Below are 58,708 nucleotides of genomic sequence, written 5' to 3' on the forward strand. Positions count from 1 at the left end.
TCTCCACTGAGCAGGGAGCCTGATGCAAGACTTGACCCCAGGACCCGGGGATCACAACCTGAGCCAAAGGCAGACACTTAACTGACTAAGCCACCCCTCTCAGAACTGTTAAAACAAAAAATAGTCCTAACACAAACGATGGTAAGGATGCAGAGAAACTAGATGACTTATACATTATTGGTGAGAATACAAAACGATGCATTCATAGCAGCTTATTTGCAATAGCCAAAAATTGCAAAAACCCCAGATCTATCAATGAATGGTTAAACAAACTATTTATTTATATATATATATATATATATATATATATATATATATATAACACAGAACACTATTCAGCAACAAAAAGGAATGAACCATTGATACAATAACTTGGATGAATACTCAAGGTGTTATGTCTAGGGATAGAAACTAATCCCAAAGGTGACATACATACATATCTCTGTAACATGTCTGAACTGATAGTGGCAGAGCACATAGGGGTAAAGAGGGTATGGTTATAAAAGGGCAACACGAGAGGTCCTTATGATGATGGAACTATACAGTATTTTGACTATAGTGACAGATACACACAAGCTACACAAGTGATGAAGTTGTACTGTACTAAATATATACATGCAAACAAATGAAAAGAAGAAAAACGAGAAATGTTCCTAAGGCCTGTGATCAATGTCAATATCCTGGATGTGATATTTATACAACAGTTTTGCAAAATGTTACCATTAGTGAAAATTGAGTAAAGTGTTCCCTGGACTTTTATGTATTGTTTCTTAAAACTGCATGTGAATCTACATTTCTCTCATAAAAATTTCAATTTAAGAAAATAGCAAGATGGTAGATGTTCACCTCAGAACTTACTCCAAATAAAAGCATTAAGATAGAAGGCAGCGATTATCAGGCAGGATAAGAAAGCAAGAGTCAACTCTACCTTACAGAAAAAAATCACTTTAAATTAAATAACAAATATAGACTAAAGAAAGATGGAATTAGATATATACCATGCAAACACTAATCATAAGAAGCTGAAATGATTATAATAATATCAAAAAAACCACATTTCAGGACAAGGAATTTTGCCAGGAATAAACAGGAAAATTACACAATGAGAAAGAAGACGTAACAATCTTAATGTAACTGTACCTAAAATAAGAGAGCTTCAAGTTGTATAACAAACCGACAATAGAAAAACACAGGGTCACAATTACACCTGGAAACTTCGTATCTGTCTCAGGAATTGATAAAACAACTGAAAGGGAAATTAAGCATAGATATGTATAATTTGCAAAAACATTATCAACCAAATGACATTTGGGAATATCTCACCCAGTGACAGCAGAATACATAATCTTTTCAAGTTCACATGGAACATTCACCAAGAAAAACTTACAGAAAATCATAAAAATTATATTCTCTGAACACAAACAAGTTAGAAATGAATAGAAAAGTATCTGAAAAAAAATCCCAAACATTTAGAAATCACACAACAGTTTTCTAAATAACCCATGGCAGGGGTGGGTGGAGAAACCTTAATGTAAATTAGAAAATATTTTTAACTAAATGAAAATGAACACATAACTTTCCAGAATTTCTAGATGCTGTAGTGAAATTCAGAACTTTAAAAGTTTATAATTAAAATGGAAATAGTATCAAAACCAGTGAAAACCCAGCTTTCATTTTAAGAAGTTATAAAAAGAACTAACCCCATAGTGAATGGAAACATAAAAATAGTAGCAAAGTGAACATGAGTCAATGAAATAAAAAAAGGACAAATAGAGAAAATCAATGAAACCAAAAACTCATTCTTTTGAAAAGCATAATCAATGAAACTGATAAATTTCCCCCAAACCGATGAAGAAAGAGAAAACAAATTTTATCAATGTAAAAACAAAAGAGGGGTGGTCAGTACAGATCATACAGACATCATTCTTTTGTGAATATTGACACAACCGTCTTTAACACTTAATCTGCAAATCAAACTCAGCAACATATAAATGATGGACCACAACCAGGTGGATTTTATTCCAGAAAATACAAGGTTGTTTAAACATTTGAAAATATGTCAATGTAATTAATCATATCAGAAAAATTTAAAAAGGAATCATATGATTAGATTTTGTGCTTAAAAGGCCAAATGACAAAAATCAACATTTATTCATAAAACTCTCAGCAAACTTGAATAAAAAACAACATTCTATACCTGAGAAACCCAGAGCTGACAGGAAACATGGGAAATGACTCAATGCTGTCCCCTAAGACTGAGAGTAAGGCAAGGATGGTCTTTTGTCACCAGTTCTCTTCAGCATTGTAGTGAGAATGCAGTAAAGGCAAAAAAAAAAAAAAAAGACATAAACAGCATAAAGATTGAAAAGAAAGAAGCAAGTGCAGGAGACATGATCATATACAATTAGAAAATTTTATGGAATCAAAAAGCTACCAAAACGATGTTTATCAAGGTTACAGGAAACAAGGTCAATACACAAGGATCAACTGTATTGCTATAGATTAACAAAGAACTACTGAAAGTGAAATTACATAAATAATACTACTTATAATAGCATCCAAATCAAGACAGACTTCGGGATGAATCTAACAAAACAATGTCTGTACTCAGGCAATACAAAACGCTGCTCAGAGAAATTAAAGACCTAATTAAATGGTAAGATAGAGCACATTCATGGATCAGAAAGTCAGTATTATTAAGATGTCAACTTTCCCCAGACATATAGAATAAATAAAATCCTAAAAGCAATTATGAAGGCAGCCTTTGGTTTTTTTTTTTTTTAGAAACCGACAAGTTCATTCTAAAATGTATGTGGAAATGCAAAAGACATGCAAGGGCCAAAACAGTTCTGGACAAGAGAACAAAGTTGGAGAATTGATACAATTTCATTTAAAGACTTATTAACAAAGATATGGGAATAAAGACAATGTAGAGAAGCTAAACAGATCAATGGAACAGGAAAAAGGACCCATAGGTAGAAACCACCCCCGACACACACAAAGACAAATAATCAACTGGATGTCTTAAAAGGTGCCAAGGTAATTCAATGGAGAAAAGATAGTCTTTTCAACAAATGGTGCTGAAAAAATGGAATGTTCAAATGGAATAATATAAATTTTGACCCTTAAAACACTATACACAAAAATGTATTCCAAATAGATCATATACCTAACATAGAGCTAAAGCATTTAGAAAACAAGAGGAAAAATCTCTGATACTCTTGGGTCTGCAAAGATTTCTTAAAAAAGATTAAAACTGGTAAGCTGGGCTTTATCAAAATGAAAAACTTCTAAAAAGCCACAAACGGGGGGAGAGGGTACAGACTGGGGGAAAATATCCAATCAATAAAAAATCTTTATAACTCAAAAATAAGACAACCTACGAAGTGGGCAAACGATTTAAACAGATGCTTCACAAAATAAGATACACAAATGGCAAGTAAGTGAAAGATGCGTAACATCACTATTTATCAAGGCAATGCAAATGAAAAGCACAGGGAAATGCCACTATGCACATTAAAATGGCTGTATTAAAAAGTAACAATACCAAGTATTGACAAAAATGTGAAATAACTCCAACTCTCACACACTGGTGACAGAAATGTAAAATGGAACAACCACTTCAGAGAAGTCTGACATTATATATACTAATCCTACAAACCGAAAAACTTTGCTCCTAAGTATTTACCCGAGAGAAATAAAAACATGCCTACATTAAAATGCACATGAAGTTCACTGCAGCTATGTTCATAACAACCAAAAACTGGAAAGAGAACGGATAAACTGTAATTAAGCATCCAATAAAATATGACTTAATAAAAAACAAAAGAGTTACTGACAGATGCTAAAACATGGATACATCTCAAAATCATGCTGAATAAAAGACAAGGAAGAGACATCTTAGATATCTCCATTTATGTGAAATGATATTTTAAAAAATCAGTCTAACCTCGTTACTGAAAGCAGATTATTGGTTGCCAGGGGCCATGGTGGGGGGCAAGTCCCAGGAGTGACTGGGAAAGGGGAATGAGAAACCCTTCTGGGTGATGGGTTGTCTCTAAACTGTAGGAGTCATATGTATGAGTATACTCTTATTAAAATTTGAGTCGGTAGAATTAACCATATTTAAATTATTGCCCAGAGTTGATTTTTAAAAATTTGGAAATGTTATTTTAATAACAAAGCTCTTAAAATTTTGAAAATCATAAACAGGAAAATAGACAATATTGTTATAGTCATATATCATGCTTTATTAAAACACATCAACTATAGCTAAGTATGTCAATATGTATAAATATCAAAACCATGCACCCGAAGACAAAAGCAAGTTGCAAAACACGTGTTCCCACTGATATACAAGGAAAACAATGTTAGACACACACACACACAGAAATATATGTAAAATATTACTGTAAAAGTAATGAGATGTGAGATCAATATTAACCAAATTTAGAAAAGTGCTGAATGTGGCAGAAGTTACAGGATATGGAATGGATTTGAGGATGGTATGCAGATACTTCAACTATTCTTGTACATTACTTCCAACCTGCAGCAGACACAGCAATGGTTATGATATTCCTCATAACTGGACACACCCCCTGGAAAGGTGGGCTATCACTGGGTCAACAGGCCTGAATTCAAGAAAGCTGAGCTATGATGAGCTTCCTGGAAATTTCAATTGGGACACAAAGGTCATATGCCCTACAGTACTCTACTTTCATTAACACACTCAATGTTTCTTCTGGTTCCTGAACCTACAAAGAGGAAGTAGATACGTCCTCCAGACTGTCCCTGGCTGGTGGCAGTGTACATTCTGGTATGAATCTAGTCCATGGGGAAAACTAGACCCCAGGATGAACCAGACCATCAAGCATTATTCGCAGAGGTAACAGCATAGTCTGGAGACAGACTAATCAAAAACCTATGATGGCTCATGCTAGGGAGGGCCATGGGGTGTCATGTGTTTCTCCCGAAGTGAAATCAGAGTCTGAAAAGATTATTCAGTTTATTTGTTCTTTTCAAAAAGCTTTGCATTCCAGTTAATGTTTTTAAAAATGTCTATTTTCAGCTTTGTTTCTATTAAAAAATTTGAGATCAGAGAAAAACAACTTTAAGAATGATATATCTAAAGGAAAATTTCTGTCCATATTACCTAGAGACATTCTTCCTTCAATACAATCTTCAGATATAATAAAGTCTGAATTTTGTTACAGTCTGCACATTCAAAACATCTTTATGACTTCCTCCAATATCAATTGTCTTGCTCAACAAAATGGCATTTCTTGATAAAGGCTCAACCACATTTGCTGCATTCTTTGGGTATCTTCCCTATTATTTCCCTGACATACATTGAATACAACTTGTGTTATGAAGGTCTCAAAAAAATACAAGATGTTGACACTTTTTCCCAAGGGTGGTCTGATTGTTATTTCTGGCCAAATTCTGGAAGAACATTTTCACTCATCTGTTTGATTGACAGGATTATCTCCTATGTAAGTTCTTTCTTTAATAAGCTCTACTTCATAATAAAAATAATTCCCCATATTTCCTACATGCATTGATAGGGTTTCTTCTACAAACAGTCACTTTTAGTTGTCTTATTTACAACAGATTTTTAAACATTCACCAAATTCAGAGTATTTGCCACTATAAGTATTCTCTTCTTTACTTTGGAAGATGACTTACGGTAAAAGATTGGCCATTCTTTACATTCATAGGGGTCAGGTCTTTTGTGAATTTTCTGTGGTATTTTGAGGTATGAATCACAAGAGAAAGATTTCTCTCATTGCTGTGTTTAGAAATTTTCTTCCCCTGTGTGTAACCTTGGATGTACTGTGATAACTGTTTTCTTGGAGGTTTTCTCACTCTCAATACATTCATAGGGCTTCTCTGTGTCTTCTCTGATGTACTTTGAGGCCTGAGTTACAACTGAAGGTTTTCCCACAACGATTACATTTATAGGGTTTCTCTCCTGTGTGTGTTCTCTGATGCTTAGTGAGATCTGACTTATGATAGAAGGACTTCCCACATTCGTTACACTCATAAGGTTTCTCCCCTGTGTGTATTCTCTGATGTATGGTGAGAATGGATTTCTCAGAAAATGACTTCCCACACTCATTACATTCATAGGGCTTCTCACCTGTGTGAGTTCTCTGATGTGATCTGAGGACTGAACTGCAAGTAAAGGTCTTCCCACACTGATTACAGTGATACGATTTTTCCCCTCTGTGTGTTCGTTTATGTATTGTATAATCTGACTTATGGCAAAAAGTCTTCCCACATTTTTTACACACATAGGGCTTCTCTCCTGTATGAGTTCGCTGGTGTACTGTAAGGTATGAATTCCTAGAGAAGAATTTCCCACATTCCTTACATTCATAAGGTTTCTCACCTGTGTGAGTTCTGTGGTGTTTAGTGAGGTCTGATTTATTGTAGAAGGTTTTTCCACATTCATTACACTTATAAGGTTTTTCCCCTGTGTGTATCCTCTGATGTACTGTGAGGACTGATTTCTCAGAAAAGGATTTCCCACACTCACTACATTCATATGGCTTCTCCTTTGTGTGAGTTCTCTGATGTACTTTTAGACCTGAGTTGCGACTAAAGGTTTTTCCGCACTGATTACATCCATAGGGTTTTCCCCCTATGTGAGTTTTCTCATGTTTAGTGACATCTGACTTGTGACAAAAGGTTTTTCCACATATCTCACATTCATAGGGTTTCTCCCCTGTGTGAGTTCTCAGATGTACTGTAAGGTAGGAGTTTCTAGAGAAGAATTTTCCACATTGATTACACTCATAGGGTTTCTCACCTGTGTGTGTTTTCTGATGTATTGTGAGGACTGAGTTGCTTATGAAGGTTTTTCCACACTGATTACATTCATAGGGCTTCTCCCCTGTGTGAATTCTCTGGTGTACTGTGAGATATGACTTATGGTAGAAGCTTTTTCTACATTCCTTACATTCATAGGGTTTCTCTCCTGTGTGAGTTCTCTGATGAATTATGAGGTGTGAACTTCTAGAGAAGCATTTCCCACACTCCTTACATTTGTATGGTTTCTCTCCTGTGTGGATTCGCTGATGTAAAGTGAGGAGAGATTTCCGAGAGAAGCATTTCCCACATTCCTTACATTCATAGGGTTTCTCTCTTGTATGTATTTTCTGATGTTTGGTGAGTTTTGACTTTTTGCAGAATGTTTTTGCACATTCATTACATTCACAGACCTTGTCTCCTATGTGTGTTCTCTGAGTTACATTCAGAACTGCCTTCTCCCAGAAAGGTTCTCCCAAGTTGTTATATTCAAATATTCTCTCTCCTGTGTCAGGGAAGTCTGATCTCCCATTGAAATTATCCACTCTTTCAATATACTCATAACCTTTCACCTCTACATGAACTCTGTGTTCCAAGAGAGATGACTTCTCAAAAGTTTTAGCATATTCATGAAACTCACAAGGATTTTCTGTTCTTTGTGCCATCTTACGGACCATGAGGGCTGAATCATTACAGAAAGTTTTATCAGATTCATTATGTTCACAAGGACTCTGGTCTATGTGAGCTTGGTTATATGGAATGACAACTACCTTCTCATGGAAAGCTTGCCAACATTCCTTGTATTCCTTATCGCTTTGAATAAAGGATTGCTCTATATTTTTAATTCTCTGATATGGGATGAAATCTTCATTATGACTGAGGTATTTTCCATTTTGAATGAATTCACAAGGTTTCTCTCCCATTTGAGTTTGTTCATGGTTAATATGAAGGAACAATTTCCCATATGTATTGAGGTTAACAGGCTTCTTACTTAAAGAGTTTTTCTTATTAATAATTAATTCTGAAATACATTTCAAATTCATATCACACGAGTCACACCTACAGGGTATTTTTATGGAAGGAACTGTGTCTGTGCTGAAATTAAAAATGCTTCCTAATACATTACCTCTGTGCATAGTCAGTGTTTTGTTGTTGATAAACGAGGCTTGACAAAAATGTCTGTCCTGGGTTTCTTGATTCTTTTCTAGTTGGTTATCAACTTTGCAGACTTCTAGAAGTGAGAAAAACAAACCATAAGCCATGAATCGTATCATAATTATGATGAAATTACACTTAAAACAAATGCCATTTACATCACTGACTTCGTTTTGTGAAATAAGAGTGAGCCAAATAGTCATATTGCCCCAACCTTCGGATTAAAAAAAATAAAACCTGACAGGGTGGAAAAGGGGGATAGAAACTTAGAACACACACATCTACATTTGGCAATTTTCAAATACATATTTCAAGACTTAATATATACATTAGAAATAAATAAAAAGCATGGTGAAGAAAACAGACTTGGAAAAAAAATGGCTCATCTAGGAAGGGGAAATGTAGAGAACTAGAGAGGCCATGAAACTTAGTAGATAAGAGTGCCCGAAAGAAATAGAGGAACAATTTGATATTTTGAAGGATCAGACTTTACATAATATTCCTCATACTTACATTAGTGCAGCTAAATTCTCTCTACACTTTCCATGTTTACAGTTTCATTCTCCTCCTTTTAAAAGTACTTGTTTTGTTATACATTTAGTACATTGTTAATATCAAATTAAATTTCTGAAAGCACGGATTTCTTTGTGCTTGTGAATAGAGTCCTGTAATGTGGTTTCTAATTTTCCCTCTACTTGTGTTACTTATAAAAAATATAAATGTCCACCAGGAAAATCAAAAAGATGAGAACAAGACTGAAAGATGATCAAACCCATCAGTTGTTTTAGTTGTGGTATATTCAAACTTATTTTGTCAGATATGCTACCACCAGATGCTAATTTTTCCCCACTGTAAACTTGCTCTGACATAATATTAATACTTTTTTCTTTTACACCCGGATTTCTACATTTCGTGGTTTCATTTATAACCATGGAAGACCTGACCTAAAACATTCAATGATATATTTATTTACCCTAAGAATTCTCAGCTATACTTCACGTTACCTTCTTGCTCAGTACATACAACATAACAATGATGACCCTATTTAAAAACCTATTCAGGGCGCCTGGGTGACTCAGTCGTTAAGCATCTGCCTTCACGTCAGGTCATAATCCCAAGGTCCTGGGATCGAGCCCCGCATCAGGCTCCCTGCTTGGCGGGAAGCCTGCTTCTCCCTCTCCCACTCCCCCTGCTTGTGTTCCTGCTCTCGCTATCTCTCTCCGTGTCAAGTAAATAAAATCTTAAAAAAAAAAAAACCAAAAACCTATTCAAAGCCCATTGTCTCCAAGCACCATTAGAAGCAAACACACCGCAGTTATAATTTCGGGGGGGCGGGATTTGTCCCCAACCACATACATATTAGGTACTCAAGTGATCACTTCACTAGTCCATAATAAATGTCTTCTTTCTAGAAATGCCAGACTATTAATTTGCCAAAAATCATTCAAGTTCAACCAAGACTTTTCACTCAGCTGGTTTACATTCCCATTTTGGATTTGCTCAGAACTTTACTCTTTAGGAAAATGACACTGTCTCATTATAAGTCTTCACAAACATCTCTACCATTTCGAGTCCTACTTACATTGAAATTTAAAATTAATCACATTCTATACATCTCATTCTATCAGAATGTTGGATAATACCCCCTTTAAACATAAACATACCCTGTTAACTGCTGAAATTTGAAATACTCAGTAGTCTTTTTTCTTTTCCCAACTACAACCTATGGTGTCACAAGTATTTATATCTGATTTCCTATGAATACATCTGAGTGGACATGAAAGTAATGGTATTTAACAAGTGGTGTGCTTTTTCAAAACAAAGTCCAAGTTTTCTACAAATCTGTAATATTGAACAAGAATCTACAGGTTTGGGGCACCTGGGTGGCTGAGTTGTTAAGCGTCTGCCTTCGCCTCACGTCGTGATCCCAGGGTCCTGGGATCGAGCCCCACGTTGGGCTCCCTGCTGGGCAGGGGGCCTGCTTCTCCCTCTCCCTCTCCCCACTGCTCCCCCTGCTTGTGCTGTCAAATAAGTAAATAAAATCTTAAAAATAAGAATCTACACGTTTATAACCCAACATGTGCATTTAGAAATTCCTTGTAGTATTTTCTGAATATAAAGGTTCTCTCACTCATCAAGAGGCACAGTTAATGAATTAAGTAATGATCCAATACCCATTATATATTATACGACAAAATAAAGATATGCTGTCTTTGAAGAAATTATAATCCAGTAATAGCTTCTTCATTCAACATTCATACACTATCAGGAATCAGATTCCATACTAGATAATGTAAATCAAAGCAAGGAAGGAACATTTTACGAAAGCTGAGCTTAAATTTAAAAAATGTGCTTAAAAACAAAGACAATGCTATTAACAATAGGAAAAGTTAACAGGAAAAGTAACCATTACCATACGCCAAGCACTGCTCCATGTACTTTTCATGTATTAATTCACAAGAATCCCCAAGTATGTTAGGAATGAAATGTGGACTTGTATGGCAGGAAAGCGTATCTGTGGGCAATCCTAGGAATAAGGAGTAAATGGGAGTTTAGCACCAGTTCTGTGCCACAGAGATGAGATGTAGTCATATTTAAGGGTCACTGGAGCACCTGGGTGGCTGTTGGTTAAGTGTCCGACTCTTGGGATTCAGCTCAGGTTGTGATCTCACGGCTATGAGATTGAGTCCCGCTTAGGGCTCCATGCTCAGCAGAGTCTGCTTGAGATTCTCTCTCTCCCTCTTCTGCTGCACCCCCCCACTCATGTGTGTTTGCTCTTAATAAATAAATAAATCTTAAAAAAAAGGTAAAAAAATATTAAGGATCATTAAATGAGAAAAACATAAATTTGCTAATTACATATTGGGGAAAATACAACTCAAGATATTAACATGATAAATTAGACGGTTTGTGCGGCAAAGTGTAATTGCATTTAGGAATTAGAACAAAGAGTAAAACAGAATGCCCAAGTGTTTTGGGTGGTATCAGTGCAAAGTGAGAATATGAAAAGAATTTTTTTTTAATTTATTTACTTGCCAGAGAGAGAGAGAGAGAGAAAGAGAGAGAGAGAGAGAGAGAAAGCATAGCAGGGGAAGCAGCAGGCAGAGTGAGAAGCAGGCTCCCTGCTGAGCAAGGAGCCTAATGTGGGACTCGATCCCAGGACCCTGGGATCACCTGAGCCGAAGGCAGATGCTTAACCAACTGAGACGCCCAGGAGACCCTATAAAAAGAATTTTTTAAAGTTTACAAAAATAAAACAATAGTGATCTAACACTAGTAAGAAAAGAAGACAGAAAAATAAAATGATACTAAGACAGTTACAAGAGAAGACTCATAAAAGGTAACAAATGAAGCGGGTAAAATTTATGATTTGTGAATGCTAATTGTGATATTACTTCTTGCCACATTGAAGGGGGGATATCCTGTATATTCTGTATATGGGCAGGTATATAACACTGAATGTCAAGTGGGTAAAAGATGCTAAAAATATAACATGTAGTTAGCAGAATAAACGAAAACCTATTATTTTAGCTATAGCAAGGTATTATTATATTTTGAAGATCCAATTTGACACTTTGCACTTTAACAGGTAAATGTAGTCTGTTTCCATTTATGATTACTGAAAAAAATTCAAGTCGTCTCTCACATTTTAGTTGGCACTTTGTATTTGTCACAATTTTACTACCGATTCTATTGTACTTTTCTTCCTTCTTTTTGAAATAATTTCGTATCTTTTCCATTTTTTCTTCTTTACAACTTTAGAAGTTATACACACCTGTTTCTCAGCTTTAGGTGGCTATCCATCACATCATACCATGAATATTTAACTTAAAATCTGGAGGAATTCAGTATCTTACACCTCTTTTTCTGAAGAACAGAAGCATCAAACTCAATTTGATCACCTCTCACCTCATTTATATGCAGTTATTGCTTTGTGTACATGGTTTTTTAGCCCTACACATTAGCATCATATCACTTTATATACCTATTGTTCAGATTTACCTCTATCTCTTGTCATCTCTTACCACTTACCACTCCTTCTCTCATCTCAAGCATTCTTTTGGGTTTCATTTTCTCTTTTCCTGTAGTATTTCCATTAGAATTTTACAATGAAATTACATAATTAAAGGTATGGCTTCTATAATTTATTTCATTACCAACCCAAATTTTATGATCCACTCTGACACGAACTCTCCTGTTGACTAAACCCCAGTTAGTGTCCTCTGAGCCCTATTCTCAACTAGGCCTTGACTAGGTCTTCCAGGTCTATCCGGGCTGAGCTCAGTTTTAGCAAGAATCTTTTAAGTCGGTCTAGTGACAATCCCCTCACCCTTGATATCTGATCAAGTTCCTTATACCCCGCCCCTGATGTGTTAGTGCCTGGTCTGCATGCAGCAGGAATCCCCCTACAGTTGATGTTTCTCTTAGTAATCTTCTATCCAGTGATTCCCCCGACTCTGCAAGTCCCTAGCTGTCGTAGCAGTATTTGGAGTTGAGTTCAGCTTTACTGAAACTTCTCACCTATTCCAACAGCTACTGAATAAAATCTCTATCACTGTTAGCTGGTGGCTGGCTTTATTTCTCATTGAAACAGCATGAGCTCAGTCGACTGCTGGAAGAGAAATACGAGTAAAGAGATAAACCCTCTATGACACAGGCTTGGATGGGCAGGCCAAAGCTGAAAATGGAGCACAAGACACTGAGGAAATTCTCCTCACATGACAGACCCAAGAACTAGGGAACAGTATCAAATACAGCCACACATTAAGTAACTGGAGTCCCAAGAAAAAGGATGAAATACATCAAACCACACATTTAGGTAACCGAGAAAACAACAAGAAAAATACCCGGGAAACCCCCCAAAAACAAATCAAAGGTAAACCTGGAAACATCAGAATTGAACAGCTGAAAACCAAAGATGAAAAGAAAATCTTGAAGGCAATAAGAGAAAACAGAATATAAATACAGAAGAACAAAGATTTAAAAATCAGAGGAGGAAGTAAGTATGTAACCCAGAAGACAGTGAAGTGAATCAAGTATGGACAGAAAAGAGCGTCGATCCAGATTTCCATAACTAGAAAAAACATCCTGCACAAATGAAGACCTGTAGGCAGAAAGAACTGCTGCCTTGTGGGGTTTGAAGTAAAATACCACATAGAAAGGGAGGGAGGAACTGAAGTTATTGTCATAACACTGCACAGCCTCATATAAAACAGTATGACGTCGTTTGAAATCAGACTGTGATAAATTGAAGATACCGTATTCCATAGGGCAACCACTTAGGTGGTTAAAATATTCCCGTTAAAAAATAAGAGGTTTCCACATTAGTTAAAAAAGATGCAACCATGTTATCTGTAGGAAATCCACTCTAAATATAAACAGATTAAAAGTAAAAAGATGGCAAAAGATATACCATGTAGACATTACAAAAAAGCTGAAGGGACTATTTATGCTTTTTCTTTTTTTGCCTCCAGGACTTCTGACTATAAACTGTAGATTCCCATGACTACCCAGCCCACCTCAGATTTGATAATTCACTAGAACAGCTCACAAAACCCAGAAAAACAATTTACTTATATATTACCAGTTCATTATAAAGGGTTCCACTCTAGAACAGCCACATAGTAGAGATATATAGGCAAAGTCTGGGGATGTGTGTGGTGTGTGGAACGCCCGTGCCCTCTCTTGGGCACACCACTCAAAGCTCCCCTCAGTCTATTGTTTAGAGGCTCTTCTGGAGGTTTCACTACCTAGGCTCGATTGATTAAATCCCTGGCCACTGCTGGTGGCCACCCCGAGGACTGAAGTGATCTAGCAGCCCCCAGCCACCAAGTTACCTCAGTATACAAAAGACACTCTTTTCACGCCAGGGAATCCAAGGGTTTTCGGAACTGTGTGCCAGGAATCATGGGCAAAGATTAAAAAAAAATTTTTTTTTTTTGCTATATTATAGTCTCTCTCACTACTAAAAACTGCAACAGACCATTTTTTTTAAACGAAATTCAAATTTTGCAGCATGGCCTAGGACTTCAAGATCAAGCTTATGCTGATGTCTCCAAGTGTATTTCATGCCGTTGCTCACTGTGCTTGCCATGCTGGAAACACACTAGCCATCTTGCTGTTGACTGAATGAGTCTAGTGTGTTCCCACCCAGGGCCTTCCCGCCTCTCTCAGGAATGCTCTTCTCTCAGGTCTTTGCTGTCAAGATTTTTCATATAATTTAGGTTCTTTTCAAATATAATCTTGAAGAGGCTCCCTTGGTCACTTGGCTGAAACAGTCCACTTATCCCCCATCACATCATCTCATTTTCCTGTCTTTAAAACCCTTCACAGCATTCAGCATGACCCGAAATTGTAAGATTAATTTATTCGCATCCTTTCTTCCTCTGTGGTCCTTACCTCTACACCTCCCTCCTGAATCTAAGCTCCACAAAAGCAGAGTGCTTGACTTTCTTATTCACTGACGTATCCCGAGGTTTTAGGAGGGCATCAGTTAAATGTTGGTTAAAAGTATACATGTCCCGAATGCCTATTTTTAGCAAGGCACTGTGTATTTATATCCTGCCTCATCTGATGCTCACAAATATTGTGACAAAGGTCTTATTATCTAAATTTACAATGAGGAAACAGGCTCAAAGAGGTTAAGTGACTTGTCTAAGCCAATAAACGGTTTAGCTAGGATTTGTGGACTAGCTGTATTAATATCAAAGTAGGCTTCAGAACAAAAAAGTTCTACTAGAAATAAAGACATCATCATAAAGGAGTCAATTCATCAAGAGGACATAAAGATCCTAATATTTATTCACTTAATAATTCTTTAAATTGATAAAGCAAAAACCAATAGAACCGAAAGGAGAAATAACCACAAAATTATAGCTGCAGACTTCAACACTGCCTCTCATTGTTTCACTGACAAAGCTTTTGGGGATATTTTCCCATTAGCCCTATGATTTTCAGTACACTATTTTATATGGAGCAGTGATTTTTTTTTTTTTTTTTTTAGGAATACACACATCATGTTATAACAATTCACTCTATTTGTATTCCTTCTTTCTTCTCCATTTATTTTTGGCTTCCTCTTATCTATATAGATACACAGCCTTTCTGTGTTGCCCAGATTTGCAACTGGTACACTCTCTTCTATCATGTAGCTCCCACATGTGCTTTAAAATTAGTTCTTTGGGGGCACCAGGGTGGCACAGTCGGTTGACTGACGCTTGGTTTTGGCTCTCGTCGTGATCTCAGGGTTGTGAGATCAGGCCCTTCATCAGCCTCCACGCTCAGCGTGGGGTCTGCTTATTTCTCTCTCCCTCTCCCCACCATGCTCACTCTCTCTTTCTCAGATAAATCTTTAAAAAAATTAAAAAACAAAATTAGTTCTTCAGTTAAATTCAGAGCCCACTACCAGCCTTTTCACCATCCTTTTTTTATGTCATTCCTTGGTTACCTGATATTCATTCTCTAGTAGAGGCTTCTAGGAACAAAGATCCTAGAGTTCTTGTCTATTCAGAAAAGATGTGCTATCTTTGTTAAAGAATATCTTAACTGGGCATAATATTCTCAATGTGACACCTTGAGGATTTTGTAGAAACTGCTCTTCTGACTCTTAGCTACAGATTTTACTGTGGAAAAGTCTGAGGCTATTTGGACTTTCTCTTTTATTGGCCAGTTGTCAAAATGACTGTTTTTTGAAATCTAGTGCCTTTATTAGAATATATCCTAATGTTGACGAGGACTGGCTCTTTTATGTAGATTCAATCATACATCTCTTCCCCCACAAAAAGTGTTCTTGAAATATTTTAAATATTCTATTTCTTTTCCTTTCTATTTTGGGGAATGAATTCTCTGTATGGTATGTTTGTGAACTCTCTTTTTAATGTCATCTTCAAAATTTATTTCATTTTCTTCTTGCTTACATTTCTTTCTGAACAGAATTTTGACAGTACCTATTCTTCCTTGGGATTCCTCCAATTTGCCTTCTTTACTGTGATTATATTTTCTGTTCTCTTTTCTGAATTTGACACCCACCATGTGTTTGCTACTATTCCCTCATTAATATCTTTCTTAAATTCTTGTATCACAGAGATAATTAATTCAATTAGTTCACCCTTTGGAAATTCATGGTTTAATATTTGGTCACATTATTTATCTACTTTATGACTACTCTGATCAGATAACAATTCTATCACCAACTAGCTTTCTTCCGATCTTTTTCACCCCCTTTTTCTTTCAATAGTTTTTTATGCATTTTGTGCTGGTTCCTTTTCCATTACTTGGGCTCAAAGGACGTGAGCTTTTTAATGAACAGCACACTGCAAAAGGATTACTTGGGAGAGGGAACAGAGTCATGTCTTAGGCTAGTGAGATAATTCATTATGAACAAGTGTTTTGCACATGTGCTGGTCTCAGTTTATAGATCAACCAGGATATGCCTTCCTTCCTCGCCAGAGTAGCTTCGGCAAGGGCTTGCTCTCCTGGTAATGACTGAGTCAGGTCACTGGGGCTGGTGTTGCTACAGCTCCAAATTGAGGAAAACCGAGTGTTGAGCTGACTTCACAGAAACTACAAGCCCAAGAGGCTGAACTGGGCCCATGGAGGCTCCGACTTCCCCAGCATCTGCCTAGACAAACTGCTGCAATCCAGAAAAGAAAGGGAGTTAAAACTCTACAGAACAGTTTCATCTCACGAGAGAGGAACAAGACAAAAGATACTATGCTTTTCCCTTCCACCCTCTGACATGCTGCTCCGGCACACACCGGTTCACATTAAGACTCAGAAAAGGTCCTGGTACTCTGAGCAATCAGAGGTGCTAATGACAGAGCTATAGTTAATGAGGTAATCACCCCCTGGAGCCATCCCTTCCTTCTAATCAGCCTTAACCCTCCACCCCCGCTTCCCTCATTTTTGTAGAAGGTCTGCACATCCTGATCAACGGTTATCAAGTACGTTTTTGCTTCAAATTCTCTGTCCTAGGAGTACCCACTAAGATAGCATATAAGATTATTTCTGCACATTTAGGTGTCTGTTAAGTGGTTTTCCCTCATGTACAGTCTCTCTTACACCGTCACAGAAACAGAGAAAATAGTTCAGAAACTGAAAAATACAGTTTGTGCTTCTACACTTTACTACGTCTGCTTTGCAGAACCAAACTGTCACGAAGGGAACTCAGGCATCTAATTCACGGCACTGTTGTTCATCAAAGTTTTAGGTTTCATGCCTCAGAGGATGTACTCTGTTCATGAAAAGTGCGCTGCCAGTCCCGGTGAGCATCAGAAATGCTTTTGTTTTCTACCCACCTGCTGATATATACACTCTTTGATCCTTTCATCAGCTTTGCTGCATTTACACTTGTACTTATTTGGGATTTCAGATATCCACTGGTGTCATATAATGAAGCTTGTCTTGCTCACTTTCCTTAATGCTTCTGGATGATTTGTGGGCAGAGAAAGAAAATGCTGACTTTATATATTCTTCTCAAGAAGTTCATTTTGTCTTTGCAAACTGTCTTAACTTGGCTACAGGACACCACATTTTCTGTTTCCACCTTAACCCCAAACTGCTTCTTCTCTCTTTGCTGAGTCTTCTCATTTTCATGACTTCTGAACCTTCAGACCTCTCAAATCTGTTCACTCTTAACTTTAAGGAGAGGTGGTTACCCGATCCCTTAGCCTCAAATACTAAATTTAAAAACGTTAAATACTACCATAAGTTGATAATTTCCAAATAAGTATCTCCAACCTGGGGTCTTCCCTAAATTACCTCTGCTCATACAGCCAAATACTTACTTATTCCCCTGTAAACCTGTGTATTTTATAATCACCTGAAATTTGGTATGTGCAATCTAAACTCCTAATGACCGCTCTAAAACCGTTTCTTTCCAGTATCCCGCATCTTCGGAACTGGTCCCCGTTCACCTGACTGCTCTGGATGAAATCCTTGGAGTTGTTCTTGACTGCTTTCTTTCTCTCACATTCCTTATCCAACTCACAGCAGATCTTAGAGGTCCTATCTTCAAAACAGATCCAGAAGCCAATCACTTTTAATCTTCTTCACCACTTCCAACCAAGGGTAAGCAATCATCACCTTTTCATAGACTGAAATACCATCCTGATGGTCTAACTTTCATTCCTCTGCCCCTAATAGTATTTTCTTTGCCCAGCAGCCAGAGAGAAAATTTAAAAGATAAATAAGCATGTCACTTATATTAGATAAAATTATACAAATGGCTTCTCACTTCACTCAGAATAAAATCAAAGTCTTTATCATACCCCAAATGGCCCTACGTAATTTGAGCTCCATTACCTCTACAACGCCAACTCTTACCACTTTCTGCTCACTCCTCTCCCCCAATCCACACTGATACTTATGTATCCTCAAAAACACAAAGTACATTCCTGACTTGGTGGGCTGACATTTAGTGTCACCTCTGCCATCAAGACTCCCCATGATGTTCACCCTCATTTCATTCAAGTTGATATCCTCAAAATGCCCTCCTGAACTTCCTTTTCTCAAGTATTACATTTCATTACTTTCAATCTATAACTTCCTTGCTATTTTATTGACATATTATGTGTACAGTATGTGTACGTATGTGCTCTTGTTTATTTCTTATCTTTCCCTATCGGAACGTAAGCTCCACGAGGTCAGGAACAAATTTAGTTCGCTGATGTGTTTCAGCACCTAAAACCTGAGTGAGGCACAGCAGGTCCTCAGTATTTGTTTAATGTGAAAATGAACATATAAACAAACACTTGAGAATAAAAACAACTCATACCATGTCACCTGGTGTCCATCTGCTTAATACGTACTAACTCACCTGGGTAGCTCTGGCTTGGGGACTCTTCCTCCAGTATCCATGGCTGCTCTCCTTGCTCCAACTTCAAGATCACTTCTGGTTTAGGGATGCAACACCCTGTAATTGGGAAAAGACATGGGAATTGGGCTAGGCTCATAGGCTTCAGGGCCCTTGAAGAAGACAGAAAATGAATCTTCAGGGGCCAATTACAACGTTTCAGTGAAGAAGAAAACATTCTTTATTGGTGTTTCAATAATCCTTCTGCTTAATATTTGAATCTCAAGCCTAAGTATCATTAAACTCAACAAAGCTTCTACAGGTGTCAAACCAAGAAAGGACGTGCATACTAGGAGTCTACATGGAAAACAATCCCTACCCACTGAGACAAGGTGGCTGTAGTTCTCCAGCATCACATCCCTGTACAGGATCCTCTGAGCAGGGCCCAGATGCTGCCACTCCTCCTGGGTAAAGCCCACAGTCACATCCTCAAATGAGAAGGATCCCTGAAACAGCACATTTGTGTTCAAATGTAAGTAATCACAATTGGAAGACATGGAAAAGCTGTCAGAGAATTGTTATGGAGTTTACTGTTCACAATTAGAAAATGTGTTCTGGCACATCTACTTTTGTACTTGGTTGGAGGAGAAAGCATGATAGACATTCCTCACCACTGTGATAAGTTACTGATGTCCCATCATGTGCCTACATGCCATAAAGAACTCTCCAACCTTGAGAATCTGAAACCAATAAAACCAGGTCACTGTTCTCAAGGAGCATATAATCTGACAAACAGAAATATTAAGCATCCAACTACCATGTAGCATACCATTCTACTACAGTAAAAACATGTGCAAAGTAGAGTGAGGTTACAGAGGGGAGAAAAGTTCTATTCCTGCTATTAGGGTGGGTTTCACTGATAACATAGTATCAATCATGAACCTGGGGCAACAGCATAACCATGTACACATCTAAAATATGTAGTTAAGGGGCTCCTGGGTGGCTCAGTCGTTAAGCGTCTGCCTTCGACTCAGGTCATGATCCCAGGGTCCTGGGATCAAGCCCCGCATCGGGCTCCCTGCTCCACAGGAAGCCAGCTTCTCCCTCTCCCACTGCCCCTGCTTGTGTTCCCTCTCTCACTGTCTCTCTCTCTCTCTGTCAAATAAATAAATAAAATCTTTAAAAAAATAAAATAAAATAAAATATGTAGTTAAGGGGTGCCCGGGTGGCTCAGGCAGTTAAGTGTCTGCCTTCGGCTCAGGTCATGGTCTCAGAGTCCTGGGATCGAGCCCCACATCAGGCTCCCTGCTCAGCAGGGAGTCTGCTTCTCCCGCTCCTGCTGTCTGTGTGTGCTCTCTGTGTCAAATACATAAAATCTTTTAAAAAAAATATGTAGTTAAAGGAGTAAGTGAACACAGAGGAAAGTACTGTTGGGACTATGTTCACATAAAGAACTATAGTAGTCTTCAGGGAATATGTTATTGAGTAATTCTGGACATAACTCCTGTAGGATAGGGGTATCCAAAATGGTTGGTTACTGTTCCATCTAGGAAACCTTTTTTTATAAATAGTAAACTTATAATGTCAATCTATATATTAAATTGCTTTGTTACTATTATTTTTCCTAAGTCACTTTTATTTTTTTCAACTGAATAAACTTGGCATGTAACATTGTGTAACTCTGATATGCTTATATAATGATGGCCAATGTAGCTATGTTTATCACATTATATATTATACTACAATATTACTACCTATACCCATTTCACTGTATGTTAGCTTTCTTCACTCTTCTTTTTATGGATTAAAATAAACCTAGGGAGACACCTGAATATTTTCTTCCCATAACTGAACAGACTGTCTTGTACAGTTCCTAGGTTTTATACTACCCACTTATGAGATGACCACTGTGGAAAATATTGCAAGCAGACACAGAGACATACCATTCTCAGGTTATCAAACCAAACAGCTAATCAATACTCATGCCATATAGTAAAAATTTGTTAATAGGAAAAAGAATAGACTATTATCCAGAAATGTATAAAGTATTATTGAGAAAAAAAACAAAGAATACCTAAATAAATAAAGAAATGTACTATATTCATGGTTTGGACAATATTACAAAAAATTTCATTTCTCCACAAATCGGCCTATAAATTCAAGACAATCAGAATTAAAATCTTAGCAGATATTTTTGTGGAAAATGGTAAGTTGATTCTCAAACTTACATAGAAACTTAAATGGCCAAGAATAACCAAAGCCATCTTGGAGAACAGAATGAATAAACTCACACTAATTATGGTAGGCAGAATCTCAGATTAACTCCAGTGGATCCAACCTTGATATAAACTCCTCTGAAGTAGAAGAGACTTAAGTCCCTGTGATTATGTTACATTTTATGGCAAAATAGATTTTGCAAGTATAATTAATATCCCTTAATCAGCTGACTTCGGTCTAAAAGGGAGACTAACTTGGGTGGGCCTGACCTAATCATGTGAGTCTTTTAAAGAACGTAAAATATCAGAGAATCTTCTACTGACCTCAAAGAAGCAGCAAGCTACTGTGAGTTCTACAGCTGTGCAGAAATAATTTCTGCCACATATGTATAAATGGGAACCCAACCAAGCCCTAGATAAGGAGAGCCAGGCAACACCTTGACTGCAGCTTTAATGCCTAAGAGAACCTAGCTAACCTAGTCCTAGACAGCTGATCCACAAAAACTGTGAGATAATAAATTTGTGTGATTCTTACCTGTAAAATTTGAGGGAACTTATTATGAAGTAGAAAATTGATGTACTAGTGTATATAAAGATTTATTCTGAAGTTAGAGTAATTTAACAGAGCGTGCTATCAGTAAAAGAATAAACTGAAAGATCAATGGAACTAAATTTATAGTCTAGGAACTGGACATGCATGGACACCTGGTTTATAAAAAAAAGTGTTATAGTAGGGCAGTGAGAAAAGGACATTAAAAAAACCAATTTTGATTTCAATCTCACATAATATGTGAAAATCAAGTCCAGATGGATTATAGGTTAAAATGTGATCAGTAAAACTTCCAGAAAATAACACAAAAAACTATCTTCATAATCTGTAGACAAGCAAAAAAATTTTAAGCAAGACACCAAAAGCACTAACCATAAAGGAAAAGAATGAAATAAATTGCATTACATTAAAATTAAGAACTTCTACTAATCAAAAGGAAACCATTAATTAAAAAAAAGCAAATCAGGGGCGCCTGGGTGGCTCAGTTAGTTAAGCGTCTGCCTTCGGCTCAGGTCATGATCCCAGGGTCCTGGGATCAAGCCCCGCATCAGGCTCCCTGCTCCTTGGGGAGCCTGCTTCTCCCTCTCCCTTTGTCTGCTACTCCCCCTGCTTGTGCTCTCTCGCTCTCTGTCAAATAAGTAAATAAAATCTTAAAAATAAAATAAAATAAAATAAATAAAGTAAATCAGCAGGAAATTTTGGCAACATACTGAAATGATAAGGAGATTATATCCAGAATATATAAAATACTTCTAAAATCAATATGAACAACACAATCTAATGGAAAAATGCGAAAAGGACCTAACAATGACTTCAAAGAGAAAAGATCCATTGCCAATAAACATGGTAAAAGGTGCTCAACCTAAACAGTCAACCACTGGATGAAAGGTCAGTGGGAATAAGAACGTTCACAGTCTCCAAGTTTCACCTGACAGATTATTAGTTTACGAAAAGAGAAAAGAAAATCTACTCTTCAAGTGGAGGTATCTGGTGGTATTACCGATAATGCTACAGTCAGACCATATAAAAAGCATACAACAGGGGCACCTGGGTGGCTCAGTCAGTTAAGCGTCTGCCTTCTGCTCGGGTCATGATCCCGGAGTCTCGGGATCAAGCCCCGCATCAGGTGCTCTGCTCAACAGGGAGTCTGCTTCTACCTCTCCCTCTCACCCTGATCGCACTCTCTCTCAAATAAATAAATTAAAAATAAACAAATAAATAAGTATACAATAAATGAGCCTAATAAAAATGTATATTCTGAATCTAATCATGAGGAAAAACAGATCAGTCAACACAGACATGGGGGCATTCTACAATCATGATTCTCAACATGGCTGCACACTGCCAGGTGTTACCCCCAGAGTTTCTGACCTAACTGGTATGGAGTGTAGTCTCAGTACAGGAATATTCAAAGAGTTTCAGATGATTCTAAAGCACAGTTAAGTACAAGAAAACTATTTAACAAGACATGTGACCAGGACTTAAAAAAAAAAAGTCCATAATATGAAAGAATACAAGGGCATGATCTTTAATTGGATCCTAAACCCAACAAAGTTTAAAGGACACTTTGGGCGCAGATAGGGGTAGATCACAAATAAAGAAAATATGTGAGGAAATTGCATGTATTTCTTTAACATTGTAAAATACAAAAGTTGAAGTAAAAATATTTAGGCATGAAGTTATAACAAAAAATGAACAAAACCTACATAAAGAAAACTATGAAAGGGCTCAGGTCATGATACCAGGGTCCTGGGATCGAGTCCCACATCGGGCTCCCTGCTCCGCGGGAAGCCTGCTTCTCCCTCTCCTACTCCCCCTGCTTGTGTTCCTGCTCTTGCTATGTCTCTCTCTGTCAAATAAGTAAGTAAAATCTTTAAAAACAACAACAACAACAAAAACTACATTTAAAGAAACTGAAAGCTAGCTCATGTTCTCACATAGGAAATGTTAGCATCAAGATTTTGATTCATAAGTTAATAGAGCAATTTAATGCAGTCTCAAAAAAATACCACCAAGTTTCTAACCTGAAATAAGGCAAGTTGACTATATATTTGAACTGGAAGGAAAGCAAGGTCAGCCAAGAAAAACCTGAAAAAAAGAGCAATGAGGAGAGCTAATCTACCAGACAGTACCAGACATAAACATAAAACTGCTATAAATAAAATAAATTGGTAGAGACACTTTATAAATAGAAAGACGTATCAATGGAAACAGACTAAAACACATCTGAAACTTAGTAAATGATAATGACAGTTTCATAAAGTAGGAAAAAGAATCTTTCACTAAGAGTGGTAGGATAATTTAATAGGTTAAGAAAGACAAAACAGGATCCATTCTCATCTATACATCAGGACAACTGCAGATGGATCAGTTAAGCTTAAATGTAAAAAAAAAAAAGGGGGGGCTATGTAAGTACTAGAAGAAAACATGGGTGAGTTCCCCCATAACTTAGGAAAGAATAAAACTTTCCTAACCATAACTAAAAATCCAGATGCAGAGCCCACAAAGCTCAGTCAGTAGAGCATCAGAATTTTTTAAAAATCCAGATGCAATAAAATAAAGTACTGACAAGATTTGACCACATAAAATTATAAAACAAAAAACCAAACAAATCCTCTGCAGAATTAAATAAAACCCAAAGAAAGGTGACAAGAAAAATGACAACCCAGAAGTATTTGCAACTTACATGACAAAGAAAGGGTTGGTACCCCTATATAAAGAGTTCCTAAAAAGGAAAAAACCAATAATCCTCTAAATATGGACAAGAACTGTGAAGCAATAACTCACAGGAAGAGAAATACAAATGGCACTAAACTTATAAAATCAAGCTTACCCTTTAAAAAGCAAAATGTAAATAAAAATTATACTGAACCACTTCACTCCTATTGGACTGGCAGAAATCCAAGTTTAACAGCATACATACTTAATTTGTTATAGGCATAAAAGCATCCTCATATCCTGTTCAGAATGCAAAGTGATTAACTAACATGAAGTGAAATATGGCAATGGTTAGCTAAATTACATGATTTTACCATTTAACCCAGAAATCCCAATTCTGGGAACCAACCACAAGGGCACACTGGCCAAAGAAAGAGGTGTAGGAACAAGGCTATATCACTATTTATATTTGCAAAAAAAACTAAAAACAACCCAAATATTGATTACTAAGGAACTAGTTGAATGTGTTATGGTATACTCACACCATGGAGTGCTAAGCTACTGGAAAAAGAACTGAGGAATATCTCCATGTAGCACTACAGCGTGAACTCCATAATATATTAAGTGACAAAACAAAGTTTAAGTTAGGGGCACCTGGGTGCCTCAGATGGTTAAGTGTCTGCCTTCGGCTCAGGTCATGATCTCTAGGTCCTGGGATCAAGCCCCACATCTGGCTCCCAGCTCAGCGGGGAGTCTGCTTCTCCCTCTCCCTCTCCCCCTGCTCATGTTCTCTCTCTCTGTCTCAAATGAATAAAATCTTTAAAAAAAACAAAGTTTAAGTGAGAAAATCAAGTACAATATGGGACACACAAAGATCTACATATAGGCCTGCTTATATTAACAGTAACAAAATGACAGGGCACTTGGGTGGCTCAGTCGTTAGGTGTCTGCCTTCGGCTCAGGTCATGATCCCAGGGTCCTGGGATCGAGCCCCGCATCGGGCTCCCTGTTCAGCGGGGAGCCTGCTTCTCCCTCTCCCACTCCCCCTGCTTGTGTTCCCTCTCTCGCTGTGTCTCTCTCTGTCAAATAAAATCTTAAAAAAAAAACCAAAATGAGAATCACTATATTGCACATCTAAAGTTAATATAAAATTGTATGTTAACTAACTGGAATTAAAATAAAAACTTAAAAAAAATGGTCACCCACATTGGGTAAGAGAAGGAGTAAGATGGGGGACAGAGATGGAACCAGACTGATCTGTGCATATGCTTTGCTTTATATTCACAGTCCATCCTCAGAAACATTTAAATATTTTTTATCCTTATCGGAAAATAATTATCAAAATGAAAACAAAACTCTAAAAACAAAGAGCAAATGAAACAAATGAATCGTATTGTGTCTCAATTTGATGCTATACCTCAGAGAGGAAATACCTCCTGAGTTAAGACACAGGAATATGACTATGTATCACAACGGGAATATACCCAAGGATAAAAGAACTAAAACAAAAACTAAAAAAAACCAAAAAACAAAACAAAAAGAAAAAGCCCAAATAAAAACAAAAACCATGGAAAAAAGATTCACAAATCTGACTACATCAAAATGTAAAACTTTCATATGACCAATGATACCACGAAGTGAAAAAAATAAGACAAACCCTGGAGAAGACATTTACAATGAATAGAAGAAAGATTACTATACAAAACTCATAAGGGATATTTATAAATTAATAAGAAATACAGAACAAAATTAACAGAAAAATAAGTAAAAATATACAAAATACATAAATCAACATTTCACAGAAAAAAAGTGAAAGGCCCAATCTTATCCATAATCAGAGAAATATAAATCAAAAGCATGAGGTTTCCATCATCCATCAGACTGGCCATAATTTTGAAATAACAGTATCAACTGTCAACAAGGAGACAAAGAAAAGCTGTCCTATCATAGAACAGCTGGTGAGAGTCATATGGTCACTTAGACCAATTTGGCAGTACCAAGTGACACTGGAAGTCCTTCGTCTTTATGACCCAACATATTAATCATGTGTGTACACTACGGAATACTTGGAATGCTTGCTCCTATACAGGGAGAGAAAATGTAAAAGATGGTCACTGAAGATATATACGTAATAATGATAAACGGAAATGACATAAGAAGAAATGGACAACTAAAATGTATGCTGTCATAACAGAATATTAAAAGGAATCAAGTATTAACCAATTTGGATAGATCTTAAATGCAATATTAAATTTTAAACAAAGGGGCACCTGAGTGGCTCAGTCAGTTAAGCATCCAGCCCTTAATTTTGGCTCAGGTTATGATTTCAGGGTCGTGAGATCGAGCCCCACGTTGGCCTCTGTGCTCAGCAAGAAATCTGCTTGAGATTCTCTCTTCTTCTCCCTGCCACTCCCACTTGTGTGCACTCTCGCTCAAATAAATAAATCTTAAAAAAAAAAAAAAAAAAAAACAGCCAAGGGGCACCTGTGTGGCTCAGTCATTAAGTGTCTGCCTTCGGCTCAGGTCATGACCCCAGGGTCCTGGGATCGAACCCCGCATCGGGCTCCCTGCTCGGCGGGAAGCCTTCTCCCTCTCCCACTCCCCCTGCTTGTGTTCCCTCTCGCTGTGTCTCTGTCAAATAAATAAATAAAATCATTAAAAAAAAAATAGCCAAAACAATCTTGACAAATTTGTCAAAAAGAATTTGTTCAGGAGAACAAACTGGAGAACTCACATGTCCTGACTTCAAACTTTCTACAAAGCTACAGTATCAAAACGGAAGTGGCATGATATTATACATACAGAGCAAATGAACAGAACTGAGAGTCCAGAAATAAACCCATATATCTATGGTCAAATGATGTTCAATAAGGGTGCCAAGATGATTCAATGGGAGAAAAAAATGGTCTCTTCAACAGAAGGTATTGGAATTGGATATCCATACGCCAATGAATGAAAATGGACCCCTTCCTCATATCATATACAAAAATTAACTCAAAATAAATCAAAGACCTAAATGTAAGAGCTAGAAACTCGAACACTCTTAGAAAAAAACAGGAGTGAATCTTCATGATCTTAGACTGACAGCGGATTCTTAGATATGACATCAAAAGCAAACACAACAAAGGAAAAGAGATTAAACAGACTTTACCAAATTAAAACCTTTTGTGAATCAAAGGCTATACTTTCAAGAGAAGGAAAAGAGACAACTCACAGAATGGGAAGAAATATTTGAAAATCATGTATCTGATAAAAATCTAGTACCCAAAATACTCTTACAATAAATCCAATTTAAAAATGGGCCAAGGATTTGAATGAACATGTCTGCAAAGCAGATATACAAATATCCAACAAGCACATGAAAAGGTACTCATTAGTCATTAGGGAAAAGCAAATCAAGACCACAATGAGATACTACTTCACACCCAATAGGATGGCAATAATAAAAAGATAATCATTGTCAATAATGAGGAGAAACAAACTCTCATACATTGTTGGTGGAAATATAAAATTGTGCAGGCACTGTGAAAAACGGTTCGGCTGTTCCTCAGTAAGTTAAAACTACAACTAATGCATGATCCAGCATTTTCACTTCTCAGTAAATACCCAGAAGAACCAAAGACACGTATTCCAGCAAAACTTGCACATGAATGTTCAGAGCAGCACTATTCACAGTAGTGGTAAAGCAGAAACAAGCCAAATGTCTGTTAACCAGTAAGTGGAAAAACAGAATGTGGTCCACCCGTACAGCGGAATAGTCTTCAGCAATAAAAAAGGAATGAAACCTTGGTAAAAAGGTACAAACATTCAACTGTAAAATGAAGGTCTGAGGATCTAATGTATAACATGGTGACTATAGTTGATATCACTGTATTGTACAAATAAAATTTGCTGAGAGCAGAACTTAAATGTTCTCACCAAAAAAAACCAAAACAAAACCGAAGAAATAAAGAAATATGTGAGGGGATGGATGTGTTAGATTAGATGGGAGGAGTCCTCTCACAATGTATACAAATACCAAAATCATCACGATGTTCACTACGTATCTTAGTTTTGTCAAATATACCTTAATAAAGCTGGAAAGGAAAAAGAACGAAGTCTGTAACATGTTCCAATATGGATGAAGTTTAAAAACATTATACTAAGTGAAGGAAGACACACACAAAAAAATACATACTGTATGATTATACGCATATAAAAGATCGAGAAGAAGCAAGTCCATACTGACAAAGTAGATTAGTAGTTGTCAGGGTCTGGGAATTTTGGAATTATTTTAAGGGCACGCAGTCAATTTATTCTATAGAAGTTCCAGGTTTTATCAAGGGAAAACAAAAACAAACCAAGACCATGGGAAAGTGGTCTACATGGGCTTCAGTAATAGTCTCCTAAAAAGCCTCATTAACTGGGTTCTGCTTGGTACTCTGTTTTTTGCTTCCACTGAAGGATAATTATAGGCTTTTAGTTCATGGTTTGCCATAAGAAGGTTGTTTATCATTTATATAAACAGAAACAAAAGTTTTATTCAGCTCTTGATGCCAGAAAGTCTTTAGGTTCCAAAAGAAATCGGGATGCTCCACGCACGTGTTTTTTTTTTCTCCCAGGGGCACGGGGGGAGTCGTGGCTAAAAGGTCAGAAATAGGGGCGCCTGGGTGGCTCAGTCGTTAAGCATCTGCCTTCGGCTCAGGTCATGATCCCGGGGTCCTGGGATCGAGCCCCGCATCGGGCTCCCTGCTCAGCGGGAAGCCTGCTTCTCCCTCTCCCACTCCCCCTGCTTGTGTTCCCTCTCTTGCTGTGTCTCTCTCTGTGAAATAAAATCTTTAAAAAATAAAAATAAAAAAAAAATTTAAAAAAATTTAAAAAAGGTCAGAAATATTTGCAAGTTAAGTCTGATAACCATCTAACTTCATAGGATCTGTGTGTGTGTGTGTGTGTGTGTGTGTGTGTGTGTCTATCTCCTTGCCAACTCTGCCCTATTGATCCGCTAATCCAACGCTACTAGTCTATAGACCTCAGTATCACCTGCAACCTTGTTCAAAATGAAAATTCTCAGGCCCCATCCTATGGTTTAAAACACTTCCCAGTTTTGATCTGATACACACTAAAATTTGAGAAGCACTGTGTCATGCTGTTCCCATCAGGTTCATTTTATCTATTTCTACTTTTCTACTTCAAATATGAATCATTATCCTCATAAGATCCATTGTAAAACAAAGCAGAAAATGACTTCAACAACTCACATAGGATTTGTTCATATTTTGCTGGTCTCTCTTGGAAAACTGTAGAAATCTCTGAAGGCAGAGCTGGGATAGAAAAAGAGGAATGAAGTCATTAGAGGTACAGACTGTCTTGCAGTTCCTGGACTTGCCTTCTTAAAAAGCTGCAAACATCACCTGGGTGAAATGCCTCTCTGCCTCCTGCCCCTTTTCGCCTTGCAGAAGGGGCAGGAAACAACACATGATAAAGCACCCACATGACCACGTATGACTATGATTTGGCCATGCAGAGCTAGGGTGTGCAATTTTTCACTGGGTGTATGGAACTGTTGTCTAGGACATTTTTAAACAAAGTCTGTACCCCTCTGTTCTGTTTCGAAGTAATTTTAAAAATGAGAAAATTGGTTAAGCAAATTACAATACGTTAAATGAAGGAACACTAAACCTTCAGCAGAGGTTGTACAACAAAAGTTGTTACATGTACATTTCCTTGTTTACTTCTCAAGTTAGAGAACACAACCAAAGCTACCAAAAAAAGGATGGAGGCACTTTCAGGTAACGGTACTTTTTAATTGTTTTTTCTCATTTTATTTTAAAGATTATTTATTTATTTATTTGACAGAGAGAGAGAGAGAGACGGTGAGAGGAAACACATGCAGGGGGAGTGGGAGAGGGAGAAGCAGGCTCCCCGCCGAACAGGGAGCCCAATGTGGAGCTTGATCCCAGGACCCTGGGATCATGACCTGAGCCGAAGGCAGATGCTTAATGACTGAGCCACCCAGGCACCCCTTTTTAATTGTTTTTTTTTAAAGCATGTGCAGATTCTCAAATGGCTGTCTTTTAAGGAATGTGTTTTACCAGTGATGATGTGGTCAGCATGGACTGGGGTGGGGAGACTCAACACTTCCTCTGGGTTCTGCCCCAACACAAAGCCAGAGAAATTCACTTACACTCTCAGCACCAATTTCTCCTCAACTTTCAAGAAGAAAAATAAACAACTCTTCTTGTATTGCTGTCCTATAAAGAACTCATCAGCACATCTTTTAAAATGCCAGATTCACTGTGTGAGAAGAGCTCAGAATCTGGGAAAAGCGAAAAATAAAGAGTGGGGGCTGAACTGGGATTGTTGAGACAAAACTGCCTCACATCTACTTTTAAGGCCCTTTCCCACAATCCCTGGAATGCCTCCAGTGAAGTTCTATTTTCCACGTCACCTACCCGTCCTTCACTCCCTCCCGCCCAGCTGCCCTGGTCCCAGCTTCCCTCCATTAGGCAGCCTCGGAGCTTCTGAATGTGGCAACATTTTCAAATCTCATTCGTTCTGAACAGGCTGTGAAAACCTAGGATCTGCTCCTCTCTGGGAAATACACTGCCTCTGCTCAAAATTCACTCAAGAGGTGCCTGGGGGGTTCGGTCAGTTAAGCGACCAACTCAATCTCAACTCAGGTCTTGATCTCAGGGTCATGAGCTGAAGCCCCGCACTGAGCCTACTTTAAAAAGAAAGAAAAAAAAAAAACAAACCCTCAAATAGTGGGATGGTTCTCTCCACCTAACATTATGTATTTAGAGACTCCTCCTTCTTACTTTGCTTTTCTAACGTAGATGAAAAATGTGCCTGAGGGGCAAATTCATTTTTACTGGAATTGTCACCCAGGCCCACAGTTCAATATTCCATAGACTCTCAGGTCAGACCTTCCATAAATTCAAACCAAGGCTGCTGAGAATTGTTACAAACCTAACTCAGATACAATTATACTGTCTCTATCAAAGGCTCTAAAGACATCTAGAAATCCCAGAAAAAAAAATACTACATGGTTAAGATTCAATCGTTCAAATGCCGATCATTCACATGATAATTCACATGCCGAATTATTTCCGCTAAGTACTGTGCCCAAGACACCAAGCTGCAAAGAACATGACATTTGGAGAAACAACTAAAATTGCCTTGGGGCGCCTGGGTGGTTCAGATGGTTAAGCATCTGCCTTAGGCTCAGGTCATGATCTCAGGGGCCTGGAATCCAAAGCTGCATCAGGCTCCCTGCTCGGTGCAGAGCCTGCTTCTCCCTCTCCCTCTGCCATTCCCTCCGCTTGTGCTCTCTGGCTCTATCTCTGTCCAATAAATAAATAAAATTTAAAAAATTAAAATTAAAAAAATAAACAAAACTGTCTTCTGATGGGGCGCCTGGCTGGCTCAGTCGGTTACGGGCTGCCTTCAGTTCAGGTCATGATCTTGCGGTCCTGGAATCGAGTCCTTAGGTAGGGCTCCCTACTCAGCGGGGAGTCTGATTCTCCCTCTCCCTCTGCCCCTCACCCCGTTCATGCGCCCTCCCTCATCTCTCAAATAAATAAAATCTTTAAAAAATAAAATTGAAAAATATAATAAAAAATAATAAAATTGCCTTCTAGTTTATCTGCTAGTGTTGTGACACAGGGTATAACATTCCTCTCCATCTCGGTTTTCTAATTTGTTACAGCAGAGAGAGCTATACCCACCTAAGTGAGAGGTTGTGAGCATAAAGTAACCAGTGATAAGAAATAGTCTAACAACAGCGGCTAATATTTACTGCTAGGCACTGAGCTACAGAATTTAATCCTCTAAACAACCCCATGAGGCAGGTGTTATTAATATCGTCAGTTTTACAGACGTAAAGCCTCACGTAGGTTAATGTTCCCAGAGGATACTTTTATACACTGTTCAACCCTACATAAATCAAAGCACCCGCTCAACTCCGGCCGCTCTACGACCGAGCGCACCCACCGCGCATGCGCAACGCGCGCTCCTCCCGCGGCCGCACAAACCCCGGCGCGGGATCCACGCGGAGTCCGCATCCTCCCCCGGGGGCCGATTCCTCCCAATAGAGATTCTCCGGTCCCGTGGTCCCTCCACCCGGCCGACGCCTCCTCGTACCCAGTCTCTCGGGTAGACTAGCCGAGGGTCCCGCCGGGGTCCGCGAGCCTCTTCCCTACTGCCAGGCATCGCCGCCCCCGCCCGCTTCCTGGACCCCCGCAGGGACCCTCTCGTATCTTCCCAACCCTCTGGTCTCGCCCACCCTCCCACTCGGGCCGCGCCAACTCCCAAAGCGGCACGCAGACCTCCAGAGTCCTGAACGTTCCGGACCGTCTCCCACAGTAGACCGGAAGACCTAGGAGCGCCTGCGAGGTACTGCGCATGCGCAGGAGGAGCCGCAGAAGACCAGCTCCCTTGACCACGTGCGGCGGGCTCACAAACTTCCGGACTTCAGATCCCATAAGCCTGCTCGCCCAGGACTTCGGAGAATTTCGGAAACGTTGTTTCTTTACCAATTCAGGTGTGGCATGGGGTTGTCGCTTCTGTAGGCAGCCCTGAATTTTTTCAGTACCTCAAAGAAATAGTCTTACAACCAGTGTGCCTTTTTTTGAACGCCAAGCGACCAAAGGAGGCAAAAATGTAAATCAATGTGCGTTATGAATATAAGTAGGGTACCTTACGTATATACTAGAAAGCAAAACGAATTAGATACTAGGAAACGCTAGCAATAAAATAAAAATAATACAGTTTCAAAGTAAACAATAGATAAAATAATAGCATCTCAGCAGCGAAGAAGGTAAGCAACTAGGACTTTCAAATGTCAAATAAAAATAAATCCAGACTTAGGTAAGGAGAAACTTTTTTCAGAAAGACTTGCAATCGGAACAAGGCTCTGATTTCAGGATCTGAAAGCATCTCAAAATCAAATAGAAAAAGGCTTCTCTGGGGCGCCTGGCTTGCTCATTTGGGGGAGTTTGTGACTCTTGATCTCAGGGTTGTGAGTTTGAGCCCAATGTTGGGTATAGAGATTACTTAAATAACTAAATAAACTTTAAAAAGACTTTTCTTTTAGAGGGAGGAGTAAGATGGGTCAGCAGGTACTTTTGAGAGGAAACTAGGCAAGTGAGCGGGGGAGGTGAACAAAATGCATGATGGGGTAGTCTGATGTGAAATGTTCCCACTGTGGTCAGTGGAGCTGTTCAGGGTGCTTGCTCAGACCTGGGGACAAAACAAAATTCAGGAGCTTGTGAAAGGAAGCAAAGCCTGACCAAAGTTTAGTCAAGGTAAGTCAGTGTGAACCTGACCTATAAAAAAATTCTAAAAGGCATCCTTTAGCATGAAAAGGAAGGCATTAGACATTAGATAGTAATTTGAAGCCATATTAAGAAATAAAGAATACCAGTAAAGATAACTACATAGGTAAATGTAAAAAAACAGTATCATATATTTTTTTAGTAACTCCTCTGTTTCTCGTGTAAGGTAAAAGACAAATGCACCAATGATTAAGTATAAAACAATGTTCATACCAAGAAACACATAAATTACCAAAACTGAAGAAGAAATAGAAAACCTCAACAGATTCATAACAAATAGAAATTGAATGAGAAATGAATAACCCCAACAAAGAAGAGCCTACTATCAGATGGCTTTACTAGTGAATGCAACCAAATATTTAAAAGAATACTTAACATCAATCCTTTCCCAACTCTCCCACAAAATAATGAAGGAGAGAACACTTCACTCATTCTATGATGCCAGCATTCTCCGTACTCAAAACAAAGACATCAAAAAGAAAAACTACAGGTGAAAATTATCAGTATAGTTATAAAATCCTCAACAAAATACTAGCAAACACACACACACACACACACTCTCTCTCTCTACTAGCCCTGATATATGAATTAGGTTAAGGTTTAAGATACAAGATCAATACTGAAAAATCACTTGTGTTTCTATACAGCAGCAATGAATAATCTGAAAAGGAAATTAGGAAATTCTATTTCCAAAGACATACAAAAGAATAAAATACCTAGGAATAATCTTAAGAAGGAGATAAAGAAATTATACACTGAAATCTGTAAAACATTGCTGAAAGAATTGAAGTAGACTGAAATAAATGGAAAGACATTCCATGTTCATGCCATGGAAGACATAATGTTGTTAAGATGGCAATATTACTCAATCTACAGATTCAATGCACTATCCATCAAAATTCCAACAGCCATTTTGAAGAAATGAAAAAACCAATCCTCAAATTCGTAAGGAAATATGAAGCATCTCAAATAGCCAAAGCAATGTTGAAAACAAAGTTGAATGACTCACACCACATGGTTTCTAAACCTACTACACAGCTACATAAAAGAGAACAGTGTGGTGCTGCTTTAAGGATAGACCTACAGAATAATGAATAGAGGGCGCGCGGGTGGCTCAGTTGGTTGGGCGGCTGCCTTCGGCTCAGGTCATGATGCTGGAGTCCCAGGATTGAGTCCCACATCAGGCTCCCTGCTCGGCAGGGAGTCTGCTTCTCCCTCTGACCTTCCCACCTCTCATGTGCTCTCTCTTTCAAATAAATAAAATAATAAAAAAAAAGAATAATGAATAGAATTGAAGGTCCAGAAATAACCACATACCTCCATGGCCAATTCATTTTTGACAGTATGTATTGGCAAATAAAGACAAAAATGAATAGAACAGAATAGAAACCAACACAAATACAGTCAACTGATGATTTTGGCAAAAGAGCAAAGGCAATTAATTTAATGGAGAAAAGATAGTTTTTCAACAAATAATGCTGGAACAATAGGACACACATATGCAAAAGAAATGAATCTAGACATAAAACTTACACTTTTCACAAAAATTAACTCAAAGTGGACCATAGACCTAAATGTAAAACCTCCAACTAAAAACCTTCTATAAGAAAAAGGTGAAAATCTAAGAGATTTTGGTGATATATTTTTATACACAACACAAAAGTATCATCCATGAAACAAAAAAAAATGGGCAAGTGGGACTTTATTAACATCAAAAACATCTACTCTGTGGAAGAGAGTGCTAAGCAAATGAAAAGACAACAGAATAGAAGAAAATATTTGCTAAACACATATCTGATAAAGAATTTGCCAAAAAAAGAGAATTTGCATCTAAACCATACAAAGTGTTACTAAAACACAATAAAAAAGAGCAATCCAATTATTGTATATTAAAGTATATTCTGAGAAATAACAAAATGTAAATATTTAAAATATCACATAATATATTGTTATGACATGATGAGATTGGCAAACATTTAAAAAATTATATGAAAAGTGTAAATACTAGGAGATATCCAGATTTGATGTGAATTTGGGCAACTGGTTATTTCTACCAAATTTTTGTGTAAGTACTAAAAAACTTTCTAGAAGCTTCTTTGTATCACACTTCAAAATGAACATGTTCTTTATTGCTAGATAAATCATCGATGCAATTAAAGAAACTATCACTACATGATATTACAGGAATACAGTGAACTTTATATTCATAAATTCAACAACTTAGAAGAAATGAATTTCTTGAAAATCACAAACTTCCGAAACTCAACCAAAATGAAATAGACAATCTGAATAGTCCTACAACCATTTTAAAAACTGGATTTGTACTTAAAAATCTAAAAGAGAAAATGCAAGGCCCAGATGATTTCACTGGAGAATTCTACCAAACATTTAAAGAATTCATTCAATTTTACACAATCTTGTTCAGAAAATAGAAGAGGAGGAAACGCTCCCCATCTAATTTCATGAGACATATATTACGCTGATACCAGTATCAACCAAGAAGTACAAAAATAAAACTACAGGCCAATATTCCTCATGAACTTAGATGCAACAATCCTCAACAAAATACTAGCAAACTGAATCCAACTATATATAGATATGGATAAGATATCTATCTATCCATAAAATACACCATGACCAAGTAGAATTTATTCCTGGTGACAAAGCTGGTTCAACATCAAAAAAAAAAAAAAATCAATCAATGTAATCCACTATATCCACAGGCTAAAAGTCACCGGCAATTCTACATAAAGTCAGTGTTTAATTTCAGGATTTCTCCATTGCATGTATAGGCACCAACTGGCCTTCACTGTGTTGCCCCATGGGTACTGTAGGTCAGAGAATCAGTGCTATGAAGCCACTCTGGCTGGTGCTTTTGCTGACAGTAATAAACTGTCTTTATCTCTGACCCAAAGACCTTGTGTTTTCTGTATTTGTGTGCAAGTGTGTATTTGTGATTTTACCTTTCTTAAAGCTAATAATTTAGCCAGTCACAGTTTTATCTAAATGGCAGGCTAACTTGTTAGCTTGCAAGTAAGATGAGAATCTCATACCCTTCACAGTTTGTAACTTAATAGCTAATGTCCACCAAAGGGCATCTATTATAGAAGGCACTTTTGATCAGGTGGACAAAATAGTATGCTCTGTGAATGTTAGCAAGACTCTTTCCCCATCTACCAGAGTGATCATGGCCCGAATTAGCCCCTGAGTAAAGTGGTCATGGTAGCAGAGATGGACATTATACATGGGCTCAGCAACATGGACTTCCCCTAACCAAGGCTGACTTAGATAATGCTACTACTAAGTGTCAAATCAGTTATCAAGAACAGAGATCAACCCCAAGTCCTGATATGCCAACATTATCTGGGAGAACCAATAAGCCACCTCCTGGCAGGATGATTATATTTGACCTCTTCCATCATGGAAGGGGCAGAGATTCATTCTTATTGGAACAGATACATATTCTGGATATGGATTTGTCTTTCCCATCTGCAATGCTCCTGCCAGCACCACTAGTTGTGGTCTCAAAGAATGCCTTATTCACTATAGTAGTATTCCCCATAGCACTGCCTCTGGTCAAGAAATTCATTTCACAACAAAGGAAGTGTAGCATTAAGCTCATGCCCATTGAATTAACTGGTCATACCAAGTACTTTATCACTCTGAAACAGCTGGTCTAACTGAAAAGTGGAATGGTTTACTGAAGATTCAATTATGTTGCCAACTGGAAGACAACATCCTCAGAAGGTATATACGGTCTTTAGGAATGCGGTATATGCTCAAATGAGCATAAGTCACTGCTGCTTCCCCCATGGCTGCTAGGTCCCTGGCACTCACAGAGCATTATTGGCCCTACCAAATCAATGGGGGGATTTTTTAATATACTCTCACACCCCCAGTCCACAAGATTTTAGGCCCTCAGGGGTTTTAGAAACTCAGAGACTCCTCAACCCCAAGAAGACCCTATAGGCCTCAGGGCCCACACAAGTTTTCCCACTTAAAGCAAATGGAAGAGCACTAGGGCCAAGGTGATGCTGTTCTTGATTCACATGAATGTATTTACAAATACTCTTCTCAACAATAATGTTTTTATTTCAACAATAATGTTTTTATTTAGGTCTTGACTCATGTTGAAAACAGTTGTGATGGTTGCTCATGCAATGTTATGAATGTACATTGACACCATATACAATAGTCGTCAAAAAGATTACTATGAATAAATGCTCACACGGAGATGTTCACAGAAAAGCAAATAATATCCAAACACTTTCAGCAGCTTTCAGAAGCATTCTCACGAGAAACTAAGCAGAAAAAAATAAAATGCCACCTATAAAGTGCTTAAAGAAATATTTAAGGTTATTCTCTTAAGAAACCCACACTACATCTGAATACAAACATAGGTTTAGAGAAAAGAATGGAGATATACCATGCAATCGCTAACCAAAACAAAACTGAAAAAAACTATATGAATACTAGATAAACTGATGTCACCACAAGGAATATAATCCAGGATAAAGTGCAACGTTACACAATGTAAATGAGACCAATTATCCAAGAAAGCATAACAATTCTAAATGTGTATGCATCTAACAACAGAGCTTCAAAACACAGGAGGCAAATCCAATCCCTAATTGGAGACATCGACATTTTTTTCAGCGGAAAGAAAATCAGTAAGGATTTCAACATAAACAACACTACCATCCAAATAAACAGAGGGAGAGGGGGAGAGAGAAACTTAAGCAGGCTCCACACTGAGTGCAGAGCCTGATGCGGGGCTTGATCTCATGACACAGAAAATACAAGGAGCCTGGAGCACCTTGTATGTCAAAAAGTAAGGAAGTAATTTAGAAACAATGATAAGGATTTGTTAAAAGGACCCAAAAGCTAACCTGTGATAGCTCTCAATGCCCAAGCTGGAACAATCTGAGCAACATAATAACATAATAGCTTTGGATGAAATGAAAAAAGTGGGGAGAAAGGAGCTGATTTGAGAAAAGGAGCAACAACACCAATGAGGCTTAAATGAATTTTGCTAAGTGAAAAAAGCCAAACTCAGGAGATACATATTTCTGAAAAGGATAAAGATGTAAAACATAAAACAGATGGAAGCGTTGGGTGAGAAAGATGGGTTGAGTAACAATGGAGGAGAAAAAAATAGATTATCTATGAGCCCGTACTCACATAAATACGTGATGGAATAAATAAATGGGGAAAATGAAAATCTTTCCTTAAGAATTCCAATAAATATAGAAGTAAAACAGAAGAATCACCATTTAGAACACCACAGTAAAAGTGGTTGCAGGCAAGATCCAGCAATGAAAGTTAAAATTAGTGGCCAAAACTCTAAATAGAAACAGTATACTTGGGTAGCCTCAGAGGGTCTCCTCTCAAATTAATACACGTGGTGATTTTAAAATATGACCACAAATTCCAAATGGAGCTAATTTCGTCTGTCCCCTGAGTGTGCATTGGACTTAGCAACCCACTCTTAAGTGCACACTGGAAATGGAAAAATCCTATCTATATAGTGGAGAAACCTGTCAGATACCATCTTAACCAAGTAATAAAGGTTAGTATGATAGTTGATATCATGTGTCACCTGATACATAGGTAGGGCACACCCTCCCAAGGGATTCTTCCTAAAAATTTATAACCTCAGTCCAATAAGGAGAAAACATTAGACAAACGTAAAGTCAGGGACATTCTTCACAATACCTGACTATTCTTCAACCATGTGAAGGTCATGAAAGACAAGGAAAGACGAAAAACCTCTTACAGATTGGAGCAGACAGGATGAATAAATGTACTGTGGTATCTGTATAGGATCCTGGATCAGTAAAAGGACGTTAGTGGAAATCTGAATAAACTCTGTAATTAGTTAATAGAATTGCACCCGAGTTACTTTCCTAGTTTTGATAAAAGTACCATGGCTCTGTAAAATGTTAATATTGGGGGAAGTTGGGGTAGTGTAAATGGGAGGTTGCGGGAGAGCGTGCTTTCTTCAAGTTTGGTACACGAACAGTTTTTTACACATGAACGGTTTTTAGTATTAATACCGAATTGCTAGCTCGCTGCTTCTCTCATTCGAGAATAACCACGCTGGTCACAGATACCACGTACATAAATGAAATTCAAGCACAGCTTTCCTTCTCTCGGCTTGTGTCTAAAAGACGCACTGCTTTGATGCACAGGTCGAGGAGCAAGGACAGAAAGAAGCCTGGCTCTACGCAGCAGGCTTGAGTATCTCAGCTAGTAATCTCTCAACTCGGCAAAGTCGGCAGAAACTCTCCAGCTGATTTCTCAAGAAATGGGTACGGTGTATACCGGGGAAAGACAATCTCGAGAGAGGTACTGAACAATTTACGTGCTAGATCTACGTCCTAAAGGCCTCTTCACTAAAACCCTGCTAGCTCGGTACTATTAGCTTACTTTTTACGACTAAGGGGTGAGGCATCCCTTCTAAGGGTAGAGGCACTTTCCCAGCCCAAGCGGCCAGGAGCGGAGCTCCAGCTACCCGCCGCCGCCGCGCCGCGCCGCTCCCTCCCTCTGCGCATGTGCATCCCCGCCTTCTCCTCCCGGCTCGTCCTTCCCCGGCCTCCAGCCCCTCGTGGGAAACCTTCCCTGGCTTCCGGGTCCACGCGGCGAGGAAGCTGCGGGTGAGCCCCGGGGGGTGGGGGCGTGGACCGAGGGGGCCCTGCGCGGCTCGGGGGTCCGACTGGGGCGGCGGGGCCGGGGGGTGGGTAGGAGCTCCGCGGACACCGGAGCGACCCCAGGAGTCAGCGGCGCTTGCAGAGTTGAAGGGACGGCGGGCGGGGGCATCTCTAAGGGACCAGGGTCCCGCGTGGGAACGTGGGCTCGCGGGCTCGAAAGGCCCGCAGGTGGCCAGCCCCAGCGCTAAGCTGACTGCGCCGTCGTGCGGCCGCGGGTGGGGAGTGCGCGTGCGTGACGTGTGCGCTGGGCCCACAGGGAGGGGGTGGGGCTCCGGGAAGGAGTGAGTGCGCGTGCGCGACGTGCGTGCGCGCCTGACGTTTTGACGTGTGTGCGTGCGTCGTATGTGCGCCGGGCTTACTAGGAGGGGCGCGGTTGTAGGAGAAGCTGGCAGGGCGTCAGATGTGAATGAATTGCTCTGATCGAATAGTCGACATGAGGCTCGGTCTCCTTATCTGTAAAGTGTGGATGTCAGTAATACTTGCCGCATGGCATTGTTCTGAGCACTCACATTTTGCTACCTATTTGTTTGTTATTTATGTAATACATGCGGCTGGAGCTTGGACAAGTCTCTAGGGCCTTCATTGCTCAGTTAACTCATTTGTGCAATGGAAGAGGATAGAGGCTGGACTAGCTAGCCACCAAGGCCCTTTCCTGGCTCTAACATTCCCCAGGTCCCCAGTTATTATTTATTATGTATTCATTTGTTATTTGTTATGTATAAGCATGACAGTATCCTGAAGCCATCGAAGGCTGTGTGACGGTGGAAGGTCTGGGACAAATTTAAGAAGAGCGAGGTGAGCTGGAGCTGAGAGGGGTGGGCACGCAGGTTACACAGGAAATGTCACCTCTTTGGAGAGTTTGTGAGGGCATGGTTGGGAATGAAAGGCTCACCAGCCATAGCGAAGGAAATTCTGTTCTCACCCTCCCCAAACACCCCCTACTTCCCTCATTTTCCGTTCAGTATTTCCCATTGTTGATGGCATCTAGAAAGATGCTGAGAATGGCATCTAGAAAGATGCTGAGGTTCCCGCTCTCCTGGCTCTATAGACGCACAGGATGGTAGTGCAGGCAACAGGTTATCTGTTTTGACCTTATTTGAAAAATGAAAAAAAGATTTTGAGTCTGAGAAGGTGACTGACCAAGATCATGCAGTTTGTTAGTTGCAGAACCATGGTTAAAAGTCAGGTCTGCAAATTCCCGAGCCACTGCCCATTTTGCACTGTTAAGTCAAAGACTTTTGAAAGTTGTAAGAAGGTTAGAACAAACTAAACTTTTTTTTTTTATCTTGCCTTAAACACCCCCATCTCTTTTTTTCAGAGGTTTCTTGGATTATCTGACCTCAAGGGATTCAGTGTTAAGAGGAAAACAGATTAACAATGTGGCTTGAGATTTTTAATTTTTCCCTACCACATCAGTTCTGACAAATCCATAGTGTTTCCTCCTTTAGGTTACTGTTAAATGTTAAACTCATCTTCTCATGTTTTTAATTTTTCTGTGTCACAGAACCTAAATTGGTAATAAATCAATAAGAAACAAATGTTTACATTCACTCAGTGAAAAGTATCATGTCTAAGCTCAACATATATCGGAGCCACACATGGACACGTAAGTATCTTGTATGTGGAGCTGTGTAGGCAGGTAAATCCAGGAACTGCAAGGCAGGCCAAGTCTCTCCTAACTTCCTTCTTCCTTCCTTCTTCCTCAGCTCTCCCTCCTTCACTAAGAGCGGAAAATGAACAGATCCCAGGTGAGCTTTTTGTTTGTTTATTCCCACTTTGTTTTAAAATGAGTTTTCTAAAGTTTGTAAGGATTCATATTTTTACAATGAGAAAAGAAAACTATGCAAGAATTACTTGAAGGGAAATATGTCGAGAGTAGCAAATTCAAAGAGTTGGTAGAATTAGATGTAGGACTCTTAATTTTACAGAGTTGTGCAAGTTGTGAAATTTTCTCTGATCTTTCTAATCAAAACACTGAAATTGCCTGTAATCATCTGATAGACACAGCACCATGCCAAAGATGTGTGGATGCTTTTCAGAGGACCAAAAATGAGGTTTGAGTAGACAGCTCTCTCATGGTCCTGCTTAATCCAGGAATACGACTTTGAAGATCTGGCAGAATGGAGGGACCAGACATCCTCCAGATAACTCTCCATAAGTGTTTGCGTCAGCTTGTTTGTATTTCTAGCTTGAGTAGCAGACTCTTCTGGTTTTGGTCTCTGCATTTCTCATTTGCATTTCAACCTCATGAATGCATTCTTGCTCCTTCACCACCACCACTCACCTGAAGCATTTCTGGAAAAGGCCACCAAATTGTAGTCAAATCCAGTTTTTGTCTTTGTCTTACTTGACATTCCTATGGCATAGTCCTCAGTCTCTGTTGTCTCTGACACCTCCCTCCTAGCTCTCCTTTCTTAACTCTGATACATTCCCTTCCTGTTCCTCATGAAGTTGTCTTTCCCTTTTGCCCCGGACGTTGCCTCTCCTTGGGTTTATTGCTTACCCATCGTTGGCTCACTGCTTTTTTCAGTCTGTCTTTTTTCCTGACTGGTTTTGTCTTTCTTTTTTTTAAATAAAATATTTTGAATTAGTAATATATTAACATGGTTAAAAGGTTAAGTGATGTTCCCTCTAGGAATGGTGACATTTATTTCTCATCTAAATGGAGACACTTCCACTGAGAATGAAAGAGGTTCTATAATGTTATGATGGGACAACTGGCATATATTGGGACAGTCCCAGACAAACTGGAACATATGGTCATCCTACTGTAGATACCTGTCTTTCTTGTTTGTCCTCCCAGTGTTTCTTTTTTCAGTTAAAAGATATTCTTGTATGCCCCGTACTTTTATTTAGAAGGGAATCCATCATCCTTAGGGCTTTTCAAACTTAGATGCACCTGTACCTCACTGGCATCCTGTTAAAATGCAGATTTTGATTTAGGGATCTGGTAGGGCCCTGGGTTTTGCATTTCTAAAAAGCTCCCAGGTGAAGCTGACTCTGCTGCTCAGGGAACCACACTTTGAGTAGCGAGTCTCTACATGATTTTCCATTTTTTCTTCGCTTTTTTTCACTTTTTTCAGCCTGTCCCAAACATCTTTCTGTTAACAGAACATGGATTGCTTCTTTCTTTGTTATAACCGCACAGTAATTCAAGCATGGGTGTTCCATTGTTTATTAAACTGGTGATTATTACTTATGAGCTATTTCAAACCTTTTGCCACTACAAACCATGTTCTAATGAATGACCTTGTACATATAGGTTTTTTCTCTCAGATAAATTCCCAGAAGTGCATTGCCAGGTCAAAGGGTGAATATAATTGATACACTTGATCAGTTGGGATTATGGTATCATTTTGTGTCGCTCCCTTTGACACCGAGTGAGTGCTGTTTTGTCCACAGCTTCTTCCATAGAACATGTGGTTCAACTTTTGGAATTTTGGCAATGGATAGATAAAAAGTGGTATTTTATGAAGTTTGTATTTGCAATTTTTTAAACTATGAGTGAGGTTGAATTTCTTTTTCATGTATCTGAAAGATGTATTTACATTTCTGTGAACCCTCTGTTCATATCTTTTGCCCATTTTGCTCTTAGGTTTCTGGCTTTTTTTTTTTTTTTATTCTTCGGTGTTTAGCTCTTTATATATTAGGCATACTAATGCTTGTCTGTTACATGGGTTGCAAACTATTATTTTATGGTATATAATTTGTATTTTGCTAATTGACCCTGGTGTTTTCTCCCCCATGCAGGTTTCTCTTTCAGGATACCATGTTTCACTTAGTTGTTTCCTTAAGCTCCCCTTGGCTGTGACAATTTCTCAGACTTTCCTTGTTTTTGATAACCTTGGCAGTTTTGAGGAATACATTCAGGTGTTTTGTAGGATGTCCCTCAATTGGGAATTGTCTGCTGTTGTTTTCATGGTAAGACTGAGGTTATGGGCTTCTTGGAGGAAGACCACAGAGATATAATGTCATTTGGTGACATCATATCAAGGGTAAGTGTTGTCAACATGACTTACTACGGTGATGTATCACTGTTGATCGCTTAGCTGAAGTAATGTGGTCACGAGTAGCAGTAAAGCTACTCTTTGTTTCCTCTGTTTTCATACTGTACTCTTTGGAAAGAAGTGGGGAGTTACATGATACCTCCTTCCTGCTGGAGTATCTACATAAATTATCAGGAATTCTTCATAGGAGATTTTCCTATTCTCTCCTATTTACTAATCCATTTATTTATATCAGCATGAATTCATGGATAGTTATTTTATATTTTGGTTATAGTACAATGCTACCTTGTTTTCTTTCATTGCTCAAGTTATTTCAGGTTGGTTATTAAAAGCCTCTTCTAAGGGCGCGTGAGTGGCTGAGTCGGTTGAGTGTCCGACTCTTGATTTCGGCTCAGGTCATGATCTCAGGGTCCTGGTCTCTCTGCTGAGCGTGGAGCCTGCTTGAAATTCTCTCTCTCTCCCTCTGCTCCTCCCCCTGCTCATGCTCTGTTTCCCTCTCCTTCTCTCTCAAAAATAAGAAAATGTTTAAAAAGTACCTTCTGTTGGTTCCTGTGTCTTTTGACACACCCCGTTATTGTTTGAATACTTCTTCCTTCCTCCCCCAGGTTCATCTTATGTCTTTCCTGCTCTGGAATTAGCCTTTTTTTTTTTTTTTCTAAATAGCTCTGGTTCTTTTCATTGGAGCATAGTATGAGAAACCAAGATTGGGGACTAGGTGTGCCTGTTGCTACTGGTGTGTCATTGCTCACAGACCCATTCAGCTAACTGAAAGAGGAAATACACGTGTATACTTTCTCATGTATATACAGGTGTCTATAAATATTTCAGTATGTAACCATCTATATATTAAGCTAAGTTTTAGTTCACACTGTTGTCTCCTGTTGTAATCATTACCATATGGAACATTGTAACCTTCTCTCCTTGTTTGTCTGTAATCTCCACTCTAACGATGAGAATCCAGCTAACGTCATCTGAATTTCATTTATTTAATAGTTCAATTCCAGAATGCACATACATGATTTCAGAGTTGTTAACCCATGGACTCTTGATTCTTCCAGTTTGGGGCCATTATGAATTAAGGTGCGCATGTGTAGGTTTTTAAGCAGACATAAGTTTTCAAACACATAGGGTGTGAAATTGCTGGGTCAGTTTTGTATGTATGTATGTATGTATGTATGTATGTATGTATAGCTTTGCAAGAAATTGCCAAACTGTTTTTTTCAAAGGTGCTGTATCAATATGTGTTCCTACCAACTACAAATCAGAATCTTTGTTGTTCTGATTCTGGACCTGAAATTGGTATTGTCATAATTTTGGATTTAAATTTTAATTTAACACATTCTAATAAATATGTCATGTTGTCTGCATTTTCCCACTAATAGGTGATGTTGAGCATCTGTTCATATATATATTTGTTATCCTTATATCTTTGGTGAAATGTTTGTTCAGATCTTTTGCCCATTTTTCAATTGGGTCATTTGTTTTCTTCTTTTGAAGCTTTAAGAGTTCTTTTGTAGTTTTTGGATGCAAATCCTTCATTAGATATATATGTTGCAGATATTTTCTTCCAGTCTGTGCCTTGTCTTTCATTTTCTTAGAAATGTCTTTAACAGAGCAGATTTTATTTTTAATAATATTCAACCTGTGCTTCCCCCCACCCCCATGGAATATGCTTTTTCTGTTGTATCTAAAAACTCATTACCAAATCTAGGGTCACAGAGATTTTTCTCCTATATTCTTTGTTCTGTATTTTCTTCTAGAAGGTTTAAAGTTTTGCATTTTACATTTAGACCTCATATTCATTTTTAGTTATTCCTTGTGTAAGGTCTGTGTCTAGGTTGATTTCTTTTGCATGAGTGTCCAGTTGTTCAAGCACCATTTGTTGAAAGCCTCTCTTTTCTCCTTTTATTGCCTTTATGTCTTTGTCAAAAAACATTTGCCTCTGTTTTGGTAGATCTATTCCTGGACCCTCTGTTCTGTTCTGTTGATCTATGTGTCTCTCTCAGCACTAACACACTGTCTTGGTTACTGGTAGCTTTATAGTAACTCTTTTTTTTTTTTTTTTTAAAGATTTTATTTATTTATTCATGAGAGACAGAGGAGGAGAGAGAGAGAGAGGGAGAGAGAGAGAGAAGCAAAGGGAGAAGCAGGCTCCCAAGGAGCAGGGAGCCCGATGCGGGACTCGATCCCAGGACCCTGGGATCATGACCTGAGCCGAAGGCAGACGCTTAACCATCTGAGCCACCCAGGCGCCCGCTTTATTGTAACTCTTAAGATCAGGCAATGTGAATTCTCATTTTTCTTCCACATTGTGTTGGCTATTCTAGATCCTTTGTCTTTCTATATAAACTTCAGAATCATTTTGTCAGTATCTGCAAAATAGCTGGGGGTTTTATTTGGATTGTGTTGAATTTATAGATTAAGTTGGAAAGAATTGACATCTTAGGCATATTGAGTCTTCCTATTGATGAATATGGACTATCTCTCCATTTCTTTAGATCTTTGATTTCTTCCATCGATTGGTGTGTTTTTCTGTATATATATATTGTGTTAGATTTTATACTTGAGTACCTTTTTTGGGGGTGCAATTGTAAGTGGTATTTTCAGATACAGGAAAACAGTTGACTTTTTTTTTTGATCTTGTATCCTGTGATGTTTTGATATTTCCTTATTACTTCCAGTAGATTTTTTTCTTTCTTTTTGTAAGTTACTTGAGATTTTCTACATAGACAATAATATTGACTTCAAATAAAGAGAGTTTGTTTTTCCTTTTCAGTGATACACCCAATTGTCTCATCCCCTCCTTCCACCCACCCTCCCTCTGATAATCACCAGTTTGTTCTCTATATTTGGGAGTCTCTTTTTTTTGTTTGTTTCTTTTTTGCTTTGTTTTGTTTCTTAAATTGCACATATGAGTGAAATCATATGATATTTGTCTTTGTCTGACTTATTTCACTTAGTACTATACCCTCTAGATCCATCTATGTTGTTGGCATTGTCAAGATTTCATTCTTTTCTCCGGCTGAGTAATATTCCATTACACACACACACACACACACACACACACACACACACACCCCACATCTTCTTTATCCATCTTGCCTACTGTAAATAGTGCTGCAATATAAATACCTTTTCCAATCAGCGTTTTCCTTTTCTTTGGGTAAATACCTGGTAGTGGAATTACTGGATCATAGGATAGTTCTATTTTTAATTTTTTGAGGAACCTCCACACTGTTTTCCATAATGGCTGAACCAGTTTTCATCCCCACCATCAGTACACAAGGGTTCCTTTTTCTTCACATTATCACCAACTCTTGTAATTTCTTGTTTTGATTCTAACCATTCTGACAGGTGTGAGGTGATATCTCATTGTGGTTTTGATTTGAGTTTCTCTTGTGATTAGTGATGTTGAGCATCTCTTCATGTGTCTCTTGGTCATCTGAATGTCTTCTTTGGAAAAATGTTTATTCAGGTCCTTTGCCCAGTTTTTAATCAGCTTATTTGGGGTTTTTTTGGTGTTGAGTTATATATTTTGGATATCAAATCCTTAACGGATATATCATTTGCAAATATCTTCTCCCATTAGTAGGTTGTCTTTTTGTTTTATTGATGGTTACCTTTGCTGTGCAGAAGCTTTTTGTTTTGGTGTAGTCCCAAAGTCTGATTCTGCTTTTGCTTCCCTTCTCTTCAGAGACATATCTAGAAAGAAGTTGCTATGGCTGATGTCAAAGAAGTTACTACCTGTGTGCTTTTCTAGGATTTTTACGGTTTCCGGTCTCACATTTAGGTCTTTAATCCATTTTGAGTTTATTTTTGTGTATGGTGTAAGAAAGTGGTCTGGTTTCATTCTTTTGCATGTAGCTAGCTGTCCAATTTTCCCAACACCATTTGTTGAAGAGATTGTCTTTTTCCCATTGGATATTCTTGCCTCCTTTGTTGAAGATTAGCTGACCATATAACTGTTGGCTTATTTCTGCTCTCTCTGTTCTGTTCTACTTTTTTTTTTTTTAAGATTTTATTTATTTATTTGACAGAGAAAGACACATAGCGAGAGAGGGAACACCAGCAGGGGGAGTGGGAGAGGGAGAAGCAGGCTTCCCGCGGAGCAGGGAGCCCAGTGCGGGGCTCGATCCCAGGACCCTGGGATCATGACCTGAGGTAATGTTGGCCCAACGACTGAGCCACCCAGGCGTCCCTGTTCTGTTCTACTTTGAATAGCCAGAGCAATATTAGGAAAGAAAAACAAAGCTGGATTTATTTCACAAATTGATCACAGTCCCAGATTTCCAGATATACTACAAAGCTATAGTAATCAAAACAGTATGGTACTGGCACAAAAAATAGATAGATCAATGAAACAGGATACAGAGCCAATCACATATGTGTTATTTCTGGTTTGGGGTTGGTTTGGTTTGGTTTGGTTTGGTTTTGGTCTTACTGCACTAGCTAGGACTTCTAGTACAGAGTTGAATAGGAGTATTGAGATAAGACATCCTCGCCCTATTCCTGCCCTTAGGGGAAAAGTGTCCAGTCTCTTAACATTAAATATGGTGTTAGCTGTAAGGTTTTTGTGGATGGTCTTTATCAAGCTGAGAGAATTCCCCCTATTCCTAGTGTGCTGAGAATTTTCATCATGAATGGCTGTTAGATTTTGTCAAATGCTTTTCTTTCATCAATCGATTTGATCATGTAATTTTTCTTCTTTGGCTTATTGATGTGCTGGATTGTATTGATTTTTTTTTTTTATTATTATTAACATTGACCTGGCCTTCCATACCTGGAATAAATTCCACTTGGTTATGGTTTATAATTCATTGTATACATTGTCAGATTTGATTTGCCAATATTTGAGGATTTTTGTGTCTTTGCTGATGGGAGATATTGGTCTTTAGTTTCTCATGTCTTTATCTAGTTTTAGAATCAGGGTAATGTTGGCCCTATAATATGAGTTTGGAGGTGTTATTTACTGCAGGAGATTGTGGAGAATTAGTATTTTTTCCTTAAATGTTCAGTAGAATTCACTAGTGACACCATTTGAGCTTAGTACTTTGTATTTTGGGAGTGATTTGACTAGTAATTCAATTTTGTTTTTAACAGATATAGATCTGTTCAGGTTATCTATTTCTCCTTGTATGAATTGGTAGCTGTGTCTTTTAAGGAATTTATCCATTTCAACTAAGTTAATTTTTCAGGAATAGAATTGTTTGTAGTATTCTCATTATTTTAATGTCCTTAGGATCAGTAGTGTTGACCTTTCATTTCTGAGATTCACAATTTGTTTCTTTTCTCTTTTTTCTTGGTTAGGTTTTCTGGAAGTTTGTTAATTTATTGATCTTTTCAAAGAAGCATCTGTTGGTGTCATTAATTTTCTTTTTTTTTCATGTTTTCAATTTCATTGATATATTCTAATATTTCCTTTATTTTGCTTGCTTTTGGCTTAATTTACTTTTCTTCTATAGTGTACTAAGATGGAAACTTTTCTAATATATACACTGCTATAAATTTCCCTCTATGTACTGCTTTCAGTTCATCCCACAAATTTTGATAAGTGGTATTTTTATTTTTATTTCATGTACAATGTTTAAAAATTTCTTTCGAGACCTCTTTGAACTATAGGTTATTTATAAGTGTGTTGTTTAATTTTCAAGTGTTCGAGTGATTTCCCAGCTATTTCTTGTTTATTGATTTCTATTCCATTGTAGTCAGAGAACGTATTTTGTATGATAGCTGTTCTTTTAAATTTGTTAAGGTGTGTTTTGTGGCCAAGACTATGGTCTGTCATGGTGAATGTTACATATGAGCTAGAATAGAATGATAAAATCTGTGTTTTATTGTTTTGGATGGGGTATTCTGTAACTCAATTAGATCATGTTGATGGATAGTGTGGTTCAGGTCATCTTTATACTTACTGATTTTCTGCCTCCTTGATCTCTCAGTATTGACAGAGGAGTGTTGAAGCCTCCCACCTAGGATTATAAATTTGTGTATTTCTCCTTTCAGTTCTATCAGTTTTGGAGGTATGTATTTTGGTACCCTTTTGTTAGATACATACATGTTTAGATACTCTTGTTAGATTGATATATGTTTTCTCTAATAGGATTTTGAACCCATTTAATGAGTTCTTAATTCCAGTGTTGTATTTCTCAGCTCTAGAATGCCCATTTTATCTATGTATGTATGTGTATACGTATGTGTCTGTATACACATCTATCAGAGGTCCCTAAGACCATCCCCAAGCTCAGTGACTTACTAGGGTGACTCAGCAAGTGGTTCTACTTATGGCTATGACTTACTAAAGTGCAAGAATATAAAGCAGAATCAATAAGGGGAAAAGGCACACATGGAGCAGAGTTGAGAGGAAGCCAGGAGCAAACTTCTAAGAGTTTTCTCCCAAATCTAGCAATGAGATTGACAACAAACATGAAATGTCTGCCACGGAAGCTCAGTAGACACTCAGGGCTCAATGTTTTTAATCAGGAGCTGATCACATTGGTACTCTCTGCTTGGCACAGAAACTTCCAGACTTAGAAGGAATGCATGTGTGCAGTATAAACCATATTGCTTACACAAACAGTTTAGGCTCAGTGAACCATTCTTATTAGGTAATTTAAGTTCCCAGGTGCCAGCCAAGGGATACCCTTATAGCAGCAGACCTTTCAAAGCAGACCAGTCTCAGCCTGCTCTAGTAATTTTTTTCTGCACAGTACACATACCATATATCCATTGAACTTCTCCCAGTTATTTTGTTCATATTTTCCTGTTTTATTGAACATATTAATCATAATCCATTTTGAAGTTCTTGTTTATTATTTCCAGTATCTGGGTCCCCTTCTGGTCTGCTTTGTCTGTTTTATTGTCTATTTTTTCTATCATATAAATGATAATATTAAAGGACTAATTTTTTCTTGCTCTGCTTTCCTTTCCAGTCTACTGTGTGCATCATGCTACCTCTTGTGTATAACTTAATAAATGTTAATGTATATATCTCCTCATCACATCATAAGCACTTTGAGAACAGGAATGGTGTGTGTTTGTTTTCATCAGTAGTATTTGCAGCAAGGGGAACAGTTCTAAGCCTTTAGTGGAAACTTGGTTTGTACGAGATATTTCTTTTATCCTACATAGTAAATAACACAAAAGAAGGCATCCTATGTGTCAGTTTTTAGCAAACTCTAAAGAGATTAGCTCTTTTAAATTTCTTCCATGTCATATGGTTCTGACAGCTTCATATAGAAAAGGAATATACCATTACAGGAACAAGTGTCATTCAAAGATGTATGTGTGGACTTCACTCAGGAAGAGTGGTATCTGCTGGATCCTGCTCAGAAGATACTATACAGAGATGTGATTCTAGAAAATTACAGCCATTTTGTCTCAGTAGGTAAGAATTTTTTTTCCTTGTGACAACCCGTAGCATGCATTTCTAGTTGTTGAAACATATGAACTGCCTGTGGAATTTTGATTGATGCTTGAGATTCAAGGCCCTGAGATGACCAGTTTCTCTGGCCACCATAAAGAATGCTGTGTTCTTAACCTCCTCAGGGGTTGGTTCATTTGGGCATCTCCCTTGGGCAGTTCCTGAGGCTGTACCTTTCTTCCCCATCATTTTTTCAGAGTCCCTGAAGCCAGGCTATTTAGCCATCATCTGGTATTATTTTTTCTCAACAGGATATTGCATTACTAAGCCAGAAGTGGTCTTCAAGATAGAGCAAGGAGAAGAGCCCTGGATATTAGAGGCAGGATTCCCAAGCCAGTGCCACCCAGGTGAGAGAGTGAGTTCACAGGCAGATGGAAGACAACGGAATGAGATCTTAGGCCTTTGGTTTAGGGTTTATCACTTGTGAAATATTCTTCAGAAATTTCTTTTTTAAACTTTAGACCTTTGGAAGTGACAAAGGACAGTTGGCTCACATCCCTCCATTACCTTAATCACATTCCTCCACATGTCAGTTTGCCCTCATAAATGCTTTCCTTTGTCCTATGATATTTTAGAGTGATTTACTAATACCTATAATGCAAACTAAGTTGGCTTCATCTTAGGTGATTTTTCTTGGTTAGCTTATCTTTTAAAATTGTTCACCTTCCCTCTATTCTCTTCAGACACCTTTTGTTATCTGGTGTGTATTCATGCTATACTTAACACATTCATTTAACAAATATGTGTTGGGTACCCACTATGATCCAGTTATGTTTTTAGGTAATTAAAAGAATAACATCCCTTTTTCATGGAGTGTGTATTACAGTGAGGGACAAGAAGTATGTGTGTGTGCGCACGTGCACAAGTGTATGTGTGTGACTGTGTACATACAGTGTTTGTGGTGGTAAGCACTGTGGAGAGAGTTAAAGGAGTGGGGAAGGGGTAGAGAATAATGGCCTGTGCTAATGGGTAAGGAAGTTGGAGAAAACCTGTTTGATGAGGTCCAAAGGAGGGATGAGACCCTAGTAAAGTGAAACTGTGAGCTGTTCCAGGCAGGTGCCAAACCTCTCAGCGGTGTTCTTAGACTGTTTGAAGAATGGCAAGGAGGCCATTGTGGCTGGAGGTGAATACGTGTTGGGGAGAGTGATAGGAGATGATGTCATAAGTAGCATGGACCATGGTAATTTTATTTTGAGTGATGTGAGAAATCATTGTATTTTTTTTTTTTGAGTAAATGTAAGTCAGATTAAGTCATCAGATCTGATTTATAGTGTATGCAGTAAATACAGTCTGGTGTTTAGGTGGTGCTCAGGCACGAGCAAGGAAGGAATACCACTTAGGAGACTATTATATACTCCACAGGAGAGAGGATAATGGCTTAGGCGATGTTGGAAGTGCTGAGGAGTGGTAGGTGTGTATGTAGATCTTGAGGATGAGGCCAACAAGATTTGCTGTTGGATTGATAGTGTGGAAGAGAGCCAGGAGTCCAGTATGACTCGACTGATTTGTCTTAAGCAAATGGGTAAATCAGGGGCCATTTACTGAGAGGAAATGAGATGATAGGGGACTTACGACATACCTAAACTTGGACATGAGAAGCTGGAGAGAACTGCTAGAGCCCAGGCTGTGCGTTGAAAAGGATGTTGGTTCTGTGCGAGTGTGGTGCACGTGGCTGAGGCCAGAGCCAGTAGTGCCCGTGAGTGAGGCGTCAGCTGTGGGTGGTGGTAAAGGCACAAGGTTGGCTGAGGGCTTCCAGATCAGAGGCTGGTGGTCTTTTATGTGAAGACAGTAGCACATATTTTAGGTCTGGTGGGTCACATGCAGTCTGGATGTGAGTCCTCCTCCCCCTCCTCCTCCTCCTCCTCCTCCTCCTCCTCCTCCTCCTCCTCCTCCCCCTCCCCCTCCTCCTCCTCCTCCCCCTCCCCCTCCCCCTCCTCCCCCTCCTCCCCCTCCCCCTCCCTCCTCCTCCTCCTCCTCCCCCTCCCCCTCCCCTCCTCCTCCTCCTCCTCCTCCTCCTCCTCCTCCTCCTCCTCCTCCTCCTCCTCTTGCCTGGTTCTCCTTTTCCCTCTCCTCCCCTCTCTCTTCTCCCTCCTCACTCCTCCCTACTGCCTCTTCTGTCTTTTCCCTCTAAAAACGGAAAAAACAGTCGTAGTTCAAGGACCTTTGCTCAGCAGTCATAGTTTGCAGACTCCTAGAAAGTGGTGGTTTGCACATGAGAGCAGTGGTCCTGGAACAATTCTTCTTCTGCGAGGCCTGAAAATCTATTAAATCTCATCACGAGAGGAGCTTGAGGAGGAACAGTCTGAGCACCATGAAAACTGGGGAGCCTTGTTTCTCAGGAATCCAATAAGGAATATCCTAGCATCCTATTACTATCTTACATGGCAGCTCCGGGGTCAGTGCACTAAACCCATTATCCCCAATTGCTAGTGTCCTCAAACTCCTGGGTCGCTTGCCTTTTAAAACCAGCTTTCCCGTCTCTTTGTTTTCTCACGTCTCACTGATCCCACTCAAAACCAGAACTGTGTGTTCTTTCTTTCCTGGCTTGATCTAATCCCTAAATGATTTTTATTTTCTTACCTGAAGCATCCGATTTATTTTTCACTAGCCTGGCAAAGTTGCTACTTATTAAGAAATGAAATTAAAATTAAAGTCTCCTTTCATTGACTATGATAATGTGGTCCTCCTATTCTACCTGTCTCGTTCCTTTCTCTCTGCTCTCCAGAATTTCCTCTAAACCCCATCCTCTCTTGTATCTTTAAATTTCGTGTATAAATGCTTTCTCTTCTGTCTACAACTTTCATTCTTGTTTACTTTGCTTTTCAGATATTTAATATTGTACGTATAAAGTGTTTAAACATTGAATGGTACATAGTAATGGCTTGTTATTATCTCACTTACTTTAAATTAGAGCTCTTTTTTTTCCCTGTAATTTAAGTAACCCATATTTTATGACCCACTAGTGGCTACATCCTCAAAACTCAGAACTAATCATATTACTCTTGCTTAGGGTTTCTTTCTTTATTGAGATTTTGTTTTCCCACAGAAAAGGCCCTTTCTTTTCCTAATTCTGATAATTTACTAATTACTTTTTTGATTAACTGAAGTCAAGTTTGGAAGAGATCACTCTTTTTCATCCATTCAGAAAGCATTCTGTAGTACTTTTCCAAAAAGCACATTCCCATTTTGTCCTCGTGTATTACAGTTCATCACATACAGGTTGGAAATAATTCATATGCACATTGCATTTATGAATTATTCATGTTCTGTCTCTTTCGTGAGGTCAGAGGAAGCAGGATTTTGGTAACACCTGCCAAGAGCTAGACTGTGGTCTTGACAAAGGGTGTAGCATTGAGCAAGGAACTTCATCACCAAATTATGGTGAATTTTACAGGCAGTAAACTTTTAAAGACAGTGAGTGAAGGATGAAAGTGGATGGGGTGTTGCAGTGTTTGTTGGCATTTATTCTCTTTATTATTTTTTTTTTTGGCTTATTTTCAATGAAAGAAAGCAGCATATCCAGAAAGATGTCCAGGTTCCAGGAAGAGCCAGGGCTGGAATGCAGTTTGCATTGTGTTTATGGGAGTGAGTGGTTTATGAGAGGCCCATCTGGAGCTGTACAGAAATACTGTTACTTGGACATGTGATGTGGTGGCTTGGACACTTACTTTGAATCCAGTTGGCAGAAAGTTTGTTTTGCATTGATTTGTTTTTGCTGGCTAATAATTACTACTATTTGGCCCTTGGAGCAGTGGGCTCAGGACTGCCATCGAAGTTTTTTCTCACGCGATTGACGCTGTTGCATTGGGTGGCAACAGTGAAGCACAGCCAAGGATTGTTATGATAAAGTTTACCAGTGGTCTCAGAACTGTATAGAGAAACATCCTTATGGGTCTCACCAGTAGGTAAAAACTACAGATGAGGCTAGATATAAAAGCAGAAAACCTTGATAGAAAAGATAAACCTAGTTATAAAAGCAGACTTAGAGATCAACATTGCCTCAGACATAGAATGGCTTTGGGGAGAAGTAATCCGGCAGATTGAAGTGAATCAATGTATGACTTGATAGTCAGGACAGATTCATTAGCAGCTGTGAGAAAACAAAGTAAACCTGGTCCTTCCGCAGAGATGGCCTGCCCCTCATCAGTTTTGTATTTCCTTTTGGATATTTGTGGTGTAGTGAATCTCAGCTAGATGGAGAGTGAGAGTCTGAGGTAAAGCAGTGTTCCTTAAAAAATGAGGAAGTAGGCGCTTTCAGAAATTTATGTTGATGCTTATAAATCAAATGGAGGGGAAAAAAGGACGGGCAGCATGTATACTAGTGAGAATCCTACCATAGTAGTCAAGCTGTGAGAGCTTGCTCACCGTGTGTCTTGATTTTATTTCACTTTCTCTAGTCTGCATCTTACAGCATTTAAAAAAAATTATTTCTTATAAAATAAGTTAAAAGAAAAACTAGATGCTGGGCTATAGTACTTCTTGGTTGAACCCGAGGAAGTTTGGTGTTGGTGCGCAGAGTAGAATCATGTGCTCCAGCCAGAATCCTACCCCAGGAATCTGTATGTGAGGGGATTAGGTTGGAACTGTTCTGTCTCCACCACACATAGTTCCTCCTCTGAAAGGCATGTCCACTAGTCTCCACATCACTTTATTTAGTGTTAAGTGTCTCTGTCCGGCTCACCCCATTCGCTGAGTTTCCCTGCATCAGCCACTCCCAGTTTCGAATTTTCACCCTTTTCCGTCCAGTTTTGAAGGTTTTATATTTAAAATGTTAAATGTCCTTGCCAGTTTCCATTTCCTGTTTCCACTGTAGCATGTATTTACTTTCCACTGAGACCAGGAGGATAAAGGAAACCTTTGCTTGGATTTAGTTCACGCCAGGAAACTGAGCCTAAAAGAAAAGAATCGACTACATGAAAGGGTGTTTGTGTGAGTTTAGTCCCATTAGAAGTGTACTAGGATTCATAAGATGTGGTTATTTTTCTCATTTCTAGAAGACTGGAAAGTTGATGACCTGATAGAGAGCAGCCAGGACAATGAAGACGAACATTTTTGGCAACTTGCTTTCACCACCAACAAAACATTAAATGTAGATAGTGGTGATAGAGTAAGAAAAGCTTTCAGTCTGGGCACAGATTCTGTTCCTTCAAGAAATTTTCCATGTAAGATATGTGACTCGTGTGAAATGAGTTTGAAAAATATTTCAGGCTTAATTATTAGTAGAAAGAGCTATTCTGGGAAGAAGCCTGATGAGTTTAATGTATATGAGAAATTGCTCCTTGATATTAAGCATGAGAAAACACCTCCCGGAGGGAAATCTTATAAATATAGTCAAAAAAGGAATGTGCTCAATCATAGCCACGACCTCAGTCAGCCAATTTTTGACCCGCCTTCTGAGTATAATGAAGACGGACAAGCCTTCCATGAGGAAGCGGCCTTTTTCACAAACAAGAAAATACAGATAGGAGAGACGCTTTGTAAATATAATGCATGTGGAAGAACCTTCATCCACAGTTTAGAACTCAGTTTATCTCAGAGAACTCATTTGGAGATGGAGCCATATGAATGCAATATTTGTGGGAAGTCCTTCTATACAGATTTAAGATTGGGACATCAGAGAACTCTTACAGGAGAGACTCCTTATGAATACAATGAATATGGGCAAACCTTCTGTGATAACTCAACTTTCATTATCCATCAGGGAACCTATACAAGAAAGATTCCCCACGAATATAAAGTAGGTCCTAAAACGTGGGAAAAGTCAACCCTCTTTAAACGTCAGATAGTACACATGGGCAAAAAACCTTATGAGCACAATGAAAATGGAAATAACTTCAACAAGAAGTCACATCTCACCCAGCTTCGAAGAGGTCACTCAGGAGAAAAAACCTTTGAATGTGGTGAATGTGGGAAAACATTCTGGGAGAAGTCAAACCTCACTCAACATCAAAGAACACACACAGGAGAGAAACCCTATGAATGTACCGAATGTGGGAAATCCTTTTGTCAGAAACCACACCTTACCAACCATCAGCGAACACATACAGGAGAAAAACCCTATGAATGTAAGCAATGTGGAAAAACGTTCTGTGTAAAGTCAAACCTCACAGAACATCAGAGAACACACACAGGGGAGAAACCGTACGAATGTAACACGTGTGGGAAATCCTTCTGCCACAGGTCAGCCCTAACTGTCCATCAGAGAACACACACAGGAGAGAAACCCTTTATGTGTAATGAATGTGGGAAGTCCTTCTGTGTGAAGTCAAACCTCATTGTTCATCAAAGAACTCACACAGGGGAGAAACCCTATAAATGTAACGAGTGTGGGAAAACCTTCTGTGAAAAATCAGCTCTCACTAAACATCAGAGAACTCACACAGGAGAGAAGCCCTATGAGTGTGATGGATGTGGAAAAACCTTCAGTCAGAGGTCGGTACTTACAAAACACCAGAGAATTCACACAAGGGTGAAAGCTCTTTCAACATCCTGATGTCCAGAAACCTTCACCCGCCCTTTTCAAATTCTTACACCATTTTTAAAAATGAGACGAATGAAGCCCAAAGAATGCCTCACATTACTAGAAAGCGATGTCTTATCGTATTTCAGATAATTAATACTAGCATAAAACCTTACTGATATTTTGAATATGTGAAAGCTCTCAAGAAAAACTGAAGCTTTTCATCAGAAAATTTATATTGAGGGGAAATTTATTCACTTAAGGAATGTGGTAGAAATCTTTGTCTAGAATTTGTTGTGTCATATTCCAGATGTGATACCAAATTTTATTGTAAATATAGTGGATGGTATTCATTCATACCCATATTCACAGTGGAATCTGAAGCTTAAAAAAAGTTGAGTCACAACAATATTAAATATTTGTTTTGCAGGCCTGATGTTTGCAGGCCTGATGTGGGTATAGTAATATAGCAGAAGTTAGAGGTATGCTTGATTTGCATATTGGAGTCCAACATACTTGTGAAGAGAAAATATCCCTTAATTAAATAGCTATTATGGTCTATATTAGTATCTCCCACGCTAAAAACCACCAGTGTCTTTATAGGTTGATATAATTA

At 38.6% G+C, this 58,708-nt stretch overlaps 2 protein-coding genes across 5 annotated transcripts in view; one reads left to right on the forward strand and one right to left on the reverse strand.

Annotated features, from left to right (window-relative positions):
• Positions 1-4,240: 4,240 nt before the first annotated feature.
• Positions 4,241-32,542, reverse strand: LOC114210282 (uncharacterized). The gene is given in 8 exon segments (XM_088019911.1): positions 4,241-5,757; positions 5,759-5,814; positions 5,816-5,888; positions 5,890-8,041; positions 18,782-18,877; positions 19,137-19,263; positions 29,419-29,481; positions 32,488-32,542. Coding segments are annotated over 7 exon segments (2,556 nt in total). The 5' UTR covers positions 29,434-29,481; positions 32,488-32,542; the 3' UTR covers positions 4,241-5,720.
• A 7,519-nt stretch (positions 32,543-40,061) lies between these two features.
• Positions 40,062-58,708, forward strand: part of ZNF248 (zinc finger protein 248) — a 20,987-nt gene continuing 2,340 nt past the window's right edge. The window contains exons 1-7 of one of the 4 annotated variants that reach the window (XM_028104543.2): positions 40,077-40,151; positions 40,929-41,000; positions 41,710-41,811; positions 41,912-41,953; positions 51,470-51,596; positions 51,884-51,979; positions 56,627-58,708. The exon at positions 56,627-58,708 is cut by the window's right edge and continues 2,340 nt beyond it. In XM_028104543.2, the coding sequence (XP_027960344.1) occupies positions 41,939-41,953; positions 51,470-51,596; positions 51,884-51,979; positions 56,627-58,125 (1,737 nt within the window). In that variant the 5' untranslated portion in view covers positions 40,077-40,151; positions 40,929-41,000; positions 41,710-41,811; positions 41,912-41,938 and the 3' untranslated portion in view covers positions 58,126-58,708. Of the gene's footprint in view, positions 40,152-40,356; positions 41,001-41,709; positions 41,812-41,911; positions 41,954-51,469; positions 51,597-51,883; positions 51,980-56,626 lie in introns of those variants that run through there. The other 3 variants (XM_028104545.2, XM_028104544.2, XM_028104546.2) reach the window with 3 other exon arrangements.

Source organism: Eumetopias jubatus, unplaced genomic scaffold (genome assembly GCF_037043125.1).
Source record: "Eumetopias jubatus isolate StellerSeaLion01/CBP00866 unplaced genomic scaffold, mEumJub1_p1.0 scaffold_17, whole genome shotgun sequence".
Classification (NCBI taxonomy): domain Eukaryota; kingdom Metazoa; phylum Chordata; class Mammalia; order Carnivora; family Otariidae; genus Eumetopias; species Eumetopias jubatus.